At 39.3% G+C, this 66,117-nt stretch overlaps 1 protein-coding gene across 1 annotated transcript; it reads right to left on the minus strand.

The window, feature by feature from the left end:
- Positions 1–12,910: 12,910 nt before the first annotated feature.
- On the minus strand, positions 12,911–59,046 carry baiap3 (BAI1 associated protein 3). Its single transcript, XM_013269596.3, has 34 exons — positions 58,815–59,046; positions 47,609–47,754; positions 35,701–35,788; positions 34,081–34,164; positions 33,781–33,888; positions 33,111–33,170; positions 32,461–32,527; positions 31,975–32,188; positions 31,663–31,707; positions 30,930–31,007; positions 30,207–30,312; positions 29,341–29,448; positions 29,161–29,253; positions 28,770–28,873; positions 28,563–28,680; positions 28,259–28,383; positions 27,348–27,438; positions 25,443–25,499; positions 25,240–25,337; positions 25,037–25,088; positions 24,758–24,909; positions 24,538–24,661; positions 23,466–23,606; positions 23,225–23,320; positions 22,745–22,960; positions 22,546–22,614; positions 22,380–22,459; positions 20,357–20,465; positions 19,835–19,906; positions 18,731–18,814; positions 18,399–18,519; positions 18,201–18,324; positions 17,911–18,116; positions 12,911–17,686 (listed from the first exon to the last, which is right to left on the minus strand). Exons 2-34 carry the CDS (start codon positions 47,743–47,745, stop codon positions 17,583–17,585), a joined length of 3,531 nt encoding a protein of 1,176 aa, XP_013125050.1. The 5' UTR covers positions 47,746–47,754; positions 58,815–59,046; the 3' UTR covers positions 12,911–17,582.
- Between the last annotated feature and the right edge of the window lie 7,071 nt (positions 59,047–66,117).

The raw sequence follows: 66,117 nt of genomic DNA on the forward strand, positions 1-66,117 counted from the left end.
CGCCCTTGTCTGGAAGGTTTGTTTTATGGGAGGTCTGCGTTCACCGCACAGGATTTTCTAGAGACATGCAGAGTTTAGCAGATGACAGACTTACCTCTCTGTCTGCACGCAGAGTTAGAATCCACATGATGCAGGTACATAAGGGATTGTTCCCTTATTTATATGCTTAAGCTGCAAGAACGGAAGGTCATGTCGGGAAAGTAAAGCTATATAGGTGCGACTCTGTGTTTATAGTCATCACATGGAGGACCTCAGCTAGGACCACTGAACCGCAAGGGTGTCATTACACAGTTTTGCTTACATCAGCCACATATCCTTCACACCCCAAAACACATGACTGTAGTGCAAACAAAGAGCATGCCTCCGCTCTGTCCAGAAACTCAAAGGCAGACTGACTGCCCTCACCACAAAGTTTGACTTCCCAAAGTCCTGGGTTTTCCAGGGTGACATCTTGAACTTGAGTTACTCCAGAGCAGCTGTGCAGGAGAGGCAGACTTCAAGCTTAAATGGCTTGTACAAGAAAGCCTGAATAAATGCATGGGCCTCCATGTGCTTTCAATCAGATAAGAGTAAGTCCAGGGAGCAGGCATGGACTTCTCTCGGCATTCCTGTGCTGCTACACAAGACGGCTTTTGTCTTCCCTCCGTAGCTGTGGCCCCTATTTCACTGGGAGTGTTAGATGCGTGCTGTTTTTAAGATGCAAAAGGCTTTATCTGCTTGTGCCTAACTGGATCACACAGAAAGATGATGCGATTAGAGCCTACATCTACTGTAGATAATGGGCCACCCAGCTGTAGTATGTGGCATTAAATGCCATATAAATTTCAGAGAGTCAGTACTGCATCTGCATATTAAATAACCAACTTAAAGTTTTATTTAGCTGCACTTACATAATTATTACGTGCAACTTTTTATGTTTTGTTCACCTTTCTATAACGATTCCCTTTTGTGTGCCTAAGAAACTGCATCAGACAGCACATGTAAGTTAGAATTCATCTTGAGCTTTGCACCGTAGCATTCAGCTGGAGCTACAAGGGGTTAATGTTCTTTGCTGGGACACAGGGAGAAGTACTATCATTATATTCAAAGCCCTCTAGGGCATTTCTGAATTTCCAACACCTGGCTACATTAAATTCAAAGAAAATATGCTGCACAAGTAAAAAAAAAAAGATCGTTTACATTTCTGTGGTAGATGTAGTCTTACCTGCCAAGACTTTTAGCATCTCTTAATCACAAAGAAAAGGATGAAATACAATCTGGCCACTTGATTAGGTACATCTCACTAGTATTGGGCTGGACCCCCTTTTGCCTTATGAACTACCTTAATGTGTCATGATTTAGAAATAACAAGGCAGTGGAAACATTTTGAAAGTGAAAGCAGTTTGAGATTACTTGAGCTTTTTGACGTGGTGCGCTATCCCGCTGGAAGTAGCCATCAGAAGATGAGTACACTGTGTTCATGAAGGGATGGAAATGGTCAGCAGCAACACTCACAATCCAGCCTTTAACAAGCCTGCTGTGCAGTCAACTTTACAGTAAAAGTATAAGGATCACTTGCACATTTGATTATGTTATTTTTACCATATGTTCACTTTATTACTTCGATCTTGTATCCTGTGTTTTATCACTTTACTATTTTGTGTTCCTGCAGGGAATACAGATGGAAATTAACTAACAGCTAAATCTGGAATGAGGAATGTTTTTTTCTCATGAGATCAATGTTTTTGTGCATAGTCCCTAACAAATAACGAATAAAACTAAATTAACATAAAACATCTTTTCATATCTAGAAAGTACATCTTTCTTTTTAGTCAGAATTTCTTATTAGGTAATGTCTGCATATAATTGCAGCTTCTTTTTCCTTTTGACTCCTACTTCCTGATTTTCATACATTGGATCTAAATCTTCTGTCCATCAAATCAAAAGTCACACTTATGTTGTCAACTAGCTTTCATCACAAATTGCTGTTGAAACTGTAAATCTTTTTCCGTTTACGGTAACACACCTCCGGAGTTTTGCTGATGGATGAAGTCATCATGAAGTCTTTCCATCCCATTAATATCTGATGTCATTATGCTGGCGTTTATTTTTGCAGCATTCAGTTTTCCTTAAGTAATATTTCATTAAGTCTAATGGCTTGTTTACTAGTTTTGGCTCGACGAAGAGTGTGATGTATGGTTCTTTAAATGTTGTACACTACACTGCAGTTTAGCCGGGACAGAGATTTATGACACCGATTATTGTCTAAGTGTGCGCATACAAGACAAAAAAATGATTTTAAACTGAGGGGTAACTCTGTGTACGTGAGGCTCGTGAACTATTTTGAACTCAATTCACTGAGAACATCGAACATTTAATGGTTTCTACTTTTTTGTGTGCTCTATCCACCTGGGAAACTGAAGATGTAGATTAACACAGAGCCAGACTAACCTGTTTGTCATCTCCGTTCAGACATCTGCTCCTGCAATAACGGCGAGATAAATGTTAGATGAACAGACAGAGCATAGTTTTACAGTAGGGTTTCATCCTCAGATGATAAAAAAAACCCCAACCACTCCCCACTCTCCTCACTTCAAAGAGAGCAGTGCATTCTGGGGCAAACTGCAGGATTTTACTGTTGTGTAACAACCATGGGGTGTTTCTAGGATCTGAGTGAAAGGGAAGCTGTATCTGTGTGTGTGCGTATGTGCGTGCGTGTGTCTGTCTGGGTTGATATGTGTGAGCGTGTGGATGTTTGTATGCACTTGATCTGATAAAGTACAGTCTGTCTGTTCATGCACTGATTACCGAGGCTGTTTGGTATTTTCAATTGAAGCTTTGGGAGATGTGCATATAAGCAAAGACTGGCTAACCTCCGTTTACATTCACGTCAGTTGTTCAGCTTATATAAATGTTATTTCATGACATAATACATTGTTCTTTTTTTTGTCTTATTTCGACAGAGAATCCTTTGCTTTTACTGACAATCACTAAGCCTTAAAAATAAAGCATTGACACTAAAAGTTAGTGGAAGACCTGCTCACGTTTTTGTCTGATTTTGGATCATTTTGCTGTTAAAGCAAAGCTCCGCTGCTATGTGAGGAATCAGCCATGTTGTTAGTGGAATCCACTCAGGGGTATAGGATGAGACAGTGCTGGTGTTGCCAAATAGCAGGCATCTGGATTGAGTTTCATCACGCTGAGGCCTGGTCCTCAGCAGATGGTGCTCGCCAAACAAGCAACACTGATTAGAACCAGAGGGGCAGCCCTCTCACTTATGTGCACACATTTCATGCATGCTTGTCCAAAAGCCAGTTTTAATAACATGTAAGGAAAGTGAGTGCTGTACACGCCTCTGTGATCAGGGTAGGGGAAGCTTCATTTACAGTAAAAAGCTGGTGGTGACTGATTAACAGCATTGTCTTTCTGTTTCTGTTCACTTCATTGCGACCCTTTGAGTGCTGATTGTAGCCTTTACTGGCATTTTGGCTAAGAACAAAGTCTACAAATTTGTTTGCATGTTACGAAAGAATTTAGGGACAAATGGTCTTTGTCAAGCATGCCAGCAAGAACAAACAAGTACATTAACATAAAGAAATGCCTACTATTGAGCATGAGCGGGATCCCCGAGCTACATTTCCACTGGAATACAGGATGGCAATTTTTTTTTTCTAAATCTCACCACATGATGTCCACATGATATGAAAACACAGAGCAGTGCTTACCCACAGTGGCCACAGAGTTTTTTAACTGCGTGGGAGCTGATGAGAGCAGACTGTGAGTGTTGGCAGCTGCCATGGTGGTCCCAGGGACTCAATGATGGCATCCATTGGGGCTCTGAGCAAACTAAATAGGCTGAAGGTGGGTTTTTGGCTGAAGTCTAACTGTAGAGCATTTTGACTTGTCAAGGCCAAACAGTTTGCTTTGCAATAAACTGTCACCTTTGAGCCGTTTGTCTCCTTCTGTGTATGCATCTTTGTTCCAGTGAAAAACTCAAATATTATACCACTTACAATACAGAGAAAAGGGCTTTTTTAAATTTTTGAATTTCTTCAGCTATGTGGTCCCATACTGTGTTTAAGTGAGGCTGTTTATTTATTCAGACATGGCATGGCTGGAAGAATGTTTCGGAGACAACAGGACTATTTCTGACAGCCTCAGCTTTCCCCTTTGGCTCATGTGAAATCATTTGCATGTTTCAACACCAGTAAGACAAGCTAGGGTCTGTGCCTTTGTTCCCGCCTTTCGTGGTAGATTTCCTACCTACTCTGATAATCTGTTAAGAGGCGTCTAAAGTCAAGATCACAGGAGACTGCAAAACAAAACGTGGGACAGCTGAGCCGGCTGTAAAATACGTGTGATTGGACAGGATGTTAGGATAACATTTTAACAGCTGCTCCCGTCCATGAAAAAACACACAATTTGAAAGTGCCAACACCCCCATAACCGAGACCCCATCCACCTACTCTCCACCACCCAGGGAAAGTTGATTTGGCTTATGTGGAGGTCTGGGGGCATGGGAGAGAGGCTGACATTTATACGCTGCACCCACAGGCCGAGAGACCGCAGATTTGTGTTAGATTTGTGTTTCTTACCCCTATTCTCTTTTGGGAGGATTCTTTGAGTCTATTCCCACAGCCTCCATGCAAGAGGTCCGGTCTGGAAAGAGAAAGGGGGGCACTGTTTACAGCTGTACCCTCTACCCTGTGAACCTCGACTTTATGGCACTTTCAGGAAGTGCTGCAGAAATAGTCCCCATTATCGCAGATCTCCTCGGCGTCCATGAAGAAATGTGTGCTATTTTATTTCATCTGAGATTGTTGAGGATATGCGTTTCCCTGTTCAATACAGTTATATTTCACCACTTCATTTGCACACTGCATTGTTCAGTCATCCAGCTAATGCATGCAGTGAAAGAGGGCATGAGATCCTTCATGTGAGCTGACTGGAAATCTTCCAAGGAAACGGAATAGCTGGCACTGAAAAACAAGACAGCTCTTTACAGCTCTCACGTACACTTTATGAATTTGCAGTCATACAAAAGCCCCCGAGGGACGAGAGAGGAAACACATTGTGGTGGAGTCTGCTTCAGCAGCCAGCGTTTCCTGTATGAATCATCACAAGCTTGTGAAAGTTATAAAGGAGCAGCAAAGGTTCGGTACACAATTTATATCTTGTCCAAAAAAAAGTTGGGGAAGTGTGAAAAGTCTGCTGACCTTGAAATGAACCAGGAGATTTCAGCTGCAGTGACTGGTCACATTCTCCCTCTTTCACCGCTGGTGGCCATGGATACAGTTGTCTTTATTAGTTAGTCACCTTCAAAGACTTCAAAGATGGAGCTGTGGGCACTTTCGCTTTAAGACTGACCACTTGACCCTCAGATGCCCTGCTCGTGGAGAGCTGTGATAGGAAATGAACTGAAGATTAGTCTGCCTACAATCAGTCAGGGGATAAAAAGAGGCTTTACACCAGAGGATATTAGCCTTTGCAACAAGAAGCGAGAAGAATACACCGGGCACTCAGAGATAAATACTAGGGTGGTGGTCCTTCAGATTCAATTAATACTGACTTTGGGTGGCACGGCGGCTACTTTGAAGAATTCAGACTTTGGTTCTGTTATTTCTTGCCTGTGAAAAGGGCAGCGGTGACAACGAATGAATAACAAGAGGTCTAAACAACTCTGGTCAAAATGTCATCTTTAATGTCACCCCAGGCATTGGTGCAATGGTGTGCATTCTTTGATATGCATGAGATACAGATCCATTCTTTTGGATGCGTTCCCACCTTCTTGCTCTTTCGTGAAATTAGAGTGAGTGCGCTTTTTTTCTTCCCCATTTTTTAAAGGAAGTGAAAAAACGTTCATTGCATCCATCAACACAGCCAGCATGAGCCAGAAAGAGGAAAGGTTTAGGTTTGCTTGTGCAGTTGTAGTAAAAGTAAGACTGCGTCACATCGTATGACTAATGTGATGAAAAATAGATTTAGTGCTGGATAAAAATTATTCACTTTGAACTGTTTTATCAATGCCAGATTACTGGCATGATCCCTAAATGCAGTTCTCCTTAAAGCCTGCCAATGTTCTCTCTCAGTGCCAAAGCAAACAGCATGAATAAGTGCACATTGTGTTGAAATAGTGTGTTTTTCTAATTAATGCTATTGACTGCATTGAAGGAATGAGGTATCGAAAGCTATTAGGGAAACACACAACAATTAAAAAGTCGTTTATTTCGCTTTGCTCTCATAATAAGCAGACCAGAAGTATAAACAAGTACCCCTAATTGTAAATGAAACTACGAAAATAAAAACATCCTTGTGGTGAGATATGTTTCCTCGTGCATTTAAAACCTTAAACACAACCTGCATTTAAATCCAAAATTAAAATCACACACATTCCACTGAAATGACCATTTATGGTATGTGTTTTTCTACCAAGCGCTATATTTCCCACTGATGTTTGCAGCGCCACACAGCGTGGCGAGTTATGCACAATCTCGCGTCTAGCTCAGGTTTTAAATCTCAAACTTTCCGTCATTTACCATTTTACATCTGCTCTGAACCATATGTTCGCTGATGAACATTAAATTTTAGCGGCATCTTACTGATGAAGACTTGCTCGAAGAAATCAGCAGCTTGAGGCCAGCCTTGCATGTAAAGTCCTGCCAAGCAGCAAATTATGTTGGCCTCCTGTTAAACTACAGGCTCATTTTAAGACTACCAGCAAAGTTAGGAACAGTTAGTCTCTCCATTAAGACGCACTGCCAAGAGAAAATCAAGCATGAATGCCCATACTGTAGACAAAGGAGAATACCAGGGGGAGATAACAATGTTTAATGCTCACTTTCAGTCATATAATTACTGTACCAACGTGTTTTTTTCCAGCGTTGTGATTTGTTTGGGAGCTTTGCGTAAGTACATACTGCTGTGGAAGTATAAGTCTTTTATAATGTTGCAGAAATAGCTGGGGATAGATGTGCGTGTTTGAGACCAACTCAGTGAACTGCGGTTAGTGTGCTCCCCGCACTGAGTGGATAAACAGAGGATTCATGTGGACATGCCCTGCCACAATAATGACTTCTTCACAGAAAGAAGAAAGAAAACCGTTCTGTTTTTATTTAAGTCCCAAAATGAACATCCTTCACCGACATCAAAGCACAGGGCTGGCCTGCCTCAACTGTGAGCTCCTGTCTCTGCTTTCTAGGCTCTGGGTTTGTGCAGCTGACCTCCTCAGTCCATGGTCTACCAGCAAAGGAGTCATTCACATGCAAGCTGTCTAGTAATTCCTGGAGTATGATTAGAAAAAAATCATCTGATAGCCTTTTTCAGTTATCATAAGTCAAAAAAGGCCAGAATGCTCATTGTGTGCTGAGGCACTGCACATTTTTTTGTGTATACAATCTATTGTTTAGCTGTCATAACTAATTATTTACAGCTCTTCAAAGCTTACAGCACAATTACTGTGTGAACACAATGGAGACATTTGAACAAGAGCACGAACAGAAAGATGGAGTGAAGGCTTTGAGGCAGACTCTGCGAGGGCACCAGCAGGGGAGGAGCGAGACAGCGGGGTGTCTCCTTGATTAGTTTGTTCTTTAAACTACTTCCAACTGTCACTCCTTCAAGTGAAGAATGAGGAAAAGTTAATTATTATTGCAACCCGGGAGTCATGTCATGTGGAGCAACTGTGGACAAAGAAAACAACAACATAATGCACAACAGAGAGAGAAGAGGGGAGTTCAGTGGCGTGCGAGTACATTGTGGAGACACAAGGTTAAACACAAATGTATTGAAGTGTCAAATAATATTGTGTATGTTGTGTAGGTTACTGATATTCTGACTTCTTTTTGTAACTGAATGGAAGAATTTTCTGGCCACTTGGCAGCAACTTTAACAAACCACTGGCATTTTAATATCTTTTAAATTCATAGGTAACTTATTGCAAATTCCTTCCTGCTCTTTCACAAATGTCTCAGGAAAATAAATATCTAAATGCTCTGCATCACTAGGGCTGAGGAATTTAGCAGGACAAAAAAACAAACAAAAAAAACAAAACAGTTACCTGGTTTAAACTTTGTTTGAATGCTAGATGAAAATGGACAACCAGCCATTCCCAATTTTAAGCCCCCCAACGCTCCTTTTAATCTAAAAAACCTTCTGCAGGCAACCCAAACATTTGATAACACCTCTGATCATCAAGCAAGTCAAAAATGAAGTCTGGGTTTTTTAAAAAATTCATTTTATTCTTATAATAATTTACCTCTTGAAGTCTATTCTACATTAATGACTGTGCTTCCAGCACCATCGATTTAGTTCTATCACAATTAAACATATTGTTTTTAAAAGCACAAAATTTAATGTAATTTAAAACCACAACTTTCAATAGTTTTCATTCTTTTAAAATAAAAAAAAATGTGTCACTTTTGAGCAAACATAAGTTTTATTATATTTATTTATTTCAAATGATGTCAGCAGTACTTTCGCGACCCATCAGGGGGCCGAGCTCCGAACAGTTTACTTAACCCTTGTGAAGCGATCTGGGTCACATTTGATTACTTAATTATTTGCAGTCTAAATTTGAATGTGTCCTGATGCATCCCTGACAAGTACAGATCAAGGAAATATGTCATCACCTCAGTACTCTGAGGCTGGTGTGGCAACACTACCGGCAGTAATTTGTATTTATGTAAATACATGCGCACTAGCTTTTGAAATATTTCTGTTTTATTATGTAGCCTGGGGGTTGCGTCAAGAAGGGCATCCGGAGCAAAAGTCTGTGCCAAATCAAACATGCAGATCCCTCCATTGTGGCAACCTCTCAGGAAATGGGGGTATTTAGCCTGTGCAAAATAAACCTGATTAGATTTCTTTCACTTTCTAAAAACACTGTTTCTTGGGAAATGCTTAACAGACACAGGTGTGAACAGTGATGTATCTTGGTAGTTGTTTCAAGGTAGTTCACTTGTTTGAGGTGAGGCCACAAGAAACTGGTAATCAAACAATATAGCACAGCTTTAATAGTTTAGAAGATCTTTATTTAATGGCTGGATCTGAACTTTGCTGGCTTTACTCGCTTTGCTGGTAAGCCACGGTGGTTGGCACTTGTCACCCTTTGCCCTAAGTGGTGACCTACATGCTTGCACTAACGTCACGGACAGGATAACATGAATGCATGAGGATAATAGCTCAAAATAGCATATTGCTCTTCATAGTGACCGGAGCACAGGCATTTCTGTGGTCAGGGAAGTGAGGCTCATGTTTTGTATCTCATTAAATGAGTGTTACTAAAAGGGGGGATAATAATAAAGCCATATTGTTATTGGCTCAGATCATCTATAAACATTAGAAATGTGTTATTATTGGATGAACACACTGCAATGGTGCCTGGCTATATTCTTGTAGGCCTAAACTTGTTCTTCCAAATCTGGGGTCAAATCCAGGCTTTGGGTTTCCCTTGTAGTTCATTTTAATAATTTAATAATGCTATGAATTATGGGTAATGCCCCGACCACCAGTTGCTCCCGATTCTTGGATTCTGACCTGGTGGAAACACACGACTCGAGACGGACTTCTCAGTTCAAGAACTTCTTTATTCACCCATGTACAAAGGGAGATGTGCACAGCGCGAAGCCTCCTGCAGATCTGAAGGGCAGATCTTTGAAATGTTACATTTCAAAGTTCCTTATTCAGCGCCTACTTTTCCTGTTATTTAGTACTCTGTGTTCCCGTACCCTTCATGCACAGTTTTGATCAAAACATTTCCTCCTTCCTTTAACATTCTTATCTTTTCCTTTTACGGTCTTACCCGACGATTCATCTCTCCTTCTCTGCACATGTCTTCATTTTCTATGCACGTGGGTGCTGCATGTGGGGTCTCTAAATAAGCTAAGCTCTCTACCTAGTTCTACGTTTTTGATCTATACTTATCAAGATGTGTTAGAAGGCAGTTAGTGCTGCCCTTTTCACCCACTCCTGTAATGCTATTTCTGCACCCTTTCTTAAAATGCACTCTTTCCTATAATGCTATTTTTTTGTTGTAACTACTTGCTCCTGCAGTTAAAAAGGGCCTGCTAGCAGTATAATACTATATACAGATCCACAGTAATTCTTTTAAAAAGTGTTGGTGGGACTGTAGACTTAAGAGAGTCCTCAAGCACTTAGTGCTTGAACATTGGGTTAAAGGTAATGTATATGTCAAAACCCACGTGTCTATATTGATGGACCAGGAATAGACTCGCTCCCTCACTCTATAGAGATCAGTCGATACAACTTTGTGTGAAGATGATTCTGCGATGGGTCTCATTAAAAAGCTCGCTGGCTTTGGCCCAAACACTGTCCTATTTGCATTCCTCATAGGCAAGCTGTCCAATATTATCTCTACTCACTCCATCACAGGCCCCTGAAACCACAAAGGACTTGCTGTGTTGGCTTCTTCCCACATCATATTTGCTGGAGAGGAGAAGCCAGACAGAGCTGCCTAATAATGCTGACGCCACACCAAAGGATGCACCTGCAGTCAACAGGTGTTTTTGTCCTCAGCCTGCGAGGAGCCTTCCTTTATTCTGAGGAAAGCTTCTGAGGTGCTGCCAGTGTGCTGTGTCTATATATATTCACATTTTCCGTGAAGCCTCAAAGGTGGATCTTTCTCTGGAAGCGATTCAGATGTGAATTCCTTTCATTGATTAAAGTGGAAGTTTTTAAAGATTTTTTAAAATAACTCAAGCAAGCAAGCGCATGCTGGTATACATGACAGATTGTTTAAGCTGAATTAATAACCTCCCTCTCCTCCATCAGCACATGTGTCAAGCTACATAACTAAACCTGTGATGTCAGTCTAAGAAAGCCATACAGTGCCTTCTCTGGAAACCTGCAGGTGTGAAATCTTACATCTCAGACAAACAAAACAAAAGTGTCTGCGTGGGGGATCCAGGCTGACCTGCTGCAGTGGGAGGAGACGGCCTCTGCAGTGTAACATTACTGTGTGGAGGATTAGGGTTGTTTGAGGGAAGATAAGAGATTGTGGGATCAGTGCGCTGTTAAATGTATCTGCCAGAGCCGGCAGAGGAGCTACAGCAATGCGGAGACTCTGCCAACATTCCTGGGGATCAACACAAGCTAAATGCTCCCACCTCTCTCCTCCACGGCCAGAAGTTAAAGAAAACCTGATAGATGGAGCTCACTGGAGCTTCCAGCACACTATACTGTCTTCTTATGTCTCTATTGCTTTGTTTTAAATCAGGTTACTGACCAAAAATAAAAAACTAAACTCTGTTGTTGGAAAATACTTACACTGTAAAAAATGCCCCTGATAAAGAACAATACTGGCAGGAAAACACATCACAAAAATGGTATTATAGGCCTATTCTATGAATGAATATGGACTATACTTTATGATACTGTCTGTTTGGTTGGTATTAAGTGTACTGATGTTTCTCCGCAAAGTTTATTACTGTAAAATATAATCGCACTCCCTCCCCCTGTACTCAGCAACTGTTGCCCATTCCTTGCATTGCAAGGGGACAGAAGTCTGAATGTATTCATTGCTAATGTCATTCACAGTGGCCCACTGGCAGCTATACCTTAACACTGTTCTTGGTCACACAAACAGTGCAAACTGCATCACGCTTCCACAACAAAGTCTACATATATTGTATTAAAAAAGTAAAGTAGCTTGCTCTTATTTTCTTTTACCATAAAGGCCACCAATCTAGCAGTATAGCAGATTAATTTAGGAAATGTCCTGGGTTTTCGTAGCAATTTGTTACATTGTAAGTACTTTTACTCATGTACTTCTACACCACTAAAGCTCAAAGAGCAACATTATTTCTCTCATCTCTGTCTCTCTCTTTGGTCCATTAAGATTTATTTAAGATTTGTCACACAAACATGATGATAACCAATAATACCGTGCATTTTCCCACAATTAATTACATTTGCTTTTTATATTTTGACTGAATCAAATCACTAGCCACTGCAGCCGGCGCTTATGTCTGTGTGTCTGAAAACACCATGCCCCAACACCCAGCGTCACCGGTTGAAGGCTGTCTACAATCAGACATTGAGTCCTTTTGATAGAGGAAGAACCTTAAAAGGATAAAGTAGTCACTTCTTATTCTGTGCTCCTATCACAAAGTAAACAATCAAGTGACATCAGGCCTAGGGCGACCCCTATAAGGCTGAGTAAGGATTTGTAAAGTTACGACTACATCTAGTGGTTAGAACTGGAAATCCTTGGGACCATTTCTGTCTACTGAGCACCTCTCTCACACAAATGCATGTTATCGCGCAAACACTGAATATAGCTTGTATTTTACAATCCAGAATAGATGACAGTCAACCAGCGAGAGCATTAATAATCTGTACGTCGGCTCACAGGTGCACGGAGACATTAAAAGACCAGGGAGCTGTCATATGCACCGACAGATGTAGTGAGCGCTGGCACTGACTAGAGGGCATAATGTCTGCATTAGATGACAAGTTCCTCTCCACACCTGAGCCAGCATGCAATTCAATACCCTTCAGTCATCACCAGGCTTCTAATTTAGAAGGTATCGACTAGTGTTCAGTAGAGCACAAGCACTCGCAGACATTCATGTCCTCCAGCTGTGAGAAATTCTTGTCTAATCTACTATCACAGCAGCTCCCTGAGAAATGCGAACAGCAAGGCGATTGTGTCGAGGTATGTTTCCCTGGCTGTGGAATATGATTTCTGTGGTCGTATGCGGTTTTTCTGCAGGGCTGCTGCTGCGTTACAAGGTGCATTTGATCTTCATGTAACTGCTGCCAAGGGGACGTAAAATATTAAAGGTCACTGAAAGCCAGGGACACAAAACTTGGGTGGGGGTGGGGTAGGAGGGTGAACAAATAGGTGTGAGCCTACAGCATCTCTCCACACTGACACAGATACAGCAAATGCTATCTAAGTGACGGCACTGAGTTTAAAGTTAAATACAATCTTTATTGGGTATGTAGACATTTCCCAAAGGTATAATCCAATAAACAGCAACACAGGCATTTACAATTCAAGGACAAATAATTCACTTTCACAATAACAAATTGAAAGAGTTTTGCCTCTTGCAGATACTTTTCACCAGCAGTGCCTTTGAATCTAAACATCCAAAGAAGGTGCTCAACTCAGCAACATATCACATAATAGTTAAATAAAATGAGTCACTGGCAGCCGTGACACTAGGTCATAATGACGGTGTGTTGATTCACAGTCTGATGTCCTTTGCCACATTTCCTGTATATTCAGAACTAAACATTTTACATCGTTTTCAATGAACCAAACACTATGTTAACACTTTGACTTAACTGAACATTTAACGACCAAAATGTTTCCTTTGCTTCTGAATAATCAGCACAACAAATCCATAATAATACTGACCGGATCTGCCTGTCTAAGGGCAACGTTAGGAAATTTACAAAACTGTGACTGAGTATAGACAAATCTTTAATAACTGGAAAATATAGTTACTTTCTTCAACTGCATTCTGGAAAAAAAAAGTTTTTGCTTCTTTTTTTTAAATTTAAAATCGTCAGTGTTAGTTTTAATTTGACTGTAAATATGCAACTTACTCCTGCATGTTGATCCTACAATATAAGATTTATCTTATAATATCTGACTTTAAAATAGTTGCTTACGCTCAAAATGAGGTTGCATTTTTCTTTGTAAACATTTGGCCAGAAGAACTGGTTGGAAAATAATACAGAGAAAATATAATCGCAACACTGGTACTCACTCAAATATCACAGTTACATCCTTTTATCACGCCTATGAAAACCTGCAGACTTAACAGTGGAGATGCTGGGTGATTTTTTTTTTCTGCAACAACGCCAACACTATTCTACCTGAAATATCCTAAGAACTAAATGTAAAGGCAAGTGCTATTCAGATGGACTGAAAGCATTCCCAGCTCCTGTTTGTAAGGCAGGCTTATCGAACGCTTTAACAATGCCTGTAAATGCAGCACACTCTCCAGGCATAGATATGGTTTTTTGGGTGCTTCATCCTCACGACTCCACAGGTTAACGACAAAGCACTACACAAGCAGCTACTGTAAAGTTACATCACTATCAAAATGCTGTCGGTGTGAAGATTTTGGTGCTAAGTACTTGCTACTTGCTACAGTGTTTTTCAGTGTTTCTTCACTACACCTCTGTTACGACTCTGTGATCCCGCTGTCTCGTCTAAAAAAGGTGCCATTCGTAATTAGAACTGCGATTTTAATACTTCCCAATACCCTGACTGTATTCCTGTTTTTTTAAATGCTTTTAACATAGGTCTCAAATCCCCTCTGGGGTCACGTCAGGAAGGGCAACCGGCATAAAACACTCTGCCAGATCAAACATGCAGAGCTACCCGCTGTGGCGACCCCTTGTACCAAGGGAGCAGCTGAAAGTAGCTTTTCCAACAGCAGATGACTGTTCAGAGTTTCTAGTGCATTACAACTGTAAACCTTAAGCTACATTTTTGATATTAGGGGCAACTTCCTAGAAAAATAAAGCATTAAACCTCCAATTTAAAAGTTCTGGTTGTCAATGAAAATAATTAAAGGTACAGTACTCAGCAGAACTCTTGAACCACCCCTCACTTGTTTTTATTTTCCTTCCTTGCAGACTCAAGTGATCTTGAGCAATAGTTCTCCAGCCTTTCTGATGATCTTTCTGATTTTTTCTTTTGACATTGGCTGCTTGTTTGCTAAGCCACTTAACACTTAACACTATGAACCTATAAACTGACCCATTCAAGCATAAAAAAGGCTCATAACTCAAGGTGTGGAATTAGTGTTGAGTCAGACCTTAGCATTTTGACAGAGAAAAGAACAAAAAGCCTTGAATATATTTCAAGAAACCTGGAGAACTATTCCAGAAGACTACTTAAAGAAAAAACAAGAAAGCTGTCTAAGAGAATTTGGTTTGTGTCGAAGAATAAAGGTGGTCATAGCGAATACTGACTTTTAAAATATGTTGTTTTTCCAGGTGTGATAGGACATGTTTCAACAAATGTCTGCATGTATTTCCCATGTACCTAGCAAAAGTCAAATAAATGAGGGGTGGCTGATTTCTTTGCAAAGTACTGCGCTCGTTTTCAATGTTTTGTTCCTTTTTTAAAATTTTGTTTGCTGAAAGATGGCTCGGGTTGTTGATATTATTCTCAATGTCACCAGACCTCTAACACTAAAGCCTGAAATTAAGCTCATTAATGCACAACCTCACCTTTAAAAGTAAATATGAGGTTTACTAAAAAAGCCTCTTTTTAAAAGCATAATTGGCTAATTTTTTATTTCAACCTCCCTAGGAAACGAGCCCTTTAGAATTAAATGAGTGTGAAATTGAGAATACTCCATTATTATATTGAAATATTTGCGTTTTTTTTTTTTTTTTAATAAAACGGTTTGTTAATCTTTAAGTTGCATAACAATATAACAACAATCCCATGTGGTTAACAAGATAAACAGTGGCTGGATTTCTGGGTGTGGTTTAACCCTCATCTTAACATCCTAACCTCTCAGTTACTGGCACAGCTTTGAGAGACTGGCTAGTGTTATTTCTGTCAGCCATACGAGAGCAGCTGCTGGTAAGGAGGGCTTTCTTTACCCCTTAAGTATAATTAAGCCACTGCGCAGGTTCATTAACCTTATTTTCTTTTGACCTCAAGAGATTAAACTTCAGAACATGACATAATGTTAATTTCTTTTCCTCGCAAAAGGACTACGATGAGTAGGAGTTCAAATTTGATCAATGGAGATCTTGTGATGTTTGATGGCTTTCTGAACACTACTGTTTCACCTAATGAATATTTTTTAACCTCTTTCATCGGGGCTTAGGGCCACACACTGTGTCACAAAGTGTATTACTTTTTGAGGATGTCAGGGGATATATTCCCCCAACCATTAAAATGCTAGCAGAGTAGTAAAGAGTAATAGTTATTAAGTATTTCACATGTACTCGGTTGAAAAAAAAAAGCAATTCCCCGTGGCTTTGCAGATGCAGTGAAAGTCTTTTGGTGGTGAGTGGGCTTGATTGCATGATTTTCCACACTTGAGAAGATGTGGATAAAAGCATTACTAAGGTAACAGAGAGGGACACCACTTTTTACCATTGCTCTCCTGACTGTGCTTTTCGATAGCTCACTCCGAGATTAGAATTTTGAATGTGCAGCGAGTTCAGTGTTGCTGTTTTCATAAGCTCAACTCTCCATCTCCCAAACACGCTGCCTCGGATATCAGATCGTAATAATAAGTGACTAATAAGTCGACGTGTGTGACGCATTAATGCAACAACACTCCCTACCATAAACCAGACTTCTTAATAACGCTGAACTTCGGGAGTACAAATGTTATTAGGAGTTATTTCCTCCTTGGGATATCTGCTGTCTAAATGAACCAACTGTCTGTTTAACAGGAACCTCTTATACTCTTTCTCAACTGCATCTTTATTCTTGGACTCTATTAAAGTATCTCTGGATGAACAAGCTCTTTAAGCTCCTCTCACTTTGCCAACTTTCTACTGATTGGCTGCCTCTTGGAAACAAAAGCTTTGTACATCTGATGGGGAAAGCTTCTATGCTGAGATGACCATATTATAGATATCCCTCTCAGTGACATCATGTCAGATCGAAAAGCAGAAAAAACTGTCTGAAATTGAGTGTTAGGGATTGCCTACACATATGATGCCCTCATAATCTGAAAGTTGGTCCATATTTTAATGAGCATCCAACTAAATGCACAAACACAACCTTTTGTACACGGAGGATACATTTGTTTCTGGCGCTATGTCTGTAAAGTTAATCTGTCAGTTGAAAAAGTGGTGTCGCACAAAATACGGGAAGGAGTTCAAAGGATAGATCTTTCCAGCACTAAGGTAGCACTGTCTTTGGTCTCTTCACTGACCCATCACAATCTTTGTGAGGAGCAATCTGAAAAGTTGAATGAACCCGAGCTGTGGCGTGTGCCTCAGGGGAACGTTAAGCTTCCCTGCTGCTCCTCCTGCTGCTGCTGAGTGAATGACTGGTGCAGTTTCCCAAAGCTGTGCATTATGTTTTCATGAGTTCTATTACAAATTTCTATTTAAAACTTCACTTATGAAATGGAAACTAAATGCGGGTTCAGGCTTTAACTTTCTTAATAGTCCTTCCCACAATTTATCTCCACAAAGTCCATGAAGAATGTCAAACTCCCCTTCAACTAATGAGCATATCTGAGGTATAGACTTTGACTAATTACTATTCGATGTGTAAGCTACTTCCACAAAATAGTTCTAAAATGTTAAATCTATCATATCAAAGAGTATACAACAAAGATAACGATTACCTCATTACAAAAAATATAGACTAGTAACATTTAGGATCAGCTATCCACTGAATTCTAAAATATAGTTTAACTGAGACAGCATCGAGTTGCACAGTGACAGGACGTTCATTCAGTAAGAAAACGGAAATATGCTTCACTGTCTTCCTTTTCTTTTCATTTTGGTATAATTACTGAACAAACAATACATCAGGGAGGGGAAAAAATTATTTCAATAGTGTAAACATTGTACCAGTACAAAAGCACATGTCGCAAGACGTGGTCAGAAAACACCAACACAGGCAGCGCTGTCACCCTTTACTCTTCCTCCATTGACTTCTCAATCTCTTTCAGCCTGCGGACAAACTCCTGAGCCTCCCGGTCCCCGACGCGAGCTTCCAGCATCCCCATGATTGGCTTCTCTGGAGGCGAGAGAAAACAGATGAGCACAGTTTCTACACCTGACACAAATATCTCTTGATTGAATGGCTTTTCATGCTGCATTGAAGAAGTAATTGGAAACCCAGACTTACACCCCCTGGTCTTCAAGAAGCAAATATTATGTTTGAGTAAACAAAACAAGTAAAAAAAAAAAAAAGCAAAAAAATGAAACAAAATAAATGAAACAGCCCGGAGCCGTATGTACCGCTGGGTTTACTGCGAGACAGATGCAGAATGACAGGCTGGACGCTCTTGCCAGCCGCTGAGGCGTTCGGTCTCCCCGGCCAGCAGAAGTCGCTGAGAGGAGCGACGGCTTCTCCAGCGAAGTCGTTGGTGGAGAGCCAATCGTAGTCCATCACAGTAAAGGTCAAACAGGCAAACCTGTGCCTGTACTGTTCAGGACTCACGTGGCTGGAAGACAATGGAATCAAACAAATCAGCCACAGGGTGTGTGCATATAAACAGGGAGACCTAAAAAAAGGGCAGAGTACTCACAAGTAAAAGAGCTCATCAAACACTGGGTGCAGCGTCTTAAGCTTCACTTGCGTGCGTTGACTCTTGGCCATAGGGAAGAGGTGGTGAGGACATAGCTCCACTATGACGAAGGGATCACTCAGACCTGAGGAAGTAGTGCGTTCAACTTTAATATTTAATTTAAGACAAAAGTTTAAATTCATAAATTCACATATTTACCATTGGCATCCAGTGCAATGATATCGGCAGCATGCAGGATCTCCACTGTCAGCCGCTGCTCTGGAGCATCATAGTAGCACTTCACGCTGATCCGACCGTAACGTGTATGTTTGAGAGTTTTCTGCAACATTAAGTATTGACAGAAATATTCAGCATGCAACCGTCCACATTTCGCGGGTTGTGTCATGTCTTCAAAGGGCTGACAAGAAGGCAGATTTTTAATCAGAGGTATAACAACAGAAGAAAGAGCGCTCTGCTGTCCAATCAATACTTCTTTCTTCACTTCAAAGGAGAACAAAATGAGATTGTCAGTCTTGTAGGTTGAAACGCACCTGGTGGGAAATCTTCTCCAGATAGTACTGTTCAATCAGCTCAAAGGACGAACATTTATTCAGCCTCAGCTCCTCATCCAAGACCTAAAACAGCATCGAGATTGTCACAAAGCGATCAATGGCATGATGGATAAGGCAACATAAATCTGACCTTAAACCCACTTATCAAGATACCAGGAGCCAGACTAGTAGATGTACTAGTAGATGTTCACCACTAAAAGTGTATGTAATGGACAAAGTGCAGAAATTTGCTTCTTTTATAAATCTTTGGACTTTACAGAAAGTGGAACTTGTAGAGTTTAACAATTTAGCAGAGCATCTGTCATGTAAACAGAAATATTTTAGAAATCTTTCGAAAACTTTAAAACTAAAAACTATATCACTTATTAGCCAAATAAGAAACTGAATTCAGATTTTTATACCCAAACTAAACTTCTCTGGAAACTTAGAAATTAATCAAGTGTTTTAATGACATTTTTTTTTAATAAATAATGTATTTTACTGTTTTTTTTTAAATGCTGCAGTTTTATGCAACATTTTAGCATTAAAAATATTATTTTAATTAAAGACCTTGCACATACTGGTGGATTAACCATTACAGAAACATAAAAATATTATTATTATTATTTGGTAATTACCACCAATGACAATTTAGGGCAGCTGTGGCATATATACATAAACCTGGCATTGGGTGGTGGTCTAATAATTTGGTTAAGCACTGTAGAAAATTTCCTTGTTTATGGAATCATGAACAGAAGAAAAATGCCAAAAATGTAAAAGTAAAAGTAACCAAAGCCATCAACTCTGTAAGCTCAGGGTAAAAGTTAAGGCAGTTTTAAGACTGGAAGACAAACATGAACCATAAGCAAAACAGACGGACCACCTGCCAAAATAAGTGTAATATTAAACAAGTTTTGTGAAAATTGCCTGTTTTGTTGCACTTTTTAAAATCTCAACTTCATCATATCATGTGTATGCATGGTCTGCAGTGTGCGCAACACTTTTCATGCACTTTTTAGTTTATAAAAATCAGGTTATGTTTGGGAAAAGATGTACATTACTTATACAGCCGGCTCCTGGTTGACAGATTGGACGAGTTCCTACCTTGTAGTCTCCGCTCTTCATGTCTTCCAGGAATAGACCCTCGCCCCTAGCATGAAAGAACTGCAACAGAGTCTAAAGCGATTGAATAAAAGCATTAAACTCGGGAGCTGGGACTCATAACATTTATCCCTCTATTTTTGATAGACTTGTTGTTCACACAAACAGCATGAAACCTCTGGCAAACATTGCATCTATCTGCCAGCCTCCAAAGTCATGCCATGACTTTTCATGCAAATATGTCACGTCCTCTTCCAGCTGGTTAAATTGGAATTAGAATATACAACATTTCCCACATTGTCATTCATAAGGGAGCTCACTTTGGCACTGAACTATTACCTAGTGTCTTCATGAATATCTGATATATGCTAATGATTGTACGCCAAAGGGCATACCGAGATAATTAAAGAATGCAAGCGGCAATGATAATCTTAACATATTAGACACATGTCTTTTTAAACAGACCATTCTTTTCAGTGAGCACACAGACTAATAGGATTATTGTGCGATGCAGTAATCACTGACCTCTACTGTGTACTGGAAGCGGTTGTAAAACTCCACCTGGACACCCCTGTTTTCAGTGACCGTGTCCAGGATCATCCGCAGGAGGAGCTCCCACATGCTCTGGAGAACTCTACCAGGAAGCAGACAATGAGACACCCACACGTGTGTTTACCAGCTCTTCCAATTACACCCCATGTACTCTCACTATGTTTTCACAGATAATAGCCCGATAATGAATACTTGAAAGTGGTGTAAGTGCTAAAGGCTATTATTATTATTTCAACGCTTACATTCATACACAAGCGCAGCATCTTATTTGCTGAGCTGTCACACATTTTATATGGTACAACAGAATAGAGAAAATCTCTTTTTGAGAAAAGGAAACAAGGGATTTTGTTGTGTAACTTGGTTCGTCGAGGAACATTTCATATGCGGTTGGAGTGAACCAGAAATCTATTTTGGGTTGGCTTGGATTCCTTGTGGTTTCAGCAATCAAATATATGCTGATCATGCAGTGTTTTATGTGCATGAGAAACATAAGTAACCGGGGGATATTTGGTGTGGTGCATGCTGGCTGAACTGCCACAATAAATCATATTTATAGTACAGTGCAACAAGCCTAAACCACTTCTTGACTGACAGTGTTCCATTGTGGGTTTCCCTATCCTGGTATCTTTCTCTGGTCTTTGGGATCATTGTTATAATGAAAAATGAAGCCGTTGCCAATCAGATGCTTTCCAGAGGGTATTGGATGATGGATCTGAGTTCATAATCCCATCAACTTTGACAAGATTCACAACAACCCTGACTGAAATGTGGCTGAAATTTATGGCAGAGCCTCTGCCAGATTTTATTGGTTAGTCCAGTTTTGTGTAATTTCACACACCTCAGCCTCCTTGATTCCCTTCCACTGACACCATTTCTGTTGAGGCTTTGGTGAACAGTAGATGGATCAACTGGAGGGCAGATACATCTCTCAGGTCCTTCGTCAGGTCTTTTTTTTGCTATTTCTTAAGGACATGACTTTCAGATACTGTTGATCTGCTGCAGATACTGTTTCAGGCCTGCCACTTCTTTTTTTGTCCTCCGCTTGTCCAGTTTCCTGTGTCAAGATGTCAATTTTTGGCTAATAGCTCTTTGGGAATAACCTTGTTGTAGTGCAATAAGGTGAGAGGGAAAAATAAAATCTTGCTATTTTATGCCTGTCAAACTGTGTTATCCGTGTCATCATTTCCCGTAGATTAAAAAATGGGGCCAATTATGTGCGTTTGCAGCAGGCTACTGAAAAACAAAAGGGTAAGAGTTTTAAATTCGACCTTAGTTTTTTTGAAAGTGGTGATTTGCTAATTGCATTGTTACGTGTCTTTTTAGGCTTGAATGATTCATAGATCTGTGTTAAGTGGCTTAAATAAATCAAAAAACAAATAAAAACATTCCTCTGAAAAAGCCTGGAAAAGATACAAGCACTGGATGGAAAATTAGTGAAAAAGCAGTCAATGTTAAAGAAATCCTCCAAAGCTTCGGAAAGGCTGGAGAAGACATTACAAGAAAGTCTAGATCCTTGGATGCTTGCATCAGGGTTATGCACATCTTAAGGTAGTATAAAGATATCATACTTTGAAATAAGCCTCAGAATAGTCTGTTCTTGCTACAGTCAAACTTATTTTCACAGTATTTTGACTATCACTCAAAATACGGTTCTGATTAGTTTTGTATGTATGCCTCTTCAACTATGAGCTGTATGTGCTGATTCTGATTTTTCATGTTCTTTGTTATGTTCATGTTCTGTCTTGTGTATGACATGATTCAGTGGTTTTGTACTGAATGTCTATTTCTTTTAGCACAATTGTGACTCACAACAGTTATTAACGCATTAAAGTCTACCTCCCCCCTGCCTTTTTTGGCATCTTGTGATGACATTGCATAGTGACTCAAAAAGCAAGTTTCGCTAAAGGCAACAAAAAAGTCTGTGTGCTGTTTTTAGAAAGAAATGCAAGAAAAAACATACTTGGATATTAATAGTAAAAAGAGAATTAAAAAGTACCTGGTTAGATTTTCTTTTACAAGGTTTTCTGTCAGGATGACCATAGTGTCTTGTAAGTACTTCATGAGAGGGGAAACAGCCTGGGAGAATGTCACACATTACATAAATACCACGAAACACCGCTAATATAAGGATAAAAAAAGGCTAGGCGGCCATTGCTGCATACGTCATCATTGTTGATGGAGTCAGGAGACAGGCTGATGTGCTGGATGTACCTCCGCAGCTCAGGCAGCATCTGCACAGGAATATTTAGTCACAGATGTTCACGAAGGTGCATACTTCAAGTATACAGATGTCCGCATACGCTCAAAAAGTTCTACAAAGTGGTTTGTGAGAAACAGGGAAATTATACTCCTCGTGTTCACCTTGTCAGTGAGCAGTGTGATGAGGCGTTTAGCTTCTCTCTGCAGGTCCAGGTCCATGTTGAACAGCTGTCCATTCAGAGCCTTGTAAACCTGCTCTTTCCCCTCCACCCCGCAGGATTCCTCCATGGCGCGCTCCACACCCTGCCAGTCCAGGTCCCGGGGCAGGTGACCCAGGAAAACACGCACATGCTCTATATTGTTCAGGGCGATGCAGAGCTAGCAGAAAGCGAGGAGGAGCAAAGGCGGAGAAACAGAGGGTAGAGGTGGAGAAAAAAAGAAGGAAAAGAAGCAGGGCTACAGAGAAGTGGAGGGATTGAGTGTGAGTGTAAATGATTGATGACGACAAGAAGCAACTGCTTTGTTTTTGTGTGTATAACATATCTGCTCTCCCGCTGAGCCCTTTGTGTTGACAGAGAGCTTGCTGACATCGTTGACGTCATTCTGTGCCCACCCCCGGTTCTGTCTTGCTACAGGCGTTACCTGCACTGTGAAACTCTTGTGGTCTCGGCCCAGCTGGTTCCTCTCAATCTTGTGCGTTATCATCTCTGAGTAGCACACGGCCTCACTGCAGAAATTCTGCAGTAGATAAAATCAGTCTTGTCATTACGGCACAGCTCCCTCAGTTTCCTTTATGATTTTAACTGATAAACTGTATGTGTCATGTTTCTATGTGCACAGAATATGAGTATGTGAGTGTGGCAACACTATAAGTGGCACTCACGTCTGTCAAACGTGTGACAAAGATGAAGGCCCCCGCAGAGTCTGGCCAGGCCAGCTGGACCCAGATCTCGCGTACCTGGCTGAAGCAAGCTGTCACTTCAACTGCTGAGGAACTGTGCTTGGCTTGCTGCAAAGGTCCAAGCTACTCACAAAAAAATAAAATCAATTTTAAAAAAGACAAAACATGGATTTCCTAATATTTACATTTTTTTACTTGCATGAAAATCTGTAACATTTTAGCATGTTTTGCAAGCAGGGAATGAATAACTGCTTTAAACTTAACACGATAAAACATTTTAAAGTAGTTCCAAGAAGGTACATGACCTGTGATTAAAAAATAGGCAGTCCACGCATAAAAAACAGACCTGATTTAAATTTTCCACTTTAAGGTCATATAGTTGTAAAGCTCACTTCCAATGCTGCTTCTTCTAATTGGATCACTTCTATTACAGCTCGTAGTTCTTCTATTTTTTTAGCCTTTATTAGAAAGTGAAGCAGTGAATATAGACAGGAAAGTGGGGAAAGAGAGAGGGGGAAGACACTTAGCAAAGGGCTACGAGCTGGACTTTGGTGTTGGCCATTATCTGCCAGCACACAGCGCAGTTTTTTGACCAAACCAACTTGGCCAAATTCATATCAATTTGAAGAGGACCCATTTTGCCACAGTGGACCTGAGTGATCTATGCACAACAGCAGCACTGGAAGTGGTCCAGTGGTGTACGCAAAGCAGACCTTGAAAGGAAGATTGACAAATCAGTTAAGGATGTGGTTTCTTCTTCTTTTCTTTTAATCACTTCTTGTGAATAACAAGTTTTTAATACTGCATTTGTGGACCACTATAACTTGTCAACTGACTGAGGTACTGGCTGATCAGCTAATCAATGCTAGCTTATAGAGCCAGACAAATTATTTATCAGCAGATTAATGCTTCTCCTTAAAGTGAACACTGTACATGTTCAATAATGGTGAATAAATAATTATAGTACAAAATATTTTCATTCTTAGGAAAAAATATAGAAAAACAATGTTTTTCCTTCTATTATGTTCCTTCTATTATTTATGTCATTTCTCACCTTATCTGTTTCCACTGCCTTGCGAATCCTGTCACAGGACCTGTCGTGAACAATCTGCAGCCACTTGTGAATTGAGGACTTGAACCAGTTATGGAAACCTGTCAAGGCCAACATTTTAGCATCCCTGTAAAAGAGAAATACATTCATGAGAACATGACTTCCTTTCAGTGTCTTTTACATTGTTACATCAATACAGGTTAGAGTCAAAAGGATGACCAACTTGAGAGGAAGAAACTCTCGAAAGCCTTTGAGGATTTTCAAGGACATGAAGAGCTCGAAGATGGTCTCTCCCATTGTCTGAGTCAGTCTGGAGCTCTCCTGCTCGAGAGTCCCACACACCCGCTCCATCGCCACGTTCACATCATCAGCTACCTGTCAGGTCAAAGGAAGTCAGCGTGTTTCATCCGTGTAAAAGTTAGCAGCAACAACAACATATGACTCAGACAGACTTGTCATGTCATGTTTACAGTGACCTTTTGCATCATTTTCAGTGACATACCTGCTTTTCCAACAGTCTGTATGATATGCTGAAGAAATCTACTTTCACTGCACTGTGGAGAAAACAAACACACAAACAAAGAAAAATATGAAATCCCATCAACAACCAAGCACATAAATCAGTGTGTCACCACTGAATAATAACATGACACTTATCGGTTGTTTTTTTCCCCCTCAGATGTCTTGCAGAAAACTGCTGTTCACCTGTAGAAAAGTTTGTTGTAGATGTTCTGGGCCCTCTGGACGTCTGCACATACAGCATCAATCACCTGAACCAGCTTCTTCAGCTGTTCCTCCAGAGTCTGCATTGTCAGAATATAATGAACATCATCCTGGATGAGAAAACTCAAGGTACACTGTGTAAAAGATGTTAAGATATCTATGATTTAGGACCAAAAGAAGCTTACTCCTTCCTCTGGTTTATATCGAGCGATTAAGCTCTCGTACCACTCAGCAGTTCCTTTCTGTTCAAAAGATTAAAAGGAGAATAACTGGGCTGAAGTAAAGGGCTCTTATTGACTAGTAAGTATTTCTTACATTCAGCATTTGTCATCATAAGACACTCTGTGAATCAATAAAAGCTCAAGTGTTAAACACATTTACTTCCTCATTTAAAACTAATATCCATATTTCCATATTTTATTGGTACTTTGCTGCATTAAGACCAACAATAACATCCACAGATATGCAGTACATCACCACACTCTGTACACTAAATGACTAGGTTATTAGGCACATCTGTTCAACTGCTTAACCCAAATATCTAACCAGCCATGACGGCAACTCAAAATATTTACGTATGGTTGTCGGTATATTTCAGAATTTCAGAAATTGCTGATCTGCCTGGACTTTCCCACACAACCATCTGTAGGTTTTACAGAGAATGGTCTGAAAAAGATAAAATGGTACTGGGTGCCACTCCTGTCGGCTAAGAAAAATATCTACACAAGGTCAACAGACAATAGAAGATTGGAAAAACATTGCCAGGTCTGATGAATTTCACTTTATTTCCGATGCTAGTGTCAGGATTTCTCATTAAATACATGAATGCACTGATCCATCCGGGATTGTATTAATAGTTTGAGTTGCTGCTCTTGGTTTAACAACGTGGGGAATATTTTATTTGGGACACTTTGGGCCCTTAAAACCAAATGAGCATCATTTCAGTGTCACAGCATACCTGAGCACGTCCTCCATGGCATGTCACAAAATTCAAATCATCTCAAACAGTTTTTTAAACATGAAAATGAGTCTGTGTTCAAACTGTATCCACAAGTAGCAGATCCTTCATGACAATATAGACCAAAATCTATGAGGAACGTTTCCAGCACCTTCTTGAATTTACACTATGAAGATTTAAGGTCAAGGTCAAATTTATTTATATAGCACATTTCCAGATAGACGATGCTGCACAAAGTGCTTAACAATATAAAAATACTATTAAAAAGAAACAATGTAAAACAATAATAACAATATAAAACAATGATAGGACAATAAAAGAATTAAAACAATAACTAAGACTATTAAATAAAAATGCTTGGGTCATAGTGTGTTAAAAGCCAGGGCATAAAAATATGTCTTTAGTAGTGATTTAAATTGATCAAGTGTTTGTGCAGATCTAATATTTAGGGGAAGACTATTCCAAAGTCTGGGACCTGCCACAGAGAAGGCTCTATCTATTTGAGATTAGTCCGTGGGATGGATAGCATTAATTTCGAGCTAGACCTAATGGTTTTTCCTGGAGCATAAACAGAAAGGAGCTCAGACAGGTAAGAAGGGGCTCCGGCATTAACTGACTTAAAAACAATTGGATCCTGTAGGAGACAGGAAGCCAGTGTAGAGAAGCTAAAACGGGGGTTATATGCTCTCTCCGTTTGGTACCAGTTAGCAGGCGAGCAGCTGCATTTGAAGACGATGATCGGAGGCCTGGTCGAGACCAAAATACAATGAATTGCAGTAGTCCAATCTGCAAGTAAGGAAAAGGTGAATGACACGTTCGAAGATGTTAGCTGGGAGGTATGGCTTTACCTTGGCTAGCTGTCTTAACTGAAAGAAGCAGGATTAGACTACTGCACTCACCTGCTTATTCAATTTAAAAGAACCATAAAGGTAGACACCGAGGTTTTTTACATGTGAGGTTTTTTACATTTTTACATTTTTTCCAAGGTTTTTTTAGGGCAGTTCTAGCACCTGGTACCTAATAAAGTTTCATAAGTACATGCATGAAGGACAACAATTAATTCATCTACTACATTAAAAAAATCCTGCTGGTCAAAAACTTCATGGGTCACCCACACAAGTTTTCTTGTTACCTTGATAGCAGTAGTGATGTCGAGATGCAGGTCATTTCGAAGAGGACACACAGTCTTAAAGGCACGCATGTTTTGCATGTACCCAATCCCCCTGACAGTCACAGACAGAAAAAGCCAGCGACAATGTATGAGTGCGATTATATCATAAAGCAGTTATACAGTAACATAATGTTCTTTAGACCTCAGAAAATATAAAAGCTATATCTATTGCACTTTAATTGTATGCAAGATTCTGCATATCTGTGGAGAAAATGAGAAAGATAACTTTTAGATAAAGATAACTGTTAGGTGAGTCACTTTATGTGTGTGTGTGTGTTTCAGAGTGTAGAAAAGAGTTCCCTTGAGGTGCTGATAACCGGGAAGAGCAAGACTTCTTACTGTAAAAGCTTCTATAAAAAGCCAGTCGCCTCTAAATTAGTCCAAACCAGGCACATGAACTTCAATAATTAGCTGCTTTTACCGCAATTTATAAGATACAGACTCCTTATCTCTGTGCTCTTACTTTCTTCCTTTGGTCACTGCTACATACAAGCAAAAGCCAAAAGATGGCGATTCTTCTCTTGCTGATCCAGATTTTGCTTGTCGATGGTTTCTCATTTCTAGTTATCCAAGACTTCTAGTTAAAATTTCCCCCTTGGTACATTAGTCAGGTGTTAGTCTTTTTTTTTTTTTTTTTTTTTTTTTTACAACAAATTGGGCTTTGAGGAAAAGGTGTTATAGCTCTTTTGACATGAGTAATGAACAATGACATTTAAAACATTGTTTAGTGAGTAAGGAACCCAACACTGCTTCCTCCACAGAGTGTGACTGACTGCTTGTAGTCTCTCTGTGTTTGTTGGGGTGAATGGCTGAACATGTTGTCGGTATGAGAGCACGGGCGAGTGCGTGATGCGATGGTGGTGTGCCTTTACCTCAGCATGAGCTCGTAGCGTGTAATGGCAGCAGCGCTGGTGCAGGGGAAAACCTGACGCATGTTCTTCATCAGGCACAGGCAGTGCTCTGTGTACAGCCTGAAGCTGTCTGACAGCTGCCTCTCCTGGACACAGGAAGGGCCCTCAGTTATAGCTTCCAGTACACTGGCTGTGAGACATTTTTGGCTGAACCAAAAACCTTGATGAATGTCAGTGAGGAGCTGAGCTAATGAGGTGACTGTTTCTAGATGATGAAAGGTTTTTGTTTTTTTCCCTGTTGGGGGAGCAACGGTGTAGAACCTACTAGGTCTCCCCGCACAGCGGGAGGGTCCCACTCTGCATCGATAGTCCTCAGGAGGCGCAGCAGCAGGGAGTAGCACACCCTCTGGGTCCGATGGTGGCTGCTGTAGCACTGCCAGCGACTGCATTAAAAATGAAACACGCACCTTCCACCTGATGCTAAAGCTTTCATATAACATTCGATCAATTTTATTCCTCCATTAATACTCACATAATAGCCTGTTGCAGAGGTGAGAGATCAGTTTGCACAGCATGGTGAGTTAGCACAGTCCATGCTGGAGGAGAAACCTGCCCGTTCCAGTTGTACGGCTCTCGCTGGAAATACATGTGGAAGATTACAGTCATTTTAATCACATTTCAACCAATGTAAGAAGAAACTCTTTGTACAGTTTGTGCACTTTTGAGGCTTCTTTTCTAAATACAGTCGTTTTAGCCATGTGATAAACTGGCAGCCTATGCAGGGTGTACCCTGCCTTTCACTCTCTGACAGCAGGATTATTTCCATCTGTATAAGTTTATATTTAATAACAAAAAATATGACTAAATAGTTAAACAGAAAACAATAGAGTGTGCTTAGAATAAACAATCTAAAAGAAACTCACCTTGACATGAGCATGCTCATACTCCACAATCTGACTCAGCAGTTTCTTGTGAATGGAGACATTTGTCTCCTTCTTAGACAAAGCTGTGTCTCTCTGAAGGTCAAATGAACATTTGAAGTCTTATCGTACACAGAGGAAGACACGTTTTTATATAATGAATAACTGTTGTACTTTTAATACCTGGCTGGTGAAGAGCTTCAGAATCAGGTGACATTCTCCCTGAACTTTAGATGCACTCGAGCGTGGCTCAAGCTTGAACCAGGTGTCGTAGCCCATAACGGGAATTTCCTAAAGAAGGAAAGCAGCTTGACTTGACATACTGCCAAATCTTTTACAGTATGTCCTTTAATGTATTTGAGTTTGTGTGAGATAATGAAGATGCAAGGGGCAGGGATAGACTTAATGGGGTAAACCATCTGAAGCCACGGATTGAGCATAAGAGAAGTGAAGAAGCATGGAGCGGGTGAAGACGAGTATTAGAGGTGATTTGTGACAGAAGGATAGCAGCAAGAGAAGGAGATGATTTACAAGATGGTGTGAGACATGCTGTGATGTTTGCTTTGGATGTGGTGGCACTGGAAAAAAACAAATAAACAATAATCAACCAATCAACCAAAAAAAAAGCCCAAAAGAGGCCACGCGGAAGCTAGCAGAGTTAAAGATGGTAAGATTGTTAGTGACCAGAAGTGACAGGACAAAATTAGAAATGAGTATATCAGAGTGACAGCTCAGGTTCAGCAGTTTGGAGACAAAGGTAGAGAGGAAAGGCTGACATGGTTTGGACATGTGCAGAGGAGGATGACATGTACATAGGATGTTGAATATGGAGCTGCCGGGCAGGAGGAAAAGAAGATTCGTGACAGAGAAGATTCATGGATTCAGTGAAGGAAGACATGCAGAGGGTTAGTGTGATGGAAGAAGATGCTAAGGATTGGGGTGAGATGGAGGCAGATGGTTCGCTGTGGTGACCCCTAAAGGGAGCAGCTGAAAGAAGAAAAGCTTGTGTGTGATTTCTCTGCGGAGACAGTTGCACTTTGTTCACTCACATTCAAAGGAATATTGATGCATCCGAGGAAGTCATCTACATTCTCCTCAGAGCCCGATGATGCAGATCCATTCGCACGCACTGACTTTGCTATTTGCTTAAAATACCTGAGCGGAAAATGCAGGGAACAAAGTAAAGGGTGAGTTTTCAGTTTTTTCTGCATTTAGCTAATGCCTTCATTATGTGTGACTCACAATTAGAGATACTGCATTTATTTACTGATGCCAGCTGACCACTTGTTACTTTCTTGTTGGATTGAAATTGCAGATTTTTCACCACGGAATGAGGATCCCTTAATCCCTTGGCTATGGTTGACATTCTCAGGTTTTCATTAGACATGTCTGCTATTTATTAGTCTCTCTGTGACCTGGCTGATCTCCTCATGTTCTCTGTGTGCACAGATTTATTGGCACCAGGGTTTTCTGTATGTCAGTCTTTCAAAGGGCAAATACCAAATGATCCTGTAAAATTAACAAGCAGGCTGCTATCAGCTTTTTGAACATGTGCAGACAAACCAGGTCTCTATACTCATCAGCTGGAACTTCTGGAATAATTCACATGGAAATGACACATTTAATGACTCATATTTTTACTGTTGCAATGTCAACTGGACTCACGAATTAACAAGTTTAATTGTTCCCAAAATTAAAAAAGTTTTAAGGATTTCTGACAAAATTACACTGGAAATCCAGAAGTACTGTTAGCATGCAGTACTTTCTTCTACCTGCCCATTCCTCGAAGTCCACTGACTTCATTGAGCTTTTTGCAGGCCTCAGCAACAGATACGTCGTCATCGTGATCCCTGAAGGAAAGAAGACGAATAAAAGCTTGTTACGCTCTCACATACTGCAACACATGAGAGGCTGTAAGAAGCTGTAATAAACTGAGAAGAGAAGGTGATCTATAATCAAGGCCCATTGTTGTTTAAGAAAAGCAACTTTTAGCATGACAAGAGGCAGGAAATGTTTCGGTAACAGCTGAATAATGGGGACATTTTGTAATTTAGAACATCACATTTTAACAGGCTATTTGATTTGCATAATAATGATATTCACACTGAATGATGCGGATAAAACTGTTACATTTTTGCATAATTAGAAAGGATGATTGCTTTGTTTCACTTTGGACTTTTTCTCTTTTGCTTGTAAAACTTTGATCCGCTAAAATTGAGAAAGTGAGCAGAACCAGGCGCTAAACTGGGCAGATTGTGAAGCTTTTGACAAAGTAATAAAAAAGATAGAGCTCTGTGACTTTTCTAGAGCTGCAGTAATGAGTTATTTTAGATGATTTTGTTGCTGAAACACAAAATATCAACTTTTTTTGACTGATTATTTTCCAAAAAAGCCAAAATGTGATGATTTCTGTTTCTCAGCCGAAAGAATATGCTGCCTTATATTTAACTAAATTGAATATTATTAGATTTTAATAGGAAATAAAGTTGAATTGAATCATCTTACCATATGTCCAGATGTAAGAGGTCATTGTGGACATCGTCTATTTCACTAGAACACAACAACAGCAAAGCAACAATAAAAAACTAAAGACCCGGAAACATCATCGTTTAAACGCTCATTTTCATCAGCAACACCGACAATAATCGGCTCAATTCTTCAGTGGCTCTTTTCACAGAAATGACATTGTGGCGCACTGGTCACATAACTAGCAGCTTTGGGCGTTAGTGTGAAACTAATGAAACCGTGATTCCTGCATATGACACATACCAGCGTGTGCAGATCTCTGATAAAAGTTAGAATTTGTCTTGTACTCACAACACGAAGTGCTCGTCCCACACTGGGTTCAGAGTCTCAGGTTTGACCTCAGTCACCTGAATACACCTGGCTGGTAACACTTCCTTGGTGCTGGAGCGTTTCTCCAGCTTGTCCTTCCTCTTTCTGAAGCTGAACTTTCTCTCCTTCTTCTCCTCCGTTTCCCGAGGGCTCTGGCCCACGAGGATGCCCAGCATGCAATACGGGTCACTGTAGCCTGGCAGGGTGCAGGGTGACAACCAGAAGACAGTGTTGGATAGTTACTGTTACTGCTGTTTCATTAGTGTAGTTCATTTGTCATAGATTAAACATTATATCCGACTACTTTGATTATAACATCAGCACTCATCATTACACTTTAGGCTTAGTAGCTTTTTCTTTTTGTACAAAGTGTCAGAGTGGGGAAGAAAAGTGATTTAATCACTGTGAGTGGATGAAGCACATTTCGATAAATATTAGAAAAAGATCATGTAATGAATGAAATCTCACCATTTGCATCCTTGGCCATTAGATTCTTTGCTTTCATAACAGAAACTCTCAAGGAAAAATTGGCTCTCTGTGGAAAAGAATTTTATGTCTGTTTAGTTTAAAACATCTGAGTATATTTCAAGGATGATGGGCATGAATTTTAAAAAATGATAACTTCCTATTTCCTGATAAACTTCAAGTAAAAAGGCAGTAAAACTCAGGCAACCTCTATTTCAAAACACTTCAAAGTTCTTTACATGGATATTAAAAGGTGTAAAGTGGCAGTCAAGTAAATAGCCCAAAAAAAAAAAAAAACCCAACAAAAACCCAAAAAACATGCTGTACAAAATGTAGCTTTTACTTGTTACAAGTTTTACATTTCACAAACATCTTCAAGGGCATGACTGCACCCCAACTGTGTCTCTTCAGGCCATGCTTTCACCTTATTACTCCAGAACCTTTCCGACGCATTAAAGCACCTCCTGTGAGGGCATGGCTGACTTCTGCAGGATTTTTTTCTACCATGTTTCATTTTAACTTAGGGATATCTTGAAAGGCTCACCCGAAAAAAGCATATTTGATATAACTCACATAATATTGCAGCTGAATTCTGCCTGTCCTTCTATTACAGAAGACACAAAATTTCCTTGAATGCCGCAAACAAATCTCACCTTGGATTCTTGAACTTTCTGGAGAATGATTTCATGTTCTTCCTCACCCATATCAAAAACCTTTAGGGGGAGAGTGTCAGTCAAAAAAGACCTTTTAACCATACCTGAATTAGAGTTTCTTAGGTAGCAAGATTACAACATACAAAATAGATAACAGAGTTACTGCTTAAATCTAACAAAACATCTCTGAAATATGAAAAACATAATTCGGTCAAAGTCCCTGGCAGAAGCTAAGCTTCTGTTAAAACAAGAAAGCCAAAAAAAGATGCCCACTCCAGACAAAAATAAAGGAGACTACGATTCTTAGGACGACATCATCTGAATGAATGTAATATAACAGCTGAATATCAGTACACAGTGTGACTGGGCTTTGATGTTTAATCAGTTTTGAGCCAAGAGCATCTGCTCTGATTCTTACAGCCCGCTCACAACAAATAACGCTCTCTCTGAGGCTACCATCAGTGTTACTGACAGAGATTTAATGAAGCTCAAGAAATACAGTCTGCTCTTCTCATGTGTCCACGAGACAGAGAAAAAGACAGACAGACAGACAGACAGACAGATAGACAGACAGATAGACAGACAGACAGATAGATAGACAGATAGATAGATAGATAGACAGATAGATAGATAGATAGACAGATAGATAGATAGATAGATAGACAGATACCTTCAGCAGGTAAGCAAAGAGCTCATCGTCACTTTTCACATGTTCGGGTGAGGGCACTCCAACCCTGTTGACCACCGTGTACACAGCTTCCTCATAAAGCAGGTCCAGCTACATGAAAACACACTCCAGTTAATAACAACCTTTCAAAAATAAAAAGCTTGTGTTCTTTTGCCCTTATGCGTTCTGCTCCACTGCACATCAAAAGCAGGAATAAAAAGCCTCAACTGTGTTGTTATTGTGAGTTTTGAGATTTAATCCCTGCTGAAATAAGATGAAAACAGAGAAGCTGAGCTCACGCACCTCTGTCCTGCTGATTCTGTCGGGGATAAAGGCCTGGTCCACATGCTCTTGGGGTGGTGGAACTGTGCAGGCCCCTCTTTGGCACTGCAAGAGGACAAAACCAGTTCAGCCAAAATAAAATTGGCCTTGCATAAAGGCTATGTTGAGAGGAAGAACTTATAAGACACATGTTGTTTTTTTGTTTGTTTGCTTTTTTTTTTCAACCTAAAAAATCTTCCAGTGGTGGGAGAAGTATACAGCCCATTTATTTGGGTAATAGCACCAATGCAACAATATAAAAATAATAATCTTTTTGAACTAAAAACACAAAAGAGAAAATTACAATCTAAGAAGCCTCACTGAAAACTGAGGAAATTTCATGGAAATTATCTTCAAGACACGTCTGATTAAAAAAATTCCTGCTGTACGTGTCACAGATTTCAAATGATTTGCAGTTTTTCCATGAATGCACAACTCATCCCAAGAGCTGCCCTCTTTTGCGAAAAAGAATAAAAACCTAAAAAATTTAACAGGATCTGCAGGTAATTGGTGGTGTCAAAGAAATCATAAAAACTGAAGGGTAGCCAAATGCCTTTGTTCTCCAAAAAGTACATTACAGCAAACCTGCCACTGAACACAAGGATAAAAACCGTGCCTAAAGGAATGTGCTCTTCATGATGGATCAAAGTCATTGGCCCACAAATATTTGTACATGTGTTTGTTGTTGACCAATGACAGCTATGAAAAGAACCTTACACCAGTCAGGTTGTAGTTATTGATTCAGCAATGAATTCTGCACAATACTGAACTGAAGTTAAACTTCCACTGACGACTGGTTCAAGAATGGAGAAATGGTCAATAGTTATGGACGGGTTTACAACTCGTAGATCAGTGCCAACATCAATGTCTGATCTCTTCTGTGCTTATGGAAAAATGGTCAAAAACTTCTATAAACACACTCCTAAACCTTGTGGAAAGGGATGGGCTGAAATCAGATTAGACCCAATGTATTAAGAATGGGATGTCACTCAAGTTCATTTGCATTGGAAGCCCTCTGCAAAGCCCTTTGACTTACCTGAATAGCACTATACAAATGAATCTGACTCAACTTGATCCCTCTGGTGGAATAGAAATTCAGAGTTCAATTGTCTTTCTAGCTTGCACACACAAACAAAATAAATAAATAAGCATGAATTTAGTCACCGACGGATAGAAAAAACAAAACAAACAAACAAAAAAATCATGTTTCCAGAAGACAATATGATAAATGGCATGCTGAGTGAATATACCTTCTGTTTTGATCACAGTCAGCAGTTTGTTTTGGGCTTATTGGCTATTTTGCTGACAGCGATACAGCAAATTGGAAATGAAATCATCAAGCATTCGCTACAAACATTTTTAAAAAGCATCACTGTCTAGCTTTGGCAGTAGGAGAAACTGAACACAGCCTCGACAGCAGTTTGTCACAGCCGAGGTTCCAGCCCTTTGAGCGCCCTGCTTAACCTAGTCCGTCTGTCTATAGACGTCAGAGTGGTCATGGTGGTGGGCTGAAAGACAGCACAGAGATCTATGCTCGCTACACACGCTGTACATGTTTCAAGCCTGTAACAGACAGAAATGCGGAAGTTAGGTGGGGGTTACCTCCGCCTGGGCCGCCCGCATCATGTTCTCCTGTTTCTGCAGGATGGCATTCATACGCTCAAAGAACTCCACGCTCTCCTCTGAAATCCTGCCAAGTAGACGGAGCACATTGAAAATCGATTATCTCTAAAGATAGAGAGGGAAAATAAAAAAGTGAGTTGAAATGCATGTTGCGCTCTGTTATACACATACACCATCTGATCAACCTAAATTATTTATGGATGGTAATTACAGCAGGATTCAGTGACATTTGTGGGATCACACAGCATCCTGTTTGCAGACACTTTGAAGAAGCATCTGTCAATAAAGAGGATCTTTTTCTTTTAATGTTGAACTACTGGACTCCGTCGCCTACCGTTCAGCTTTTTATTACTTATCAAACACCCTCTTGTCTCAAGCTTAAAAAAAGAAAAAGTCAGCATGTCTGCACCCTGCATGAACCATGTTAATCTGCTATGAGCCGGGCTGTGTGCAAAATGCAAATGATGTTTCTGTTTCCTCCAGGTGTGAGTGAATCCCCGGACTCCCGCCAGCCCCAGTTGTCATGGTGATTCGGGCACATTCACTGAGCTGGCTGAACACCTTGGGAATCCCCACCACCACCACCACCACCACCACCACTTACACCCCATCTCTCCCAGTATCTGCCATATCTCTCTAGGGGGAATCTTCCCCTCAGCCTTTATGGAATTCACAGACACTGCCAGCTGCTCTTATGTGAGCTGTAGCGGAACCGTCAGGATCAGCCATGCCGTCTGCCTTTAACTTCTCACCTCCACCACCTAACCCTACCACCACATCTACCTCTTTTCTCACCCTGGCATACTTCGAAAGAACTGTCCACAGAGGCCCTGACACACTCCTTTATTAGCATCCCAGCATCCCACATCCCAGCACTTACTGAATATCACAGTGGTGGGGCAGCAGATGGTAAACCCATGAGGTTTTTAATGGATACTAATTGCTGCCATGCTGGGAGAGTTGGTGAAGTTTCCACTGGGGTGAGGCCCAGTTGAACTGGAAAAGTGAAAGTTTCCTTGGGTAAACTTTTATAACCATATCAGAGTCACTAAAACATTCATCTTCATTTTAACATGACACTCCACTCATGCATGGCTATAACCACATAGTGTTTTTTTATGGGTTTATAAGAGTGAACAGGGATAAAGAGAAAAATACTGCATTGTAATGGTATTTGATTTATCTTTGAGTGTCATGCCTTTGGTATACCACCACCCCCCCCCCCCCCCCCCCCACCCCCCAAAAAAGAAAAGAAAAGTGAGGTGTACAGCTTGACAATGAGGTCAATCCTCCCAACATTGGTGATTAATGTTAGGCCTTCAGTGGTTGTTTTTTTGATCTACAGCCAAGAAACCATTTTACCAAAGCAGTTTATTTGCATTATGCCATTTCATCTGACTCTGTTTGTAAAATTGATTCAGTTAGAAATCTTTTTTGTAGGTAAGTGACAGCTTATAGATATTTGGAGGGAATAAATCATGTATGAATATTTTCTAAAGAGTATTTTCTTCGTTATTGTTTCACCCATAAAAAGTCCACAACTCATTTCAGGTGACTGAGTCATTGCAGCCTTACTGGTCATTATGGCAGGATTCACATGGCTGCATTTCAGGCTTCAGTGTTCTCACTTCTTGTCGCTTTGAATGGGTGATGTCATGCATTGCTGAAATGAATTACGGATGAGTTGCTTCTCTTTGCTTACGCTACACATGCCGAAAGTCAAGAGAAATTCAACTTCTGAAGTGCCAGCATGGCTGTTAGTCAATTAAATTTTTTATGCAAATATCCTGAGAGCATGAATTGGCCCGTCTGTTTAGTTTTTATAGGAGTAATTGATCATTGCAGTGAATAATCAAGCTATTGGATATAAACAAAGTTAGTAACAAGCATTAGCTAGCTTGACTAATGCTAACATTAGTCAAAGCTCTGCTAGCTTGTCTTTTGATGACCGGTTATAGTTGCTATGACAATTGCCCCAGTAAAGATATCCTGACCTCAAAATTCTGGAAAGCCTGAATCCTCTGTGAATCTTGCCTTAGTGATTTGATCCCCAACTAATCTAATCTGAAGTTTCTTTGGGTCAGATACTAAATCCCAAATTTCTCTCAACACATCCCCAAAATAAAAATAAAATAAAATAAAACTTAAAAAAACCCCAAGCTTTTTGAATATGTTTGGAACTTGTTGAATGTCAGTAAGACTAGCTAAGCATTATTTAATGTTAACTCATTAAAAAAATCGACACTCAAACTTGCTTCAAGATTTCTTGCCTCTGCTGCTGAATTTGCTCTACATTAAAACAGTTCTGAATAAAACCCATAGCTATATTTTTCAACCACCCTCCTGCATTATACAGAAAATAAAACCACAGCTGTTTTTCGTAAGTAAAGCTCCTCAGACAGCATTTGAAAGAAAACCCCAAACCGAGTCTGTCAAAGACAAAGCCTGTTCCACTAACAAGGGATTGGGAGCTTTGTTTCACGGAGCTTCAGTTTTCATTTGCACAGATAGTACAAATAAGCTTCATTCCACACTAAGACTTGTGTTTAGAGACACTCGGTTCTCTCCACATCCGGGTTGAATTGCCCAGAGTATTCTTGTATCCAGAAATCTGTCCCATCTTTTGTCAGTCAGCTTGAGGATTTGTCCAAACAGTCTGGGATATTTTTTTTTCTTTCTGGGGGCTTGGGACAACATGTTCATGGGAAGCAGTACTGCACAAATGATGCAAATCAAGTCCATTTTAATATGATACATCAAAAAGATATATTAAGGATGTATTAAGTTAAATCGTTCTCTCCATCTCTCATCCACACACACACACAAACACACACACACACACACACACACACACACACACACACGCACACACACGCACGCACGCACGCTACCAGAATAACAAACTGATTTGATGTTGCTAGGAAACAGGTCCTTTTTTTTAAAACCTCATTTTATTGTAATTTATTTTCCGAATTCATTCAAATGCTTCAATTATGATTTCCTGTCTGGAGAGTAAATCAGAAGGAAAACAAATAAAAACAAGAACGTCTTCTGTCTAAAAGAATATCTCAGAATAAACATGAACTGACAGAGAGTGCGAAGATGACAGAAGCCCTTCTCTTCAAACCCCAATATATGATGGCAGTGCATACATAGTAATTAATATTGCAGACATCACTGTCATCTGCGGTATGAAAAACAAAGTGATGTCTGTATGCATTCTAATAAAATTAAATGTTGTTTTAATTTATTTATTTTTTTAAATCTAATTCCTTATGGATGTCAATCCATAATATAAGCCTGTGGCTCCAATCATAAACTGAGATCTCTATGACAAGGAACCCCTCAACACAACACAGAAGACTGTTTGTTATACTCTAATTACACATTTGATTAAGCAGCAAAACATTACAGGTGGAAGGCTTCAGCGTGGAGATAAAATCACAAAAGCTCTGATTGAATCTCTCCATTCAATAACGTGGAAGAATCTGCAGTCGCTCATGCAGCCAGTGGTACTGACAGACATAAAAGTAGCCTGGTGTGAAATTATTTCCAACTCAAGACTTCTTGGTTGCTTCCTAGTTGCGTTTCACAGTTTTTACTTTCTCATTCCGTGGGTCAGTGGCTGACTGTGGATCTGACATATTTTAAAACAGACCAATGTCAGGTTTAAAGTAAAGGTTTGGCATGCTTTCTGAAAACAAAAGCAGTATCAACAAGAAATCTGACACAAAGACACATTTAAAGGATCGCTGAGGTATAAGACAATTCCCCTGGATACTTTGAGTAAGTGGCTATTCCTTTCTTTAAACTTTTCCCCCACTTATCACATATCGTTGTCACAATTTTAAGTAAGATGTGCCCCCTCAGAGCTCTTTGAGCATGCACAATCTTATTCTTCTTTTGACGGCTCGCTTTAGGGGTCATTACAGCGGATCATTTGCCTTTATCTAACTATTTCCTAGTATCCTATTCTGTCACACCAACTCTCTGCTTGTCCTCCTTCATTACATCCATGAATCTTCTAGGGTGGTCTTCCTCTTTTCTCCTGTCTGGCAGCTCTATATTTAACATCATTTGCCCAGTATATCCACTATCCTTCCACTGTATATGTCCAAACCATCTCAGAATTTTATCGTCACCTTTGTCTCTGAATGTCTCAACTTCAGCTGTCCCTCTGATATACTTGTTCATAATTCTATCCATTCTCGTCACCCAAAATCATAATCTTAGCATCTTCATCTCTGCCACGTCCTGCTCTGCGTCATGTCTTTTTGTTAGTGCTAGTGTCCCCAGGCCATGCATCACAGCATGTCTCATTACCATGAAGAATAGCGCATCACTATAAGATTTCAAATGTTGTAAAAATGTGTGGGACCACTTTGTTTTTTTTACACGTTTATTTTTGTGTTTGATTTGTCTTCTCTGTTGTTATTTGGTTATTTTTTAAGAAAAAAATGCAATTTAATGCTTTTAGGCATGTAGACATGGTTAAGGCAATCCACTGAAGATCAACCCCAGAATTAGCATTGGGAGACAAGGTCATTTCATAAATGACTTTGAGTGTGGCAAAATTGTTGTTGAAGACAGGTTTTTTCCCACGCCACCATCTCTAGCATTTACAGAGAATGGTCTCCAAAAGGGAAAATATCTACTGAGTGGCAGTGAGAGAGAAAATGCCTTGTTGATACCAGAGTTCAGAGAAGAATGGCCAATCTGCTTTGGACAGGAAAAACCAATATTAACTCAAATATAATGTTGAATCTGGAAGCAGATGGGCTATAGTGGCAGAAGACCACACTGTGTCACTCCTATCAGCTAGGAACAAGAAGGTGAGGCTGACATTCAAAAGTGGACAATAGAAGTTTGGAAAAACATGATCTGGTCTGATGAGTCTCAGAGCAGATCATCCCTTTTATCTTCAAAAATTAAGGATGTTTTGAGGGTAAAAGGGAGTCCAGCCCAGTATTAGCAAGTTGTACCAAATAAAGTGGCCAGTGAGGGTATACAACATTAACCAGGAAGACTTTTCACATCTGCAACAAGCCCAAGATCCCATAAAACTGACAGTTGGCCAAAGTCTAGCTATTTAATTCTGTGGAACTATCTTGCCCACTGAAAAATGAAATTAAATGGAGTTCCAGCATATTACAATGCAATCCTTACAGGTCCTGACCAAGCGTTGTAACATTCTGCTTACTGACACAACTACATGTGCATTAGAGGTTGCCTGTTTGCAGAACAAGTCTGGCAATATTTTAGATCTTCATATTTTCCACAACTCCCACAACTAAAAACCAAATCCAACACTGAACTTTAAACTAAACTAAAGCTTAACTACAAACTGAGTATTTTTCAAAATGTTCCAATATCTGATCCAAGATGCTCTAAATGCCAGAAACCGGCTAATTAAATTTGACATTTTAATTCATTTTAATTCATGAAACATCCTTGTGCAACAATGTTTCACTCTGTGTCATGTTTATTCATTACAATTATAATATGTACTGTGATATAAGATACATTCTGATATTTATATCAGTTAAAGAAAAGGCTATAGAAAAATGCAAAAATTAAAAAGTAGTGATTCTACTTTAAATACCCTAGGAAAGCATAGGAGAGCATAGGCTTTATTGAGGTGACATGGTACCATGAGATCTTTAAGTTAGAATGAGGCTGGTTATTGAAGACCTTGTATATGATGAGAAGGATTTAAAATTAAACATTTTGTTTGACTAAAAGAAAAAAATAAGATCAGCAAAACATACTTCGAGGAAACTGAACTTAATCATTATTATTCTAGAAGTTGGAGCATCCCATCAGCTACTTTTCCAGTGAATCACTGTCCCTTATAAACAAGAGCTTAAACAGGTGATTGAGGATATCTGAAATTATTATAATAAAGATATCGCCTCTAAATGATGTTATACAGAGTGAAGAGTTAAAAGAAATGCGTAAAGCCTAACTTCTGAAACCTGAAATTTTGTCTCACTGTGACTACTTCCACATATGGTCATTATTTGGAGCTTGTGTAACATAAGGATTCCCTGTAGGAACGGCATATAAATTTTATCCTGATCAGTGTGGTGTTATGGTCTTTTGGTTCTCAATTATTCCCAGTATTTTGAAGCTTCAGTTTTTGCTATATTTTAGTAGTGTTTATAGTATTATCCTCTGTGTTTCCTTTTTGTCTATCCTCCTGTGTCTTTCCCCTGTGCCAAGCTTATTCTTGTGTGCACCTGTGTCTCCTTTCTTCCCAGCTGTGTCTAAATTCCTAACTCACCATCAGTGTGTATATGTACCCTTTGTCCTTACAGCATCTGTTTTTCCTCCCCATGTGTTTTCTGCCTGTTTTGGATTCTGTTTTTCTTTCTTCGGATTTGTATCAGCTGAAATAAAGGGCTTTCCTTTTTTTATTCAGTCTGCCTGGGAGTCTGTATTTGGCTCATCCTCCTCTGATACTTGACAGGTGGAGCTGTTTGGAACAAATACACTTTAGGATGTTTATATATAGCCTATGTTTAAATAACCTATTTAGGAGACCATATTATATTTTGCAGAGCTTGTAAAACAGTCAACTTTACAATATTTATCCAAATCAGAGTGGAAAGCACAACTGCCTTTTTTTTAATAGTGCATGCACAGAACTACTCTGTTACTTTCCATCCCCGGTTGGTTATTTCCACAATACGATCTAAATTCTTGTTTGAATGCAAAAACAGCTACTCATATGATGCTGGAAGCAGTCTCAAATAAGTGCAGTATTATTATTTGACTGACATGCTAAAAGCTGAGATTCTCAGCTACTTTACTGAGCTCTTTTAAAATTTAATTAATACACAAAGAAATAAAGTTTTACTAAGATTTTCTAGGTTTTGGGAAGACAGCCAGGAAGTCAGGAAAATAAAGTAAAACATGGTAGGTCCTGCTCGTTTCAAGGACTTGTAAAGCAAAAATTAAAAATATACTCGTCTTGACTGACTTTGCAATAGCAGGTGTTGACTTTTATTGCATTAGGGGTTTCTGTTTAATGTCACTCTCAATTGACTGTGTTATTCTGCATTATTAAAAAACGAGAGCCTCGATACCGTGACACTGAGAAGTCAGAGCCATTAAGCAAGCTGGGGATTCAAAACACAGTGAAGTCAAGTGTGAAATATGAAGACTACTTCTCTTGATGGATGTGGAAGCGGACAGCAAAGTAATCAAGCAACAACAACAGCAACAAAAAAGCAAAATATAAATTTAAATATAAACCCTGGTGGGTTTATATGCTGTACCGCCAGTCGAGCTGATTGCTGACAGTGTATTGTGCTTTTCCACACTGTTAAAAAAACAGCTCACATAGAGGTAAAAACATAATTTGCTCCACTGAATTAAAAAGTTCACCTCCGATGTGCAGGTCTCTGCTCGGAAAGGGCTCGGCTCTGACAGCCGACTGTACTACTGGGTCAACAACCGTGGATGGAGCCGCCTAAATCCACCCGGCCTCATTTGCAAATTCTCAATTAAAGTGAAAGTGCATCCAGGTCAGCAGCCGTCTGAATGGATAACAAAGATCAACAGCCTGCCTCTAATGATGAGGGCTCAGGGTTTGCACACAGCTGAGACTCAGTGGGGAAGCTGCAGCACCAAGAAGCTGGCATGGGAAATGAGAGAAAGGTGCGATACTGTCAGGTCGAATCACGGCTTAATGAAGACAATAAATCAGGTCTTTAATAAAGAGCACAAATCAGCTTCTATTATGTGTTATTAATTTTGCTTAAAAATATTAAAACCTCTTTAAGTTATCTTAAAAAATACATTGAATTAAAATGTATGTGAAAAATGCATCAAAAATCATCTGTATGTCCAGCATCACACTTTCAAATTCAAATTTGATTAGTGTTCAACGCAGCGATTGAGGTTATCTTCCATGTTAAAAATAGACATGGTTGTTATTACAAGTATAAGTTCACATCACGGCAGCAGCCTGTGTTTAGGTTGCTATAGAAACCTCAGGTTCATACGATTACTTTTGGCTTTATATAAAGCTTCAAAACACGACTGAAATAAATCAGATGACTCTGTTTTTTTCTTCTTTTTTTACCTATTCCACTTGTTGCAAAGAAAAAAACTAAACTCCACTAACATAACTAGCATAAGCTAATGGTAACAGATATAAGAAATTAATTAAAAATAGCATTATAAGAGAGAAAAAATTAAAAAAAAATAGAAAACATCACAAGGTATCTAGTGGATATACTGTAGAGTATAGATAAATATGTGTGTATGGCATGAAGATGAACAATACAGGGCAACCACTGTATATATTGGCTTAAAGGGTGACTAAAATGCTGGATTCAGATTAATGTGCTCTTTCAGAGATTCAGATAGGTTTTATCCATTTAGTTTTCTATTCTTGGCTATCTGCATAAAAAAGCTCTGAGGTTAGCATTTCACTGGCCTGTCACAAGGTTTCTATCTACCATAATCTCATTTCAGAAATAGGATCTGTAACATTACTGGCTTCATCAGACTGTCACCATCACGGCGCTTTTGTCATGTGAATGTGTCACTTTTACGTTAATGATCCTCATAACTCTATACAGACATATCCATGACGGTAACAGAGCCACAGTAACCAGGCAATGTTTTTCATACACTCAAGAATACAGTGCCTTCAAAAGAGGAATATATAAGGTCACAGTTTTCTTGCTAGTTTTGTAGTTACTTAGAAAGAAGTGCGATCAAGCTCGCTACCTGAGGAAGACTAAAGTATCTGCAGTTAGTCACAAACAGCAAATTATTTAACAGCAGGACATAAAGTGTGATGGCTGAACACAGTGAACTAAACATCAGCTCCGGAATGATTATATCAACAATAATATAATGTTAAAGTCTTGTCAAATCCTGACTCTACATTCATTGTGGATGGATCTTCAGTGCAGTAAAGGTTTCACTTAAAAGTTATTCTTTGCAGACGTTTCAATTTGTAATAGGAAACTGTTAAATGAGGGAAAACTCAACGTCTATTAAATGTGTTTTGTTATTTTGGAGAGGTCTAGTTTAAAGCAACTGAACTATGTCTTTTGTGCTTTCACTGCAGGTGCCAAAATGTGGAAAAAGCATTTATTTTTTTCCTTAAATGAGCTTTGAGACTTCCTCTTATCACTAGGGAGATTAGCATGAGCATTATACATCTGATTCTACATCTGGCAGAGATTTATTTTTGCCTCATGGTAATGGTGTTTAGGGCTTTTGCAAAAACTGTCATGTTTGTGCGCTGAGTAACTCTTGAGTATCCACAGGAGACTAGGGTTTCACAATACTAGGATTTAAATGTTTCTCCCACTGAAAACATTACGTCTGGATCAACAGAATCAACCTTTTGGGACTAGGATTTAAACTTGACACGGATACCCAGGAAAATCCTTGACACCATCTTCAATACAACAGGGGAAAAAAAGACCAAAAAAAAATCAAGATGCACTTTTTTCAGTTACATAAATGAGAAAACTATTTTTCAAGCTCTCTGACATAGTGAAAAACAAAACAAAAACTGTAAAATAACCATGCAATAACCTGGGTTGCAGGGAGGCTGGAGTACATCACAAATTTCTAAAGAAATTATCAGGTAGTTCAGTAACTTTTTAATACCACAATGCTACATTTCTTTTTTAAATGGTACCTTTACTCACTTTTAAATTCCTCATAAAGTGTAGTTCAGTGGTATGAATCTCAATGATTGCTTAAGTGTTCAGCTGCTAGTGAGGGGAGGGGGCTGTGACAAGGATGGTCAAGGCCCACTTCCCCCTTGGAATGAAGAGTCTCTATAAATCAATACAAAGTTGTTTGGAGTGATCTATCCTACGACATAACATTTCTATCCTGATAAGCACATTTTTATCTAGAATGACAATAAGCCTGAAAGGGGCCACTAAATGTTTGAAAATGATGCGAATCACATGGAATTAGCAGATCTCACATGTGCACATGTGAAAGTTTGGATCAATATGTTAAACAGCACTCGCTACCACCACCGAGAAAGACTCAATCATTCATCATCATTCAAAACAAGGAAGCTAGAGAGAATTGAATCAAGAATCAATACCATGGTGCATTGAAGCTATGCTGGTGGCACATGGATGTCTTAGCACCTCACTAAGGCATTTGGTTAACACTACAACTACTAAGCATGTCATTTTGACCTCTTGGCATTTAAAAAATCATGTTAAATTAAAACCCCATCATCTCATATTTCATCACTTTTCCTAAAATTGGCTTATTTATCAAATATTAAATCTTTGCGTGTGTGGGATCAAAAGAAAAAAAATTATGAACGCTTTTACCCAGAACTGCCGGGTACGTCATTTTGACCCCATAGGAATCAATGTAAAACTACTACTGCTGCACGCCTGGTTGCCTAGCAACACTTTTTTTTTTTTTACACATACTTAGATTTGAAGGCTGCTATAACATGACCCAAAATTAGATAGATGTTATTGATAACTCTGCATGCCTTTCTTCACCACATCCTAGAATCTTCTCTGTGGTCTTCATCATTTCCTCCTCTCTGGCAATTCAATATTCAACGTTTCCAAACCATCTTAACCTTGCCTCTCTAACCTTGCCTCCAAAACACTCAACCTGTTCTGATATACCAATTTCTAATCCTGTCTGTTCTGGTTGCTCTCACTGAAAACCTTAACATCTTCCAGGATCATTCATCACAGCAGGTTTAATTAATATCTTTTAAATTTTCCCTTTCACCCTATTCTTCTTCTCCTCTCTAGTGCACTGTCAGTTGCTTTCTATGGTCGACACCAAGCATTTAAACACATCCACCTTCACTACCTCTGCTCCTTGCAGCTTCTTGTAACACCTGTCTCCCTCTCATTTACATATGTATTCTGTCTTGCATCTCCCGACTTTCATTTGTCTTCTCTCTAGAGAATACCTCCACCTCAGACAGACCACAATAATGACTATGAATAAACAGTCCACAGAGACTTAGCTCCACTGTCAGCCTGTCCATCACCATTGCAAACAAAAAGGGGCTCAGAGGCGATGCCTGATGCAGTCCAAACCCCACCTTGAACCAATCTGTCACTCCTACCACACACCCCACCACTGTCTTGCTGTCCTCAAACATCTCCTGCACAACCCTAAAATACTTCTCTGACACTCTTGACTTCCTCATAAAACACCACATATCTTCTCATGTTATCCTATCATATGTTGTCTCTAGATCCACAAAGAAACAGTGCAACTCTTTCTGACCTTCTCTATACTTTTCCATCAACACCCTCAAAGCACATATTGCATCTGTAGTGCTCTTTCTCGGAATAAAGCCAAACTGTTGCTCACTGAACTCTCCTAACATATCTTTAACAACTCTTTCCCATATTTTCAAAATTTGGCTCCTCAACCATTTTATTCCTCTGCACATCCTTGTTCTTGAAAATCAACAGCAGTACACTTCTTCTCCACTCCTCAAACATCCTCTGACTCTCCAACTTTGTGTTAAACAGCCTGGTTAAAAAGCTCACTGCCCTCTCTCCTAGACATCTCCATCCCAGCACAGATGTGTTACCACGTGATTCACTAACCCTCATCCATCCATCCATCCATCCATCCTCCTCTTTTTTTCATTTTCGTCATTCATGAGCTTCTGAAGGTACTCCTTCCACCTTGGCACTCTCTTCACTCGTTGGGAAATTTTAAGATCCCTAATTTGCTGCACATCCTTTCCAGCTCGATCTTTCTGCCTAACAAAAGTCCTTTTCCCCAGAGGTGGCGTGGAAGGCGGGTATGGAAATCTTATTTTTGGTGAACATATATGATTGAATGTTTGTTTATTTGTTTGTGGTACATTGGCACATGTATGTGCATCCGGCTGACTCACCTGCGAGGTAAGGGGTCAGGACAGTGTGTAAGGGGGCTGCTGGCAGTCGGAGGAGGAGGTTCCCTTCGGCTCCTTAGTGACTGGCTCCTCTGCACCTGCCTCAGCACACTACTTTTTAGGTCCAGCAGCGTAGTCATGATGTTTCACTGCAAGGTGGAGACAGGGAACAAATGTTAAGACTGCAACTGGCTGCAACCCCTGAGAGTTAGTAATTTGCAGGCTCAACTCTGGGAAGGTTTGTCATAATACATTTGATTTTAGGTACAAGACAATATTCATAAAACTACTTGTTTCTAGAAATACACTTGGTCTGAAGACTTCTTTTAGTTTAATCAGCTGCATAATCACCCTCTTTCACCTTTAACATAATTATTCTCTTCCTCAACAGGAGCTGTGTTCTATTTCTGTCTGCACCTAACTGATGCTGCAGGGTATGCAATTTATCTTTCACCTTTATGTCTGGTCTGCTCAGAGCCAATTGAACCCTATTTTTTCTACTGCACTTTGTAAAAAATATGCAAAACAAAAGAGTCACAGAGTGGAAAAACAAGGCTGCATAAAAGTAATGGTCACAAAAGGTGTTTTATAATTAAAAGAACCATAAAATATATGTTAAAAAAAATAATGAGTAACGTACAAACTAAATTTGGAAATGAATGTCTTAATTATAGACCTGGTCTTTGTGCGGATGTAATTTTATGCAATTCTACATTGTACTACTAAAACAGTTCAGATTGCTCGAGGCACAGACTCTGCTTGATCTTCTAGCGTGTCAGGAAACCAGACATGAGTTAGAGGCAGAGCTTCTGTGGACTGGACTGAGTTTCCACCATACTGGTATCTGGTTTACAATAATTTTAAGTAAGTGGTAGTTGACAGTGTAATATCTGCATGAATGCCAGGACCAAGGATTTCTTAGTAGAACTTTAGCCAGATCATCACACCATGTTCACACTACAATATGAGCCAGTCAGGAATCAGTGAGCTATGGTCATCCCAAAACCTATAATGGGCTTTGTATTTGTCCTTCTTGGGAATTAGTAGGTACTTATTAGGTACTAACCACTGCGTATCATAAAACCGGCTGCTTTGACCCTGCTGCTTGCCATTATAATTTGCTCTTTTGCCAAGTCATCCACATTTTTTCCTGCTTCCAGTACATCAAGTACAAACTGTTCACTTTCTGTTCTAGACTAGGATTGTACTCGCTTGCAGACACTAACACAGACAGCTATGCGCACCTTAACCAAGTATTTGTTCCTGTTAAACATTTTATAAGTCAGTGCACGGTAGTGTGGTGTCTGCACAGGCTGTCACAATAACTCAGCAGGCACATATACATTTGCATGGAGCCTTGATTTTGACAAATTTATAACACATAGACCTGAGCAGACCTTCTCTTACATACAATACTTATGTATCCCACTCCTTATCAACTGCTATTGTATCAACATAATCAATGTTATTCACTTCCTTTTAATTTGCTGCTAATCTGTCTAGCATGACCTACTGTATTAACCCTGCCTGCAGTGACTGGAGAAGACATCTTGCATAATCAAAACAATATTGAAAGTGGTTAATATTGATGTAAACTTAATTATTCAAGTTCTCATACCTGACCATTTTCAAAGAATTGATTTGTTTGTTTGTTTGTTTAAGCCACTTAATGTTGACTTAAGATAGACAAATCAGACAACTTAAAAAATGATTTTAAATTCCTTTAGGCACGTTTTTACTAGGTGCCTAATGCAAAAATATAATTTGTTCTGAGGTAAGCCAAATTACACAAGAACTTATGAGATCTTACGAAGGGATGAGTGCAAATTTAAACTCTTTAGCTTAAATGGTAATCAGTATGTGCATGATCCACTATACAATACCTGATTTGATTGGCAATATATTCATTTTTAAGCTTAACAATGATCCTAAACACACTGCCAGTGCAGTAAACGGAAAGAAAAACACACAGTGGAACACTATTGGTCAATAAATCTCTTAATAAATAAAGATTCCATTCCCAATTTTCCTAGAAAATATAGACAAATAATGGGTGGCTGATGTAGCTATGATGTAGCTGCATTTTGGGGGATTCAGTATTGTGTGATGAATGGGAATCTTAACATCTTGAGATTTTGCAACTTTTGCACAAGATTGTTTTGCATTTCTTGGCCATTAACGTAATTGTTTTCTCGCTTAAATTTGATTAAGAAGATTGATACAAGTTTTTCGTCTCTTAGAAAATAATATGCTGGCAGCTTCAGCTGCTCTTCTTGGCTTAGCTCACAGACTGATAACTGAACTGGCTGCCTTTACCCTCTGTTTTATGTACATTACACAAAACAGATATTACGGAATGTGGTGACTAATGATAGGTGGATTTTGAGAAATCAGAGATTGGCAATTCCCTATAGGTTGGAGCTCAGAAGACTACCAGCTGTTTTCTGTTGTTTTTTATTCATTTCTGGGACAAGTGCTATCAGTCCTCTCATCTGTCTTTTGGCTAGAAAGTCAGGATCACAATTAAAATTTTTATTAATTCCATCTGGGTAAAAAACAAAACAAAACAAAATCCCCTAAAGGAACTTACTGATCTCAAACTGACCTTGGTCATTCAATTATTCAGAATGATGGATGTTTTAACTCGTAAATATCTCACGATCTGTAACAGCATCAATTAGACTTATTGAAGTAAGGAGCCATTCATCAAGCTATGCCACACACACTACTGAAACATTCAATGAGTGGACAGCTGAGCTACACAGGATGAAACCAGGTTGACTGTTATCTTTGCAAACAATAACTAACAGTTGTTTGCATATAATACATTTAATTAAACAAGATTATGTCCAATAGTTAATTTCTTATATAGTTATTTCATAACATGACAGTTTTTTTTCCCCAACAAATTCAAAAATGGGATCTGAGCATATATAAAGAAAGCTATCCTTGGGCTGTCATGAGTATGAAATATGAATTTAGAAATCTGAGCCTATGCAACATCCTGAAAGAGATTGGCACTGTGTTGCTAAGCGATTCTCTGAGACTGAGTAGTTCTCTCTCAAAGCCAATTGCCATAAAGTGAATTCTCATTTTGGCTTCATAGTGTCTTTCAAGTGTAACTGAATTATATGTCCTAATAACAATATCACATGCTGTCACAGCTCCATGCAGAGCCAAACAATCAAACAAATTCTTCTGGATGGAAATATTAAAATGAGCTGCACATGCTGTCATTTTCACCATGTAAAGGAGTAAACACAAATATGTGAAGAAACCACAATATAAAGCTTGCGATATCAAGAATATCAAAAATCAGCTGTGGTTAGCCTATAACCACAGTTTGCACCAAAACTATGACACAAAAAATATTTTTTTAAGCTTCACTTTTTTTTTGTCTTTGTCAAGCAAAGAACTTCTTTATGTATGTCGGAAACATGTGCTGTTTATTAGGACTTAATCTACAAATGCTTGCAATTCAATATTAAAGTTTGGGTGTGGATGATTAAACATATTTTCTTTTTAATTGTGATTCTAGGCTCTAGTGATTATTTAAAAATGCAATCAAGATACGATGACTATCCTGCTGTATTTCATTTCCTGTCTTGTTTTGTAGTGTGATATCAGAAGAACGGTTAACTCTTTTCACTCTATTTCCAGTCTTCAGTTTCACTCACACTCAATCACACTCACCAATTTCAACCTTGCTGACCAATTTCTACAGGCAAAATCTAACACCATATCAATTTGGTACTGATCCATAGCAGGGGTACTGGAAAAATATCAATAGAGCATAATTTTGTGATATTTTGCATGGTGATATTCTCTTGATACAAGGACACTAAATATCTATATTTTATTAAATAAATTTAAATACCACGAACAGGAAGGCTAATCTCACACACCACTATCCAACACTGGACACACTTAGCTTGATAAAGCTAGCTCCTAATAATGGCTCAGTCACAGGAGTCCTCAGTCACAATTAATAAATAAATAAATTCCATACATGGTAATTGCATGGAAATGTTTGGGGGTTTTTTTACATTCTGGTAGTAAACACAAACTTGTGGTGACTAAATAGGCTTGGACTGACAGCAATCATCCTCAAAGAGATAGCAATTATTTGCATATCTCACAATCTAATTTATAAATGCAGACAGATTGCCAACATTTTGCTGTCATTCTGAATTAGTCTTCATCAGTGAGCACAACCTAAGGGCACTCGACTCAACATTTATGGCAGGTTTTGCTGACAGTGTCATCAAATGAGACAGCTTTATCTTTTTGATAAAACAGATATTGACAAACTTTCAATTTGAGGACATCATTTGCAGTTGAAAAAGGTTACAAATCTCACTATATGTTATTGCAATACTTACCATACTGAAAAATGTCAAAAATATTGTGATCACATGGTATTTTGTGGTGGCTGGTGTGTCCCACCTCTGATGTTAACATACTGGTTTTTCCTGGAGTTTTAAGAGTGGCAAGCAACAAAGTAAAATAGTCTCAAATGACCATATTAAGACCATTTATTTTTTACTGTGTTATGAATTCAGCACACGCCTTTTCTTTGCAGCATTCCACTTTCACCTCTCCTTAAAAGCCCAAACCATGTTTTGAACTGTTTACTTCAGACAGCACATGACAGGAAATGAGCTTTGGTCAACAAGATTGATCTAGAGGAAGTAAAAGTCATAAGGAGGTTTTCAGAGGTGGACATCTGGAAACATGATTAATAGTTACCTGCCTGATCACCACCTGTCCTCCCTCTTTTGTGCCTGGATCAGACACAGGGGTAAACCCTGACATTTCCCCCCCTGTGTAGATTGGACATCAGGCCTCTGTAGTTCTTCTCTGTCATTCATTCACTTGAATTATATGAAAAATTGTGATTTAGCAGCATATTATTTGCTCAGCCTTAACTGATGTTGATTACCAGACTTTCACAGGAGCACGGTGGACTTATTAGCTGCCACATTTCTGAGCACTAACATTACATTTGTAATCACCGCAGCAGCAAAACAGTTTATAGTTGTGTTTACTTTTCATTTCACTCTTCATGTCAAAAGGCTTTACAATGATTGCAACCTCATTAATCACGCAGCTTGTATCTGTCTAGTAACTGATGAGTAGAGTATCAAGAATCCCCTTAACATCTTCCCATCAACACTGCTTATGGCTTTTAAATTTTTATGTGAAATTTGTATAAATGGGACTGAGATTGCAGCTCCACCTGGATGAATGAGTGGCTTTTGTGCAACTCCAACAGTGTCTGTGCCACGAAAAACAGTGAAAGAAGAAGAGACAGAACACTCAAAAAAAGAAATGACAAGGACACAACGGAGAGAGGGTTTGATTGATGGAGAAGTTGTTTCAGAAGACAGTCAGACAGCCTCAAACAGTCAGACTCCTTTTCAATATTTGACAGCCAGTGTCTGCGCATCGACGTGAAAGAAACAGAGTGAGCCAGGGGAAGGGTTTGTTCTGACTTTTACAAGACACAATATCAACGTTAGAGGATAATTAGCTTGGTGTATATGTGGGAAGAGATTCTGAGCTGATGGCACCCATTTTACTGGCAATGTTGATTTTTTTTTGTCTTTTTTGGATGGTGCTGATGAAGGTTGCCTGTTTGAATTGAATTTGCTTACACCAAATGAATCCAGAAAATGAAACATACTGTATTTGTGTGTGTGACTGTCAGTCGGTGTACCAGGCCAACTGCACAGAGAGAGCAGCATGCAGTCGGCTTTCCGGTTCGGAGTAAGCCAGAAGCTCGGGGTAGAAGTTGCATCATTGACTGTGCCAAAGGAGAGTATGCTATCGATCCTGGAGGCTGGCATCTGTTGTCCACATGGAGAATTCACACTTTTCTTTGTTAGACTCGAGCGTCGATACTTCTTCTCTGTTAGATAACATCAGTGTTTTGTTTCCAGTGCCCCACAGATGGAAACTCTTGGAATTTCCTCTACTTCAACTCACTTAGCGATTTTCAATGTTTCCCAAAATGGTAGTGATAAGGCGTAAATTTGCTGTTTTGAATCAGTGGTGGTGATTATACATATAGACATGCCAGTAATTACTTTAACTACTTTAACTAATGATTTACAGCAGGACTAAGAAAGATTGCATGTTTTTAAAATTAAATTTAAACTCCCAACTATAATATTTCTTTCAATCACATCCTCACATAATCTTTCCTGGTCCTGGGCACTTTGAGCCAGCACTTAATTAAAACTAATTTTTGTTGTGTACTTGTGATTCTGTTCTCTTGGGCATTGAAACGTTCTACTTCTATATTTGGTCCTTTTGAAGCATTATATTGTTTGTTTGTGTTTGTTTGAGTTTTGTTTTCTATCCTCTTTTGATTATCATGTTAGTTTTCTTTCCTGTCCAGTCTGCCCTTAGCTTGTCAGTATGTCTGTGTCCCTTTCTGTCTCCTCTGTCGTGCCCCTGTGTTGGTCTGGTTTCTCAGTGTGCTGCCTTTGGGGTCCCTTTTTAATTCTCTCAAGTTTGTATGTCTTAGTCCTGATCCCAGTGTTTGTTATCTCCTGTTTTACTTCCTACTTTTTCTTCCCCTTGTCTCATTAGTTAGATTCAGTTCAGCTGTGTTTTCCCAGATGTTTCCACTCTACCCCAATCTCCTCTTATCTATTTATACCCTCAGTTTGCCTCTGTCTTTGTTCTGTCCTCCTTTGCAATTTATCCCCATAGCAGGCTTGTTGTTTTGGTTTCCCTGTATTTTGACCTGCATTATTTTGTAGTTAGTTTAAGTTCAGCAATGAAGCTGCTTTTTAGTTTACCTCTTTTTTTAGAGTCCTGTTTTTCGATCCGACTCCTGCCCGACTCCACAGCCAGCCCCGACAACACCATTATTTTTTTCAAGTTTTACAATAATTGAGTAAACTGTAAGACCTGCTATGATATATGGTTTAGAGATGGTGGCAAAGTTGAAACTAAGATTTTCATTTGGAGGGATCAGGAAGGACAGAATTAGGAAATGACTAAAGTCGAGCATTTTGAGAGGAGGAGGAGGACGTAGTGAAGGGCATGCAAAGAGTCTGTGAGAAAGACAGTGATGCTAGGGATATGGTGAGGAAGAGGAACCACTGTGATGACCCCTAAAGGAAGCAGTCGAAGAAGAAAATTTATTCTTAATCGAATGATTGATTGAGATTCTCAGTGTTCAAATATGTTTGATCAGTAGGGTTAAGACTCCTAGTCCCCTACAAATTCAGTTATTAACACTTATTTGTCTGACTTGTATTGACATTTTCTGAATGATAATCAAAGACCACACTATATCTAAGTGGTGCTATAAATGAGGCATTTTTAGTTTGCTTCCTATTCATATGATACACTTGTAACCTTCCAGTATTGGAAACTCCAAATTACTAGGTTTCCTGGTTGACTGCCAAAAAGTAGCTAATAAAGGAAGCAATTGTGGCCTAATTTTCAGGGTGCTTTTTACGAGAGCTTAAATGTTGCTTCTTCAGTGTTTGACAGGAAACGCCAGTTAAGTCCTTCCAGTTCTTTATTGTGAGTTGTTGGTGAGAGGAAAGTGACAGTGAACAATGACGAGTGTTGCAGTTATCCACAGATTTAAGTATTCGGAACAGAAAGCAAAGTGCAGTGGAAAAACAAAAGGCTCATGCTGAGGGTATGTATGGGATATTTTGTACTTGTAAAGCAAATATTTATATGATTTGTATAAAAAATAGATATTGCAAAAAAAAGTTTCTTAGTCAGTCAGTTAATATCACAAAAATCAAAAAATCAAAAGAACATTAATTGTAACTTTAACAATGTTATGTTCGAGCTGGATTCATGTGCACTTGCCACTTGCCACAGCTTTATCGCAGAACATCTATTTAACAGAGTTATGCTCTTTAGATGACATCTTACAAAGGCCACACAGCTGAAATACCTGAGGCATGTTTGCTCATTTTGTGGTAAGGGTAAGAATCTCTTTCAACTTCCACACTATGGCGCCACCAGTGGAAGACTTGCTCAGGCATCATATTATATCCACTACATGCAGACTGGCAAGCGTGGACTGTTGACAGGTAACAGGCGCCGCAGAGCAGCTGTCTCCCAGGTGAACTCATTTCAATTACGGGAGTGGATTTCTCCCAGCTGATTTCACTCTGTCTCGGCTGTCAACCCATAGTGACAAAATGGGTCGACGTGCCACTATTGGTGTGGCGCCAGCTGCCAAGGAAACACTGTCAAAGCCAAGCAAATGCCTTTCTCACTACACTGGTGCCGAAATCAAGCCAGGGAAACACTGGCTCACCAGTGTCTCTTTCCTCTCAGATCCAATGAGCCCGGCAGCCAAAGGCGACTTGCTGATAGGGATGGTTAGTCTCTATGGTAACAGCAGCGGAAAGGAGTCGGTAAATACAGGTAAATGGAATTCTGCAAAGGCTGAAAAAAAGACCCTGGATTTTATAATGCATTCACTTTAATGCTGCAAAATACAAAGCTGATACTGACATCACATTGCAATCCTGCCACTTTGACCCATAGCACAAGTAGAAGTGAGAAGAATACATAGAACAATGTGTAAGGTGCACATACAACACTGCTTTGCCTATTTAGTGCCAGTCATTAGTTCACCTAATGCTCAGTCCTGAGAATATTTCAGTGTGACTCATGAGCTAGTAACTACAGTTCATACTTTTAACTTGGTCCCATTTGATATTTCCAATTCTGTCCAAAAGACAGCGAAAGAATAAAAATCAATAACCTCAAAAAAGTGTAGCGTGTTCTGCAATAGTTGATTAACAACAGCTCTAAAGAGACACCTCGATCAACATAGTTGAAATGCTATTACATTCCTCTTGAGTCGCTGAAATAAAAGAGAACAATTAACCATCCCTTTATGGCAGTTTATGTAATTGAATAAAACAAGACGTGCTTATTTTGACCTGCATATTCCTCAAAACTTAATTTAAGCATGGCAGCCGGAGGGGATACACATTCAGATCATATCATAACTCTAAGTAGATTATTCTACAGAGTTGCTCGTGTTAAAAACCACCTTTAAGTCAAATCCAAGAGCCTCGTCACTGGCCCCGAATGTTATTATGTGGCTGGCCCTTGGGGACACAAAAGGCTAAATGGATTAAACTGCCAGCTCTCTGTAAAATCTTTTCAGTGGGATCAATGGGAAAAAGTGCAGACATTACATCGTAGTGACCTGTACTGTATGCACCTGCAGATAACACCTAATCTATGATTCACCTAAAAAACACTGAACATTTAGCTGTCTATTCCCAGAAGCTAACAGAGTCGGTGTTGTCAAGGCACATGACAGGCACTCCGGCTTGGAAATTGATTGCCAGAGAAAATCCCAGGAATTGACGGCAGTGAGCTTTTGTAAAGGGCGTCTGCAGCACAGTAAGGCAGCAGAAACCACTGACAGCCACGCACAAAATATAAAATTTAAACAATAGTGAAAATCCCTGCTTATTATACTACACACAATGCATCTTTTGTCACCCTGAAAACGCTCAGCAGCAGTAACACTACTCTCAAAAATAGAAACCACTGACTTATTATGCAGCGGCAATAATGCTCTATAGTTTACGCAACAACATCAATCTGCATCTACAAGACACTGAGCTACAATACGATTCTCTGAAGACATGCAACACGTCACAAAGGCTATAATTAATGGCGTACTACCAAACATCTGAATACTCTGTTTGTACAGCATTACCATAACCTTTTGTCATGTCTCTATGAGTGTGCGCAAGCGGCTTTTTACATAGACAGGTTTGTGAGTAATGACCACTGACACCCTGTATGATAAAAAGAGGTAACGATTAATTAATGTCTAATGGACTCATGACTTTAAAGTGGGGCTATGACCTGCAGCAGCAAGGCTCATAAGGAGATAGCTGAACGAGGCCAGAGAGAGCAAGGAATTATGAACTGGAGATGATTTCTGCAAAACTGAGAATCACTGTGTTTGTTTGGGGTTTTTTTTGTTTTGTTTCATACACCACCAGCGCTTTGAGTTTTATACAGATGGTGAATAATGAGGTATAATCCTTTTTATTACCCATTTAATCTGCTGTACATGTAATTATTTTCAATATAAATAGCTCAGGTAAATTACCAGCTCACTATTGCTGCGGCTTTCACTGGGGGAAAAGACGCTTCAAGCAGAGAAGTCGGTGTGTGTGTGTGTGTGAGAGAGAGAGAGAGAGAGAGAGAGAGAGAGAGAGCGAAAGAGACAGGGTGCGCTTCACAAACATCTCTATGACAGAACATTGATTTATGCATAAAGCTCAGTAAGCATTACAAATAAGCTCAATAAGATTTAAAACTGACATGATTAAGTGGTTAAAAAAACAAATCAAAAGGTTTAAATCCAACTTACCTTTATCTTCCTAAGAATTTGAACTTATTTTACAGAACCTGAAGACCAAAATAAAGAATGAGAATTTTCTGTTTCTAAAAACATTTTGGAAAAATGTGTTTGTAGCCACGGTTTGAGTTGAGCTGTGATGCTGTGTGTGTGTGTGTGTGTGTGTGTGTGTGTGTGTGTATGTGTGTATGTGTGTGTGTGTTTTATGGGTGTGGGGCATTGTAGCTATAGAAATTTGAAGAGTAAACAGCTTTATACCCTCAGCTCAATTATAAAAACCACATGCATAAAACATAGTAGTAATAATACTAATGATGATACCATACAATCATATCTACCTGTGAGAGTTTATGGCCAACATAATTCTACTAAAATGAATATTTATTATTTAATGTATGCCAGTGTTTACTGCCTAAGGCAGCTCGAGCTTCTGATCAATCTTGAAGACCATGTTTATGATCTGTATGTTGAGCAGTGAGGGGAACTTTTGGCCATATGGCAGAGAGATTGTGCAGCATCTTTTTATGAGAAATGCCATAAATGCTGCCCAGTGCATAAATCCTCACGTCGTCTTTCATGTGCTATTCCAGTAGAGCCTACTTTCATATCATCAGGACAGAACTTTATCATCCTTTAAAAAGACTAATTTCAAATGATTTCCAACTACAGGAAATGCAGATCAACAGGTGCCAATTTAACATCCTTATAAATGACGATGAGTCTGCAGCTGTGTGACGCATTTTTTCTAATTTCTTTGGTTAATTAGTTTAAAGAGGGGATTTTTGTAAGGTGCTAAATGATTCAAAATTTAAAAAAACACCTTACCTGTGTCTCCTGACAGTTTTCCCAGTGTCAAATGTTCTTTTGTTGCTGCGTGTCAGAGTTCCTGTGAATCAAAGCTCACTGCAGCAGGACGCTGCTTCCCTCTGTGAACGCGGCGCAGTCAACTTATGTGAAAACAACGTTTGGATTTTTTTTCTTATGACAGACGACAGACAAAAGCTCATTTTAGTCCTTCGAAATGCTTTCCTGTGCTCACGCTCCACCGATGCTCACTCCAAATATGGCCATAGGAAGTGCCGCGATACTTCAATGTCCTTGAATACTGTCGGATGTATGGCTATTAAGCGTTGACCGTTTTGTGGACAATCGATCGTTAAACAAAGTGTACTGCGTAGATTGATTGTTACTGTTTATACACGAGTAAGTAATATGGCTGGTTAACCGATAAGGAGAAAAAAAAGTATAAGGCAAAGGAAATAGAAACGAAACAGTCGAATCATTTATCGTGTAACATGGGCAACATTTGCTACCTCGACTTAAAAGTGAAAATTTTTAAAAAAAAATGTAATAGTCTAAATAATTTTTTATGTTAGTAATTTTATTTTTTTTACTTTTGAGAGGTGAGGTAGGTTTAGCAGAGAATTTGTTTTCTGATGACAAGTTGGGCAGAATACAAGAGTAATCTTTTCTTCTTCTACTTCTCCTCCTCCTGCTGCCTTTAGGGTTCGCCCCAGCGGATAATCTTCCATACTTTCACCTCACCTCTAACATCTTTCACACCAACCCTCTGCACGTCCTCTCTCAATATATTTATGAATTTTCTCTGACTTCTTCCTGTTTTCCTCCTGGTTGCCAGCCCCATCTTCAAAATGCTTCTCCCTTATATCCAATATCGTTCCCCCGCACATGTCCAAACAATCTCAGCCTTGCGTCTAGAACTTTAATTTCAACTCAAGCCTGAGCTGTCCCTCTGATCATTTATTATTCAAGTCACTTTTTTTCAGTCATATTCCACTTAAGTCAGTAAAATTACTAGTCTACTTTCTTTCTTTTAAATGAACGCTTTCCAACACTGATTTACAGTACAGGTATTTCTTGTCCTCTACCTGTTTCATGCTGATTGTTACTAACCAAGCTACTTTAGTGAAATTCAGAAGTTTACGTTGTTCACTTGAAGGCATCATTTGACTGTTGCTGAGGGATGTCGCCGAGAATAATCCTCTCAGCGGCAGAGGGGAGCAAGTTCAGCTGTCAGTCAGATTGAGATTCATGTACTTTTTTCTTTGCTCTGCTTAATTAGCTCTTCCGGTGCTCTGACAGCGTTGTTGCACCTAAACGGGACTTTAATAAAAGTAGAGTATGCCCTATGCAGAATACCAAAAAGACATTAGAGGTTTCTCAAACTGAGGTCTCATTTTCATACAGAAAGACAATATTTCACTTTTTTCTTTTCTTTTCTTTTCTTTTCTTTTCTTTTCTTTCTTTCTTTCTTTCTTTCTTTTTTTAAAATACAGACTATTAGTTCTGAATGTACATTCTGTGTTGAACATTTCTCCACTGGCAGAGCAATGTGGGACAAAGGGACAAACGTAAACATTCTGCAACCAAAAAAATTCAAGTAGACTACTGATACACGATTGGATATAATGGCCACTGTAGGTAATCCATTATTAATAATCATTTCCCATTTAATTTAAAAATACGGGATTAGCATTTAAATGATGGAAATAATCCTTTTCTTTATGTAGCTAAATTAGACATCTTGGCAACACACCTGCTTTGATAATAAGTTCAGGGCCTGTTTTTCATTGCAGTGATATAATGTTACTCTAAGGGTTAAATAGATAAAACACAGCATATGGGAGTCATTTCTTTTATGACACATCAGAAATTTTCTCACACGACACATGAATGAACGGGCATGTGCTTTAAACTGGCTCAGGAACATTAATCATACCATTGCTTTTTTCTAATTATAGACATCATAACAGAAGGTGTAAGCAGGCATCATCTTGTAGCGTAGGACTGGCAATTCACTAATGTATACTATTCATCAGCGTCAACAAAGTCAAAGCTTATCTTATTAGGGAATTTCATTTATCACAGTTTACTGACAGTAATCTACATAAAGGCCTGGAGCAGTTATTGTGTTACAATGGTTTTAAATTAAGTAAGGGCGACCTTTGCTTATAAAGCCCAGGTTTTATTTCCATAAAACATCAACATGTTTTATGGAAATAATTTGGCATATTATTGCAAATCAGCGTAAACAAACAAAAGTTTTTACATCTATTTTAGAGCCTCTTCACATTCCAATTAAAGCCAAAACAATACCAGAGCACTTCAGCTGTATTTTGAGTAAACACATTGGCATTCATGAACATAAGAGCTGTAGTTCAGTCTTCAAAATTAATCTTATATTTTGCTGTTTTTCTGCTCAAAGCCTTTCCTAATTGATACTTGATCACTGGGAGGGTCATGATGGGATAATTGCCAATGTTAAGAGCCTGTTTATTTGATTTATTTATTTATTTCTTCAGTTTTTTTTCTTTTCTATTTTTTTATGAGACGTATTTTTTTCATGACTGATTGCAAGTGCCTCCTGTGAATAATACAAAAATAGACTGACAAGGACTCTAAAGCTGGAGTCGGAAGAATAATATCAAAAGCCTTATCAAATCTACTAATGAGGAAAACCAAAAAGGTAGACTGTTCCTTGATTTTGATGTATTTTGACATCATTTTAAAATCTAAAAAAATCAAGCACAGGGCTTTTCCTGTCTTGAGTGATAAGACACATGTGACCCTGTGCCTTGTTTCCATGGACACATCATTAGCGAACTTCCCCAGCTGGCTCCAAGTGCTTGAAGTATTGGTGGCAAATAATAAGAGAAGGATTTTTCAAAAGGAAGACAAAAGCAAAATTGACTTTCAAAGTCCAGCACTCAAGGAGATTAAAGTCCTACAGATGCCACACAATTGAGCAATTATAGTATATATTCAATATAGCCTTGGAATTTAGTCCATTGAATCATTTACTTCCATTGAACGAGGCACGGCTTTGCACTTTCTTGATGAGAACTGCACCAACAACTTCAGTTTTTTCAACCATTTTAAGGTGGTTAAAATGCACTTCCTGTAATTGTTAGTCTGAGTAGTGAAACACCTCAGTGTGTGAACCAGAGTACCTCTTTTCTTCTTCTTAACCAAGTTACTTTTCTCTGTTTAAATACCAGGTTCACCCGTGAGAATGTGCCATTTAGATTATCATACAGCTGCAGCAATATTGAAAGGCTTTGAAAGCATCTCTGTGGACATTGGCTCCCTTTTCAGTCATTTTCAGTCCAGTCCTTGTACCTGCCCATTCACAGAGCAATGAGGAACATAAAAAGGCACCTAACTCAAGAGATGGACCAGTGCTCTGTCTACAGATAGACTTATGCACACTCAACATGAGCATGAATGTCTTGAATAATGTGGGCTTTTGATTATTTCTTTGCAGTGTTCTTTTACTGGGATTGAATGATTATGTGTACATCCTTTTTTGTTTGTTTTATTAGGTTTTCAAGTTATGATACACCAACATGTATAAAGCAATCCCTGTAGTCACCTCTCCTACCTTGAAAACCCCAACCCACCCAACAGCGTCAAATTCTCAGCACATATGTATATCAGTTGCAACATCGTTCTCTGTACAGATAAATCCATTATACATTGCATAAAGGGTGTCCAGATCCAGTAGGTACGTACAGCTTTATTGATTTTAAAAAACAATAACTGGGATTACAGTTAGTTGGAATCTTTTATTTTCTCTAATTCACACAGGGTCAAAATTTTACATACAAGCTAAATTGTATACTTACTCCCCACTAATATTTTTGTTAATTGTCCATTAGCAAGTTATACCTTGACCAGACATTTTTGGTAGTCAGGAGTAAGCTTCTGGATATTTGACCACTCTTCTTGGCAGAATTGGTAGAGTTCATCTAAACTGGTTGGTTTCCTAGAAGGGACCCGGCTTCTAAGCATAAATTTTGAACAGATTTTCACAGGTGAGATTAGGGCTTTCCAAAGTACCAGCAAAACATCCCCCAGAGCATGATGCCACTGCAAACATGCTTGAAATCTGAGGTTTGAAAGCCTCAACTGCACTCCTCCAAATATATACCTCTCGTCACTGTGGTCAAATAGCTCAGTGTTTGTCTGACCATAAAACATTTCTCCAAAGTGCATTTGGCTTATCCATGTGGGTAACTGGGGAACTGAATTTTAAGATTTTTTTCTTGGTCTGCACCCTCAGTTTATGGTGATAAAAAAAACTGGCTTCACGTGGGAGATGGGACGCTGGTGTTCTAGCAGTTTCCAGTTCTTGGCAAGGTTGAGTTTTGGTGGTAAATCCTTAGCAATTTCGTCTCATCCAAGGGCGACAGTTTGTGTCTTCTTCCAGACCTTGGCAAAGTGGTGACACATCCAAACTTTTACTTCCATGCTGCCTTTTTATGCTGCCACAGAGAAAACTGCCAGTTGTAGTTCGTCACGATCACGAATGAGAATTTAATGGGTCTTAGCCTTTATCTGCAGGAGATGAACAGTAACTGAAAGTCACATTTTTAAGAAGGATGTGACACAGAGGACCTGAGAGATCCATCTGTCCCTTCAACAGGGACAGATGGACTCATGTACTATTCACGAAAGCCTCACCAGAAATTGTGTCCATGGGGTGGCTGTCGAGCAATCATTCTTAAGAAAAGAAAACAGGGAGAAAAGACTGATGTATGCCAAATTACTCAATAACTGGACAGGAAATCAGTGGCAACAGCTCTTATGAAGTGACGAGCGCAAATTGGAACTTTTTGCTTCAAGGAAACAGGTACAGCAGTGAAGATCATGGTCTGGAGCTGCATTTCAGTCAGTGGTATTAGGGATTTTGTCAAAATTGGTGGAATTATGATGCCACACAATCTGGAAAGTACAGGATTGGCAACAGCTTAGAGAGAACAGAAAAAAAAAACAGCCGACATCAAAATAGGCCTGGAGAGGTTTTCCTAACGAGTACTCAAAGAGTTACTAGAAACCTCTTAAGAGAATTTAGCCTGTGTTGGAGAATAAAAGTGATCATAGCAAACATTGGCTTTAAAGTTCTTTAGAAGTGCACAAACTCTTTTTAAATTACATCTATATAGTGTATTTCTATGTATGACAAACATCTTTCAATAAATTACTGGACCTAGTTCTCCTTTTTCTAGAAAAATATAAATGAATGAATAGGGTGGAGTGGCTCAAACTTTTTTGCACAACACTGTATGCTTTATTTGACAAAAAAAAAGGTTACAATTGGCCCACTTTGTTCTCTAATCTTCAGTAAAAAGGGATGTCTGGAAAAACTGTAACCCTGTTAATGTTAGTAGCAAGAATGTTACCTGATTGTTTTGAGAGCATCAAAACAAAGTTAAGTTATGAGTTAAATTATGACCCACAAAAACACTTCACAAATAACAGTCAATCTGACAATGTAGCTGCTACTAACTATCCATCCATTCACTTCCGCTTATCCTTTTCAGGGTCGCGGGGGGCGCTGGAGCCTATCCCAGCTGTCATAGGGCGAGAGGCGGGGTACGCCCTGGACAGGTCGCCAGTCTGTCGCAGGGCTAACACACAGGGACAGACAACCATTCGCACTCACATTCACTCGCACATTTACACCTAGTGGCAATTTGGATTATCCAATTAACATATCCCCACAAGCTGCATGTCTTTGGACGGTGGGAGGAAGCCGGAGTACCCGGAGAGAACCCACGCAAACACGGGGAGAACATGCAAACTCCACACAGAAAGACCCCGGCCTGATGCTACTAACTAGCTAAGAGTAAAATGCATATGACCCCAGACTGAACACACCTAATATCAGATTTGATTTGGATATTTCATTTCTGCTGCTTTCATGGATCTGTGTCATTCTACACATGGAATTCAGGGAAATCATTAGTGTCACTGTTTATACTGTAGTGAGTTCACCATCAGAGAAATGTTTTTATCCCAAGAAAACTTGCATGGCATTTATTGATATTATGAGAATAGCAGCAGTACTTTGGTATCACTTAACAGCAGCACATGATGCTGTTGGCAAGAAGGTTTTTGGTAGTGAGTAAAAACAAAATTAAACCATTGCTTTGATATTTAGAATTGGACACAAGGACATTAGAAAAGCTGACTAAGCAGCTTTTAAATGATGAATTGCTGCGTTTGGAGTGATAAATAAAATAAATAGCAACACACAGTGTGTTTTCTCTCACAGTCACGACAATTATTTTATCAGACATATCCTGCGTTAATTATTTTGATTCTTTGTTTGAGAAAATGTACAAAGATATGAACAACCATACGCTAGTATGGCCATACAAAATTCACACACGTGTAGATATACCACCTTCTAATATCTGTATTTCAGTTACTCAGATAAATAGGCACACTTGTGGCTCTCCTTTTCCTTTTTTAATGCTTGTTGCACCTCCTTCAGGCAGAATAGTGAACTGAAAGTAATGCGTGATGAGACAGTTGCTTCCAGTGTGCACAGAACTTAACAACTTAACACTGAATTCTGAAATAACCTTCCCAAAGCCCTGGCCTCAACCCTACTAAGTTGTGTTGAAAATTGTGGACAATGCTTAAAAGCCAGGTCTGTGCCAAGAAACCAGCCAACTTAAGTTTTGCCGAGAAGAGTGGTTAAATATCCAACTAGAACTATGTCAGAAGCTGGTTAGTAGCTATCAAAAGTTTCTGGTTGAGGAACTTGCCAAAGGACATTTAACCAAATATTAGTGTTGGTGTATGTATTTAGAGCCTGTATGTTTACTTTTGACTCTTTGTGGATTAGAGGAAATCCGAAATAAATTCACATTGTGCACCCAATTATCATTTTTGTAAAGGACATAATAGATGTATGCTGTATACCATGGAAAAAGAACACTTCAAAGAAATCATTAAAATCCCTAAATTACTCATGTCCATGACGTGTGCAACTTCAGACTACAATTGTAAATCCCAGAATAAGATGTGATCTAACCAATTTGAGAAAATTAAGAGATGCAAAATGATTACAAGAGAAATTCACTAAGCCCGAAATGTGACACAAAATGAGATATAAAAACACCAAATGAGAGACAAAACCCCCCAAATAAAACAAAGTATAACATAAAGAGACACAAAATGACACTAAAGATGCAAACCCCCCCCCAACCAAACAAACAAAAAAACAGTGTCAACAGTGGGACGCAGAGCAAATGACTGCAAACAGATTCATAAATGATCAATATAAGAGACAGACGATGACTGGTATCAGCATGGT

Source organism: Oreochromis niloticus, linkage group LG4 (assembly GCF_001858045.2).
Source record: "Oreochromis niloticus isolate F11D_XX linkage group LG4, O_niloticus_UMD_NMBU, whole genome shotgun sequence".
Taxonomy (NCBI): domain Eukaryota; kingdom Metazoa; phylum Chordata; class Actinopteri; order Cichliformes; family Cichlidae; genus Oreochromis; species Oreochromis niloticus.

Coding starts and splice junctions, on each gene's coding strand:
- baiap3 (XM_013269596.3), bottom strand. CDS start 47,745: ATGACTACGCTGCTGGACCTAAAAAGTAGTGTGCTGAGGCAGGTGCAG. Junction 28,681..28,769: donor CCTCTGCAACAGGCTATTAT/GTGAGTATTAAT, acceptor TTTTTAATGCAG/TCGCTGGCAGTGCTACAGCA. Junction 25,089..25,239: donor TACAACAAACTTTTCTACAG/GTGAACAGCAGT, acceptor TTTTCTCCACAG/TGCAGTGAAAGTAGATTTCT.